Here is a 72089-nt window from a genome sequence, read left to right on the forward strand (position 1 = left end):
TGACCTAAAGTCTTAATGAACGTCAGATTGTGATAAGTTTTGAAGTGCAATACCAATTTCACCATTGATTCTTCCTATAATTTGGTGGTGATTACCTAGTATACTGGTAAGTATATGTGAGTAGATAATGAATCCGAAAATAAGCATTATTTTTAATTTTCATATTAGGCAATTAAGGGCGATTAAATGGCGCGTTTCGTGGGCGATTTAAGGGCGGGTTGGGCGGCAAAAAAATGACGGCGGCAAATCGCCCAAATGTTGCATTTGAAATAGCCCCCTAATTGCCAGCAATTTGCTGGCAAATTGAAGGGCAATTAGCGCATCCGAGTTGGCAAATAGCCCCCCGTTAGCCAGCAACTTGCCCTTTTTGACTGGGATTGTTTTGACGTACACGGTAAAAAAAACTTTACTCATTTTATGTATTTAAATTTCCCATTTTCGGAAGTTATTCAAGCTGTCAAAAAATGGGTATTTTTTTGTTTCTAACAATGAGTACTTTTTATCCATTTCACAACTACTCGATGAGGTAATGTCAATGGGTATATAAACTTCTTAAGAATTATTTCAAGCAAGTTTACCTGCTAACTAAGTAGCGGAACCTGCAAATTATCGGCCTGCATCGGAGTCGAGGTGGAAACGGAACATTTCGGCAACGCTCCGAAAACAACGGCTGTTTAGACTACTGAGGATGTGGCAAATGTGCACTAGTTCGGCATTTTTAGAACAGCCAAAAGATCCAGCCATCAAAAATATATCCAGGCGGTTTTATTTTGTTAAGGAGTTTTGGAATAGGATCTCTATCTAGATTCCTATACTTTTTTAAGGAGACAATAATGTGAAATGAGTGTTATTTTATGTTTTTTTTTTAAATTCATAAACAATTTTATTGACAGTATTTTTAATTTTGGCGTGATTTTCATAAATGGGTATTTTTACGCATTTTGTTGTAACAATTCTGCGAAAAATAATGGGTAAACTATACCCAGGTTGACGTACAACGCCCTTACTCATTTATGGGTATAAACTCTTTACCCATTTAATGGGTTATTCCACTTTTATTGAAAATGCGTAGTTTTCTACGCATTAATGGGTACTTTATTTTATCATCTATAGATGAACCCAAAAACAGTGTTGCAGAATATACCGATTTATCGATATCTAAACCGATTTTTAATTTACAATAAAGTTACTAAAATCCGATTTCTTTTTTCTTACCAAAAAATAACGATTTTCATATAATAAGATCAATTAATATTACTTTAGACCTCTTTAGAAAATGTCTTCACCACATCAAATCATCCGGAAATTGATTCAGCAATCTGCCAGGTTACTATCAAAATTTCAAAAAAAAACTCAACAACCGATTCTGAAATCGATTGAGCTCGGTAGGTTTGATTACATAACATTAGAATGATCTATAATTTAAAACCAATAATTTGCAGGTAACTTTTGGTTAGCATACATCTTCACACCGATAAATACCTAATTTTTATTTAGAACTATACCGATATTAGATTTGTTTCACTACCAGTAGAAAGTTGAAGTACTCCGGAGCAAACAGAGAGAAAATCGTTCCTATGTTCTCTTTTTTCTTTTTCCGTTAGCAAACTGGAGTAAAAAGCAAGTATTTTTTGCTTCTGTTTGCTCCGGAGCAACTTCTGTGTACTAGAACAAACCTATTATACAAAACCATCTGACAACGCTGCTCTAAAGTGAAAAGTGCTCTTCAACCCAGTTAAGCTCAGCCGGAAATGAACCGGGATTCTGGCTGGTTCCAGTTCGTATTCCGGCTCCAGTGACACAACCGATTCTAGTTAGAATCGGTTGTGTCACTGGAGGCCGTGTGCGAACTGGAACCAGCCAGAATTCCAGTTCAATTCCGGCTGAGCTTTACTGGGAAACATCGATGAGATCTTTTTTGTTTTTTCCTGTTTTCTCTATATAGGTATACCTATCTGATATGTATTTCATCCTGCCAAGGAATCCAAAAACATCAGCTGTCTCCCGTTTTCCGAAAGTTCGCCGACCAGTTTTGCTTCCAAACTGAAGAAAAAACTACAGTTTAACTTCACCAGGCACAATCATCAGAATGAGATGCGGGAAAATATTAACCCAGAATGGTTTCATTTTACCGTCCAGTATGAGAAACATTTTACAAATGATAATCGTGTATGCCCAAAAGGTATTTGTGCGGATCTGCGAATTCTGTTTTTGTGGCATAATTCGACCAAGGGCTATGATGTAGCAGCGGTGGAGAGTAAGTCAAATCATACGGCTTCATCCGACCCCGGCAGCAGATGAGCGCTGGCGAATGTTCTCAGCCACCTGGAGGAGGAGGTTCAAGGCGGTTGTTACCAGACTTCGCCGATCTGATGCCTGGACTTTTTTGATAATCTCAGAGATTGGGTGTGCAGATGGGCGGTTGGAGTTCTGGGAGGGAACGACTTGCAACTTTAAGGTAAATTGTATGGAGTCATTTGTTTTTTTTACAACTATTGACGGACGTTTCATTGCAGGGTATATATGAAGACAAAAACACCCACAACAATGGGGTAACTAACATAAAGCTCGCCGGTGACAAAGTGATAGTCGCACGGTTGAGTGGACGAATCGATTCTCTGAGACTGGAAACGTAGACGCAAGGTTGTCAGATCGATTGGGGATTTACGTCTGCATATGGGCGAAGTAAGTTCTATGTTTCAAGCAATTTTTTAAGCTCATCTAGGGCGCAGAACAGACAGATTTTACTTGTTATTTTAAAATACTGTATATTCTAAGTCATTTAATGTTCAATCTGCGATAAGTATGTCATCAAGTGCCTTAATTCTTATTCTTTTTTATCTCACGTACGCACCGGTTCGGCAGGAAGCATTAGTTTATTTCAGCAATCCGTCCACAACGTTGCCAGCTCAACATAACGCATCCGAGGAGGAGCTTTTATGTATCCTGGAGATTCACCAGCAGCGTCACCGGTGACATGTTTGGAAGTGGCGGGCGGTACAGTCATGACTGGCAGCCAGGGCCACACTGTTAAAGTGTTCCGACTCGATAGCCACCTATTGCAGTTCACCCTAAATGGCCATTGCGGTTCTATCACATGTATTTTCATAGACCAGTGGCAGGCCGAGATGGGCGCATCTGGTCGCCAGGATGGTGTGCTATGTGTGTGGGACTTGAACTAGAACAGCTCCTACAAGACAATGGTTACGAGAGTGTTCAGCAGGCCGTTGGTAAGGGAGTGGATAATTTTTATAGTGTCGATTGTTGATAACAGGGTCATTTATTGGCGGCGCAATTAAATATAGAAAATTACTAAATACATTTTGATAATAAACAAGACTTCTATTTACATTGCCTTCAATCAGATAATTTATGTTAGAACTTGCTTTTCCTCTTCTATTTTCCCATTACCGCCTCCAGCGAACGCGTGGATGCTTTCGGTCGCGGTAGAATCCTTAATTTTTCCTTTTCGCATGCTACCATTCCTTGACCTGTCGTGCAGCTTCTTGTTTCCCATCAAATGACTACGTTCAACGAATCTTTTTACACACAAATCACAGTCATGGGGTCGTTCGCCAACATACCTGCGATTATGCTGGGTCAAATGTGCTCTTCGAAGAAACTCCTGCTCGCAGAGATCACATTTGTACGGGCGTTCGTTTGTATGGATTTGCATGTGCCGAGTCACGTGAGAATATTTTATAAACCCGCCACCACAGACTTCACATCTGAATTCTCGATCTTTGCTGTGGATAAGTTTGGGCTGCGTACGTTCTTTAGATTTAAGAAACTTTCTACCACAGATGTCGCAACTAAATATCTGATCCGCAAGATTCATATCGATGTGAACACGCTGGTGACGTTTCAAACTGTTTCTTTCTACGTAGCCTTTGCCACAGATATCACACTTATACGGACGCTCGCCAGTATCCATGCGCATGTGGCGAGTGAGTTCAGCACTAGTTATGAATTCTTTGCCACAAATATCGCACTTGTGCGATCTCTCACTCGCATTGATAAGTTTGTGTCGCGTGAGACTACTGTTTTCGGTAAACTTCCTACTGCAGATATCGCAAATGTAAGCCTGATCTTTATGGTTAAGCCGGTGCTGATCCAATTGCTCAGAAGTGAAAAATTCTCTGCCACATATCCGACAACGGTGCCGTGGTTCGCCGGTGTGTATCCGTTTGTGCTGGCTTAGATTTATACCCTTGGTGTATGCTTTACCGCAAATATCACAGGAGTACGATCGCGTGCCGGCATGTACGCGCTTGTAAACTGCCAGCTGTCTCTTCTTGGAGAATGATTGGTCACACATTCCGCATTCATAGGTTTTGTTGGTGGTTGTTTGCAGTACGGTGGCATGTGTGAAATTGTCACCTGGACTTGCTGATTGTGTTGTCTGTCTAGAATGAAAATAGGGAAAAGTGCATTCGATATTAATATTTTTTTTATTAAAAAGTATTCTTATATTTTAAAATCTCAGAAAAACGGGTTATGATCTCAAAAAATTTAACTTATTTTCGAAGCATATGAATTCAATGAAGCGGAATAAGCATATCATAACAACTTACCGTTCACCTATCTCCACCTTACCGTCCTATCACATGTATTTTCATTGACCAGTGGCAGGCCGAGATGGGCGCATCTAGTTGCCAGGATGGTGTGCTATGTGTGTGGGACACATTTAGGTTCACTAGTCGTATGGGACGACAATACTGGAGATCAGAGTGTATGTAAAGAGAGTGAAGACAGCTGTCATGATTATCTGTCAGTAATATTCCAAACGAACAAACAACCTCTGAAAATACATGGATTTGACTCGTTTGGAATGACACTGACAAATAATCATTGTTCCAATTTTGACAGTGTCGTCACTCTCCTTATATGCACTCAGCTGGAGATGTAGCTCGGGAAGTCAGGCTTGACTGTTGACAATTCACAACTAAGTCCGAAGATTATGCTACCTGGTTCGGTAATTTGTAACTACGGAAATCAAATGTGAATCGTTCGTTTCCCACTTGTGGTGGCGGAAAAGTGGTTCGGTCCGGGGAATCGTAATGGGCCAGCTAACGAAAACAAACACCGAAGCACAGTGAGTTGGTGTTAAAGCTCTATCTTTGATCCTAGTGCTGCAGGATTTTGCCAACATTTATACTATTTTTATTCAAAAAAAGTATCACGTGAACATTATGTATATGAACTTCTAAATTTGGTAATTGTTACGAATCACACTCGGCCTGGCCTTGGGTACAAGATAATAACTGCTTGATCTTCCACGAGCATGGTCCTGCCGGAGTGTTTGCCTCGCCCGATACCGGGGCAGCCTGTCCTGGCGAGGCTGCCTCTTGTGAATAGGAACCGCTGAACATTCCGATGAGGGTATGTCTAACGGTATTACCGACGGAGCCGATCGCTACACTACCAGCAGTAGCTGCGATTTGAGCAATTAATCCAAGTGCCTGGTTGGGAGCTACCATTGGTGCAGCGACAGCCGAGTGTGACGCAGGCTGGACCATCGGCTAACTCGATTCCGGCGAGGTGGAGCGGCTGCAATTGGTGCGGACCTATGAAGCGATGTATATAATTTCAAAGACATCTGCAATGCAATTACCAGTGATCATCAAAATATTTCGTGGCTAACGTTGTATTTCAGCAAAAAAGCAAAACAAGTTGAATTGATCGCAACAAATAAAATCGCTTTCTTCAACGAATCGTGGACAAGAAAAATCCAAATGCCAAATTTAACGGAACATTGCCTAATGACGTCAAATAAAAATGAAAGCGTAGCGAGCTTGTTAATACAAGATATTCGCATTTAAAAGTGAACCAAATCAAGTTTCTCATACTATGGTCGAATAATAAAAATTCCAAGTCTATGTAAACAAGCTCTGCGAACTGTCAAAAAAGTGAGGTTAAACATTTTCATCCAATGTTCTACAGCGAGAGGTTCATTTTAATTTGTTTACATTGCTAATGAATTTTGTACTGCGATTCACCACTTCATTTACCGCGTTGCCAAGAACTTAAGTGAAAATATTCAAAGCAGTGCTACCCAAACCATTCTTGCTGAGGTGAAAAAAATATTCAATATTCTTGCATATTTCAAATTTTAAAAAAATCATTAAAAAATCAATCTCATTTTTACGGTAATGTTCTTATAAATGTGTAATCTTTTGATTAAAAATAAGAAAAACAGATGTTAGGTCAGACGAGAAAGGTCTATTGTATCTGGATGGTATGCTGTAGAAAACTGATGATTGAGGTTTAACAATTTATTCATGTGAGAGAATACTTCATTTTTGTACTCTGTTCCCTGATCTATTCTAATTAATTTGGGTGCGCCATATACAAGGATACAATTTTCGATAAGTGCTTTTGCTAGCGTATTTGCTTGTTTAAGCTAAGTATGCACCTCTTGCGAAATGAGGTCGCGAAATATTTTTCCTTCTTCCGTGCGGAATTTTGACATTTGCTCGCGAAAACTAGTCTGTGCGTTTGCCGTTAGAAGTCGCTTTTGACAGCTGAAAATCGTTATCAGCTGTTGTTTGTTTATTTATTTTTCATGTTGATATTTTAAAATTGAAAAACGGTGTACATAAAACAAGCTTGTGAGTTGCTAAACGGTTTCTCCAGGTGTCTTCCTGGCAAACACGCCCGAGTATATCCCGGAGAATGGTTACAGTTATGATGTCTGAGGTTTTGCAGGAAGTTTGATGCACGGTTACATCATATTTCACATTAGTGAGCGCCCACACAAGAGCACAACAATATTGGCTGAGAATCTGTCTTAACCGAATGCATGTGTGTGCTAACGTTTCGCTCTTCATCAGAAGTAGGTTTACACAAGTGAATCCTTGCTTTTCTTTTGAGAAGTTCCTAGCCGAGTGTAGTACGAATTGCCTTTCCGGTATAATATTTGCGGTCATGTATATTTACCATACTGGTGATATTGGAAAACACATTCGTGTGAGAGGTTGTACGAACTTACCGTGTATGGCAAAATTTTTGTGAAGAAGGAACCTAACGATGCATTCATATTAAAATTTTTATTGACGTAGTTCCGGGACAAATGTTCTCAGTAAAATTTAGCTGAAATTTTGGCTAGCTCTAGCTAGTATCCGGCTCCAGTGACAGCCGATTGTAATGAGAATCAGTTGTATAACGGGAGTCGGACGCTAACTAGATTTAGCCAAAATTCCGGTTAATTTTTGGACTGAACTTACTGGGTTGAGCTGACAAACCTCCTCCGCCTCTTGTGTCTTACTCAAAAGGTTTGTTCCAGTACACGGAAGTGTTTCGGAGCAACAAATACTTGCTCTTTTTTATTCCGGTCTGCTACACGAAGAAGAAAAATGAGAAGAGAATACAGGTTCGATTTTTTCCCTGTTTGCTCCGGAGTACTTTCAGTTTCTCCGTGTTCTGGAACAAACGTTTTCTAATATTCGTCTATTATTTTATTGTTCGCTTGTTTGTTTTTATTTTGTTTTCAGCAAGAAAAAGTAAGGAACCGAAAAGTAACTCACATCTGCCCTATACTTAACCTATTGATTCCACGCAGCTGCAAAGATGCGAGCTCTATGGAAATCGATTTCACCATTAAACTCAGCCAAACATGTTCGGATACATCGATTTCAACATCAATACAATTGCGATACCGACATTTCCCCTGAACGGCAGCGGAACCTATGGATGCATCATCATGTACAAACTGGAAAGAAACACAAGTGCAACCCTAACCGAACACATGAACATACGAGAGAGCGGCTGTATAAGAAAATGGAACAAAAATAGTTACGAAGCCGAACACATGCACTGCCATGCGACAAATAGTCTGGTTGCTAGAATGGGACTAGATATTATAACAGCTAGAGGGCACTTGCCGGTGCTAGCACGATTCTAAACGCGCTAAAGGCAGTTAAATTCGAGGTACCAAAACTAAACATAAACTTGCAAACTTTCTTACATCTAAAAATTTGCTTATACGAGTATTGTCTATCTCGCACTGATGCAAATTAGATGGGCGCGTAATTCAACGTACGGCCTTGTGGCGCATGGCTGAAAAGTCGCAATGTAGATTTAAGAAAAAATTCGCAATATTCAGTTACGATGAAGAGCGAGCCAATATGTATAAGTATGATTTTTTGAATTTGTATATGCATTTTTCTTTACTTCCTTTTTTATTACTGGTACCATTTTGTAAGCATATACGCCAACGCATACCAAGGATATACATGTAAAGGACAGATTCAAGGAAGAATTCGCTACCCTACCTGCGGTATAAACCAGTTCGTGAACTATTGCTTTTCACAATACAATGGAGACAAAATGTTTAAGCTGGTGTTGCATTAGAATTAAAAAATAAAATTTAATTATATTCCAATTAGTTGTAAACAGTTTCAAATGAGAAAATAGGCTCTTTACCCTATTATAATAACCAAATGAATAAAACAAATCAAATTTATAATACCCGCGATATTACATTTTGTAGCAAAATTGGACATTATTGTTCGCAGCTTTGCTTAGCCACATGGCTAGTGCTATGATCCTATTGACATATAAAATTGTTCCTATTAGCGACCCTCCGAAGCATCAGCCCAAGGCAGGAAATGAAAAAAATAAAAATATTACACGAATTCAGTACATTTCATGCTCTGTATGTGCAGCTTTTGGAATATGAAAATTTTTGGTATTTCAAGCTAATGATAAAATAATATTTCATTGGTTTCTCAGAATAATAATTATATCACTATTCAATATTTTACTAACATAAAAACTTTTGTGTTGCGAGTCTACTTTTAAAATGCGTTTTCTGCCGTTACATTCAGAAGCTTTATTTGTCATTTTCAGGCATACTAAACATAATTCTACCGAAAACAGGCCGATCGGAGGTCATACATTGCATAATTCACGTTATGTTTCAGTGTTCACCGAGGGTTACTGTGCCCTTATTCATCTTAGCTCCTATATTCATCCCACCCATTTGAATACAGTTAGAACAGTGTCTGCTCCCTCTATTCAACGCATTAGGTCAAATGATAGGATGAATAAGGGTTCGTTGTACTCGACTTTCGCTCAAACGCGAGTATTTTACATTTTCCAAACCAGATTTTTTATGTCACTGCTTCTTAAGAACGAAGCAAGCATGTTGATACCTATTTAAGCGCAATCCAATCACTGTAAGCCGAGTTACAATCGAAAAAGTGTGACATCCTGACTAATGAGATGAATAACGGCTCCTCTACCTTATAGGCTATCGCAATAGAACAAAAATAAAGGATTTTTCTAAGGAAGAAAATCAGATTTCAATATGATATACATAATTAAACCATCACAGACAAACAGGCATAACACTATTGTCTTCGAGTGTTATGTTTGATAGTCTGTGATTGTCCTAAAGGTTGGGATATGCTAGTAACGTAATGCAAGTATGTTAACGGATATTCGTTTGCTGCTTACACGAATATTATTAATTTATTTGTTGGAACATTGATGTCTGTTCTCTGTGGTGGTAGTAAATCAAGCAATTCTATGTACCATGAGACAGTCCTTAACGTGCTGAAAAACTTTGTCGCAGACATCACTCTTCTAAATTATCATTATCTCGAAAAATGCTCGAAATACAGGTGTTACGGTATGTCCCGCTGACCCCTTCCAACTCCACGGTCGACCACCTGTCGGTGAAGGACAATTTTGATGTAGTGAGGACCATTTGAAATGGAAGGATAGGAAAAGGGAAGAAGGACCGTTTGAAATGGAAGGATAGAAAAAAAGGAAAAAAGGATCGTTTGAAATGGTAGGATAGAAAAAGATAGACGTCATGCACAGATGAGAGGAAGATATAAGAAAAAATATAGATGAAATTTGTTAGTTAGTAGTTGAAAATATAGACCATTGAATTCGTGAACATCACAAGCAAAAATTTAAATCCCGTAAGTAGAACCTACGTCGGAGAGGAATTCTTTTAATCCTTACCCTGAATTATATTCCTTAACAGGTGATAGTAGCACAAGAATACTGTCGGTCAGAACGGACGGTGTCGGATTGTTCAAGTTAAGGTTAGGACAAACGTGGCGTGAATTTGTTCGCCCTGAAAATTAACATTTTGATCCAAATTGTAGCTTTAAACGGAATAGTATTCCACCTGCACAATTGTTGGGAAGAAGAAGGATTACGTATTGAACCGATGTAAGTAGCGTATAAGTTTCCTAGGGCATTTCATTAATAAAGCTCCACAGCTTTTAGCTGATTCATGCTGAAAAGCCGTTTATTCAATCCACCCAACAATCTAAAAGATCGTCCAAGATAACCACGAAGCAATGCCGAATTGTACAGGAAGTGCCCCCACCGTGGAAACACACTGTAACCAGTGTAATGAACCTGACACGGATCGGATGGTAAGCTGTTGTCACTGCGATTCGTGGTGGCATTTTACCTGTGTGGGTGTGAACGACAGCATTGATGCGACAGACCGACCGTTTACATGCCCAAACTGTCAGAGACCGTCGGCACAGATTCCGGTGATTGATGCACCCGGAAGCAAGGCTAACAGCAAAGCAGGAACGAGCACTTCAACCTGTAGTGCTGGAGCAATAAGGGCTCGCCTACAGCTCGAGAGACTTGAGGCCCAGAAGGCTTTGGCGATGAAGCGTATAGAGTTGGAGCGCCGGGAGCACGAGCGGAAGATGGAGCAAGAGAAGCAGAAAAAGGAAGCAGAGTTTGAGCGGAGGCAATTGCAGCTAGAGCAGGCGGTAATGAACGAGTCATTCCGTTTGAGAGAGGTGATTGACCTAGGTGGGGAAGGCGATGAAGACAACCGGAGTGTCGCCTCAGTGCAGAGTTCCTTCAGCAAGGTACAGCAGTGGAAGGCCGCCCATTCGACGTTGGTTGTCCCGACGGAGAAGGCTCCAGCTATTGGTACGAGTAACGCGACGACCGCAACTGGAATACAAGCTAGGCAGGACGGCATGCAGCAACCAACTAGCATTAACGAGGGTATTCTAGAAGCAGCGTTGGCAGGTATTTCGTTAGGGCAGTCAGGGTTTGAGCCAACGTTAGGGGGTATTATCGGTCGAGCCGAAAGCACAACAGCGCCAATAGTTGGTAGAGGTCAGGCTAACATTTTCTCGGTTACCTCCGCGCTCGCCAGGCCTAGCAAAGGCATCGCAAATGTAATCCCCAAGCAGCATGCTTTCCAAAACTATCCCTTTCCTCTCACCCAGCCTCCTCCAGCAGGCAATTCGTTTATCATTCCGCGAGTTGGTAATCCGAATTTTGCAATCGCCGCGCAATCGACCGCAGTGAATAGAGATAGTGCAGGCCCGATTAGAGGTCCAGTGACAGTGGAAGAATTACTGGGAGGAGAGTATTCCCAGTCGTACGCCGGCCAACCGTTACCGTCTGTGATCCCCACTGAGCAAAGGTTTTCGAGAAGGCAGACGGTGCCACCAGGAATCCAATTGGGACCGCAGGAGCAACCACGGTTTGCGGAGTTCCAGGCTGGTGCGCAGCAACCTCCGTTGCATGACGAGCAGGCGTATTGGGGACCGACACCGCGACAATTGGCGGCAAGACACGTGATGAACAAGGAGTTGCCAATCTTTTCTGGTAATCCGGAGGACTGGCCGCTATTCATTAGCTCGTACGTTAACTCTACTCAGACGTGCGGGTTTTCGAACGAGGAAAATTTGGCGAGGTTGCAACGGTGTTTGAAGGGGCACGCACTTGAATCGGTGCGAAGTCGACTGTTGCTACCGGCGAGCGTCCCAAATGTTTTAGCTACGCTGGAGACACTTTATGGTAGACCGGAATTGTTGATCCATGCGTTGTTGCAGAGGATCCGAGGGGTACCTGCGCCAAAACAGGAAAGACTAGATACGCTAATCGGTTTCGGTATGGCGGTGCAGAATTTTTGTGATCATCTGGAAGCCGGGAGGCATGAAGCGCATCTCAACAATCCGATGCTACTGTTCGAGTTGGTAGAGAAGCTTCCAGCACATATGAAACTTGACTGGTCGCTATACAAGCAGCGCTGCGGGGAAGTGAACCTGCGTTCTTTCTCGCAGTATATGCAGACGCTCGTGCGAGCGGCATCCGACGTGACCGTGAACTACGATCCTAGGCCGCAACCTGTACAGCAGCAGCGAATAGTGAAGGAGAAGAACGGAAAGGACAAAAACTTCTGCGGAACTCACTCAATGGAGGATTCTTCTTTGATGGCGACGAACAAAGAAGCATCTGGCGTTACGATGCGCCCATCAAGCCCAGCGTGTTTCATTTGCAAAAACCCGGGGCATCGGGTAAAAGACTGCTCAGAGTTCGACAAGAAAACGGTCGATGAACGCTGGGAGACAATACAGAAACTCGGCTTGTGTCGGCTCTGTCTTGGAGCACACGGAAGGCGCCCCTGCAAGAATCGCAAGCAATGCGATATCGACGGGTGTCAACGGCGTCACCACCCTTTGCTGCACTCCAAACGGGACACAAATGAAGCCCAGCAGGCCAGGGAAAACGGAAAGACGCCAGGAAATGGCTGTAAGAAGTTTGGGAACGACGGAAATTCGGCGAAGAATGGGTCCAGGCAAGAATCGAATGAAGCTAAGCCAAGTAGTTCCAAAGCTGTCACCAACCATCATTCCGCTGGGAAGACTACGCTTTTTCGTATTATTCCAGTGACTTTGTATGGGAACAATCGATCTGTGTCCGTGTATGCTTTCTTGGACGACGGCTCGGAGAGAACGCTGATTGACGAAGAGTTGGTAAAGGACCTTGGGGTTGTAGGAGATCCGCAACCATTGTGCTTGCAGTGGACGGCGAACGTGAAGAGGTCAGAAGCTAATTCTCAACGGGTCGCATTGGAAATAGCAGGACGGTCAGGGGCATCCAAACATTCTTTGTCGGACGTGCGCACCGTAAGCAAGCTGGACTTACCACGACAATCCTTGCGGTATGCGGAACTCGCAGAAACCTTTCCGTACCTAAAGGGCCTACCGATCGATGATTACGATCAAGCGGTACCGCGCATCCTCATCGGAAACGACAACGCTCACGTTACATCGACACTCAAGCTACGAGATGGCCGACCGGGAGAGCCGATAGCAGCAAAATCACGTTTGGGATGGACGGTTTACGGATCCAACCAGGACAAGTCAGGGGATATCGTTCATAGTTTCCACATATGCGAGTGCCAGGAGGCCGAGCAGACCCTACATGAGCTCGTGGAGAAGTTTTTCTCAGTCGAGAGTCTGGGAATAATGGAAGTCGCCCATCCTGAGTCCGCGGAAACTCAACGAGCAAATCGGATCCTGATGGAAACTACTAAGCGGGTCGGACAGCGATTCGAAACTGGGCTTCTCTGGAAGTACGATAGCTTCGAGTTCCCGGACAGCTACCAGATGGCGGTTCGACGACTGCAGTGTTTGGAAAGGCGTATGCAGAGGGATTTACTCATCGGCGAAAGTGTGAGGAGACAGCTTTCTGAGTATCAAGCGAAAGGGTACATACACAAAGCGACCCGGAAGGAGCTCGATGATTCAGATCCACGGCGTACGTGGTACTTACCTTTAGGAGTGGTCATCAATCCCAAGAAGCCGTCCAAGGTTCGTATCTTCTGCGATGCAGCGGCCAAAGTGGATGGAGTCGCACTCAACACGATGCTGTTGAAAGGGCCGGATCTGCTAAATACGTTGCTCAATGTTCTATACGGATTCCGGGAGAAACGGGTCGCTCTGTGCGCAGATCTGAAGGAGATGTTTCACCAGATTCGGATTCGACGAGAAGATCGACATGCGCAACGACTGCTTTGGCGAGATGATCCTACACAAGCCCCCGATGTGTATTTGATGGACGTCGCAACGTTTGGTGCAACGTGTTCACCGTGTTCGGCACAATTCGTGAAGAATTTGAACGCTAAGGAGCATTCAAGACAGTATCCAGTTGCAGCCGACGCAATTATCCGGAAGCACTACGTGGATGACTACTTGGACAGCGCTGACGACGTTGACGAAGCGGTGAAGCTGGCACATGAAGTCAAACTGGTCCACTCTCTCGGCGGATTCCATCTGCGGAACTGGCTTTCAAATTCCACCGAGGTTCTCGCACGGGTCGGGGAGAGAGACCCAGTCACAGAAAAGTGTCTCCAGCTGGACAAGAACAGTTCAACCGAACGCGTGCTCGGGATGTACTGGAAGCCGGTCGACGATGTCTTCACGTTTACAACGACGCTAGCGGTGGGTGCGGAGCATCCAACTAAGCGCCAGGCACTGCGAGTAGTGATGAGCCCATTCGATCCGGCAGGATTGTTGTATTTTTTCCTCATACACGGCAAGGTACTAATCCAGGAGCTGTGGAGGGCGAAGACGACATGGGATCAACTAATTCCGGAGGAGTTACTTGGGAAGTGGATGCGGTGGACGAGTTTGTTCAAACATCTGGACCAGATTAGCATTCCGCGTTGCTACTTTCCGCAACGTTCGGTGAAAGATATCTTGTCGCTGCAACTGCATATCTACGTGGATGCTAGCGAAGAAGCTTATGCGTGTGTCGCTTACTTTCGGGCGGTATTTCCGGATGGGATTTCTGTTGCGTTAGTCGGTGGGAAATCCAAGGTGGCTCCACTGAAGGCACACTCCATCCCACGGTTGGAGTTGATGGCAGCGGTAATCGGAGTTCGCTTGATGAAGACCATCCTCACTGGGCACTCGCTCGTAGTCGAGAAGACAGTGTTATGGTGTGACTCTAAGACGGTGCTGGCTTGGATAAATTCAGATCATCGAAGATATCGCCAGTTCGTAGCTTGCCGAGTAGGTGAGATTTTGTCCAAGTCGGAGGCGAAGCAATGGCGTTGGATATCATCGAGAAAGAACGTCGCCGACGATGCGACAAAGTGGGGAAAAGGGCCGTGTTTGTCCTCAGGCGGCCGTTGGTTCCGTGGTGACAACGATTTATATTTGCCAGAAGATCAATGGACCGTAGATGCAGATTCAGTCGGCGCGACGACCGACGAAGAGCTGAGGTCGTGTTTGGTGCACAAGGAGGTTATCGTACCGCCACAACTTGTGAGGTGGGAGCGATTCTCGAAACTGACGCATTTGTATCGATCGGTAGCACATGTTCATCGCTACGTACAAAATCTACGGCGAACGGTAAAACGAGAGACTCGACTGGACGGACCACTCACTCAAGAGGAATTAGCAACAGCCGAAACCACAATCTTTCGTTGGGTGCAGTGTGAGCAGTATCCGGACGAGGTAGCGACTTTGTCAGTAATGCGGGACAAGCAGCCAGGACAACAGGCGCGGCTAGAGAAAACCAGCAAAATATACAAACTGTCTCCGTACTTGGACGAAGCAGGTGTTATTCGTTCTGATGGAAGGATATCTGCTGCGACCGTCGCCGCGTTTGACACTAAGTTTCCAGTAATATTGCCGAAAGCCCATCCAGTGACTAGACTGCTGGTTGAATGGTACCACCAACGATTTCTTCACGCCAATGGCGAGACTGTCGTAAACGAAGTGAGACAGCGTTTCCACATATCGCAACTGCGCCCGTTCGTGCGTAAGGTGGCTAAAGAGTGCGCCTTGTGTAAAGTCAAGAAGCCAAGTCTGGCGACACCCCGAATGGCTCCACTCCCGGCGGCCAGGTTGCAGGCGTACGTACGTCCATTTTCCTACGTAGGCGTCGACTATTTCGGGCCGATCGGCGTGCGGGTGAACCGAAGTATTGCAAAACGATGGGTAGCTCTGTTCACGTGTATGACCACACGAGCAATCCATCTCGAAGTCGCTCACACACTTTCAACGGAATCTTGCAAGATGGCGATCAGGCGTTTCATCGGACGCAGAGGAGCACCTGTGGAGATCCGCAGCGACAGGGGCACAAATTTCGTGGGATCGAGCAACGAACTTAAGCAGGAGATGGGCAAAATCGAGCGCCAGCTTGCCGAAACGTTCACCAATGCGAACACGAAATGGGTGTTTAACCCACCTGGATCACCTCACATGGGTGGCGCCTGGGAGCGTCTAGTGCGGTCGGTGAAAACCGCTCTTGCTGCAATGGAGTCTTCTCGAACGCCGAACGAAGAAACGCTGGCAACGTTGCTAGTGGAAGCTGAGAGTGTGGTCAATTCGAGACCGCTAACATATATTCCTCTGGAGACGGCGCAACAGGAGGCTCTAACACCGAACCACTTTCTTCTAATGAGCTCGAGCGGCGTAACGCAGACTCCGAAGACGCTTACGGATCCAAGACAAGCCTGCAGGAGCGACTGGAATCTATGCCGTACAATGGTAGATCAGTTTTGGCGCCGGTAGGTGCGGGAATATCTTCCTACCATCGCACGTCGTACCAAGTGGTTTGAGGAGACAAAACCGATCGAGGTAGGAGATTCGGTGATCATCGTGGAGGAGAAGATACGCAACGGATGGATTCGAGGACGTGTAGCCAAGGTCGTGGTGGGCCGAGATGGGCGAGTTCGCGATGCCGTGGTGCAGACTCCCGACGGAATGGTGCATCGACCTGTAGCAAAGCTGGCGCGGATCGACATAGAAAAGGTGGGGCTTCAGCCGGGAACAGCAGAAGGTAAAGCTGAACCGGAGATAGCTAACCAGCCTTACGGGTCGGGGAGTGTTACGGTATGTCCCGCTGACCCCTTCCAACTCCACGGTCGACCACCTGTCGGTGAAGGACAATTTTGATGTAGTGAGGACCATTTGAAATGGAAGGATAGGAAAAGGGAAGAAGGACCGTTTGAAATGGAAGGATAGAAAAAAAGGAAAAAAGGATCGTTTGAAATGGTAGGATAGAAAAAGATAGACGTCATGCACAGATGAGAGGAAGATATAAGAAAAAATATAGATGAAATTTGTTAGTTAGTAGTTGAAAATATAGACCATTGAATTCGTGAACATCACAAGCAAAAATTTAAATCCCGTAAGTAGAACCTACGTCGGAGAGGAATTCTTTTAATCCTTACCCTGAATTATATTCCTTAACAGGTGATAGTAGCACAAGAATACTGTCGGTCAGAACGGACGGTGTCGGATTGTTCAAGTTAAGGTTAGGACAAACGTGGCGTGAATTTGTTCGCCCTGAAAATTAACATTTTGATCCAAATTGTAGCTTTAAACGGAATAGTATTCCACCTGCACAATTGTTGGGAAGAAGAAGGATTACGTATTGAACCGATGTAAGTAGCGTATAAGTTTCCTAGGGCATTTCATTAATAAAGCTCCACAGCTTTTAGCTGATTCATGCTGAAAAGCCGTTTATTCAATCCACCCAACAACAGGACATTAAAGAAATCGTTTGCGCATAGAGCTGTCTGAAAAATTCTAAGGAACTAGATCAATATCCAGTCCTTTGCTAATTGAATGCCGTTATTACATACGAAAAACTTGAGAGCAAAGCAAAGATATTGATGCCAATTTTTAGACATTCCATTGGTTGAAGGCAGAGTGAATAACGAACCAGTGCGGCTCCTTCCTAATAAGACCAACAGAGGCTCATTACCCTACCATTGGCGGAGGGTTTTGAAATTTTTTAAATAAAACACCTTCTTCGATACATATTCATGATCAGTATATGCTGCTATTGAAATACATAAATTTAGGGACCGTTAATAAATTATGTAACACTTTTAGAGGGGATGACAAAATGTAACAATTTGACATGTGGGGGTTTGGGACTATGTTGAAACATGACATGTTTGTACTGAAACTATTGCATTTAATTGTTTGTTTACCGGCGCCTTGTTCCCCACTGTCCTACACTCATGACTGAAAATGATCGCTTGTCCGACGGTAATCACGGTAATGTTCGAAATTGCTTGATATTTCTCGTCCTGGTAGTGGCATATGACGTAGTACTTTTTGGTGTTATCGAGTGATTCTTGCTCCCGCGCCAGCCAAATCACGATGGGATTGGTTACGGCGTACTCAATCACTTCCCGCTCGTATGTGACCGAGAACATCATCTGGCAAGACGACGACAGTTGCTTGTGTATCCGGATGAATCATAACGTGCAAAAATCAGTACAAAAACGGCAATCTTCTTAATGTCGAAAGCCCGGAACTTTATATTGCAGCCCATCAGCTTGCCGGGTGTTCTGATGATCAGCTTCGCACTTTTGACGATCTCTCCACCGCGAACGGCGTAACGAAGTTTGATTTCCGGACAAAACTTTGCCATTTTGGCAGCTACTTCCCCCTTCTGAATTGCCAGTTCATGTGGGGGGGAAAGGCACATCACCTGCGGAGTTTTTTAACGGATCGACTCAACTGAGAACTGCCAGCACGAAAGCATTGGTTTTTTCTGTTACCGACTGACTGGGCGATCATGTTCTGTGGCGGATCGGCCAACAGAGTATGTAGAGCCGTCTCCTGAATCTTGGAAGGGGCGTTGAAACACAGACTCCCTGAAGCAGTTCCGGCTTCAGGCGTAAAGCTTCTAAAGTTTTAACTGAGTATAGCGGCAAAGAAGGATCCTATCGCTGCACCTCCAGATCAAGTTTTGATTCTACCAGAACTTTGCGAATAATTTTCAATTGCAAACTTGCATCCGCCATGCTAAAAGATTAACCATGAATAATTTTACAGATGATACTAAATATTTCGACTTACTTGAATTCCTCTGCATCTTCCGTGGAGGAAGCTGTTTCTCCAATTTCGCATGCAGCTTGTTTTTCTTCAGGAGCCGCTAGTCAGAATTTTTGTAGCTACCGCGAGCTCAAAACTGCAGTGCAGCCGTTTCTACGGGAGTAACCGTCGCTGGTGAATTAAATTTTTTTGAAGCCTGGTAAATAAAAAAATAAAAACTGGACTAGAAGGATTTTCCGTATTTTTTTCTCTTTTCATTTTCTATCCCATTCCCATTAGAAATTTTGATTATTTTTAAAAACAGAAACCAGTTGGCAAAATGCACTTTAAATAACCTCTCAGATCGCTAACCTATTTGTATTGGAAAAAACACTTACGAGTGCAGAAATGCCATCGTTTTGACCGGGTATTAAATTCAATAGCTGCAATGTATGGGAAAACGGCCTAATTCAGCACGGGTACTGTCCCTTCGGTGGTTTATTCCTCGCAATTCGCGGAATTTTTGCCCACAGCGACCTTGCTGAAAAAACGATGCCTTCTTTTGTCTGCTCACCTCGCTGCCATGAAACCGATGATGAGCGCTTTTTCTAAACGAGTCACACGGTTGGCCCGATTGAACATGTCGTGCGTGTAGGCTTCCGTTGTTTGTTCTGAAAATCAACAAGGACATCTAGATATGCAAAGGAATGTTTGGAGGAGGGAAGCTAGTGGTAAAAACTTACCGAGAGAAAGTCCTTTCCAAGCATTTTGCCGTTGTGTTTACTGCTGACCCATTATCACCGCGTTCTTCTGCTGGATGGTTGATGGTGTTCGGTGATGTGTCCACTGGATCTGTAGCCGCTATGGTTGCTGCTCGATCTGAAAAAATCATGATATAAAATATACGTGAATGAGTGAACGCGAACTTTTTAAGAATAAGGTATTTCATTACAATGTACTGAACACTGTACTGATCCTTTCGAAATTAAAAAAGATAGTAAAAATATCTCACCTTGCTGCACCAACTGAATTAAAGGACCTCCTGCACGCGGTACGGTACAGTATCGTATGCTACTGTGTTTGACCGATGCTGTAGCTCTATCGTTTTCTGCGGATGGGTGATCATAGTTCTGATTTGTTTGCTGCTGCAACTGCCAAAGTTGGCCAATGGTCTTCTACATCTGCCCTGATTGGCTTGGATCGTTTGCACTAGTTGCGGATGTAGACTAGGTCATACGTTGTTGTTATTGAGGCAAACTGCTGAGGTAGATCGATGTTTCCTGCTTCTACCACTAACGGAAAAGACTGCTCTAGCGGCTTTGAAAAATAGTAAGTCGGAACGATTTTTATCATTTCTCCAGCTGTACAATCCTCTGCCGTTGCGACTGAATCCGGGTTTGTTTAGGCGCACTGTAAATAATCATTACATACTGAAAGATAATTTGAATTAGAAATTAAAGAATTCCAATCATATTTTATAACTCACCATTCGAATTTCAAATATTGCATAACAAAAGCAAATTCTATATTAAGATATTTTGACAGCTTGCGATGAAAAAATACACAAATCTTGTTTTTTTGTATTTTTTATCGCAGTCTGTCAAAATTTCGCGAGCCTCCGCAGCGGAATAATACCACTGATCATTATTTCGCAAGGAAAAACCTTGCCGTGGTGACAGCGCATAGAAAGCAGCGCTATCTCGCGGAAGTAATACGAAACTTATCGTTTGTCGAACCGTGTCTCGGCTAACTGCAAATTTCGTTATCGTTTTCGCGAGAGCTGCGTAGCGCTTACGAAATGGAAACGAAAATTTTTTTCGCGAGCATTTCGCGACGTTTTTTATGCATAGGTTTTGTATAGGAAATTTCATTTCGCAAGAGGTGCATACTTAGCTTTATCAGGAATCGCTTGGATTATAACATATTTTGACCACTGTTTGATTTTGAAAATGGACCGATTGTGTCTACTGAGATACTATCTAGTGCTTTAGTAGGTGTAGGAGTATGTATGAGGTTTTCTTTAGTTTTGTAAGTATGTTTATTCTGTTTACATTTTAGTCAATTTTTTTACGTGTTCTGTTATGTGTATTTTAATTTTTGGCCAATAGTATTGGGAACGAAGTTTTTTATATAATCGATATGATCCTAGATATGATCCAACATGACCGCCTATCGGTGTGTCATGGTTGGCTTTGATAATTGCTTTTTGTTTTTCTGGATTTTCTATTATTTGCTGGTGAGTATATAGAATTATTGATACATTCTTCAATATTTGTTGGCCTTTATCTTTAAATTCTTGAATATTCATATCCTTAAGAATCTCACTATTTAGCGCTAGAGCTAAAGTGGTAATTTTTTTATTGTTTGCCAGTAATTCCACATTTTGTAAAATGTGACCTAGGTTTTTTGATAGCTTGCTAGGGACTGTTAACGCTGGAGTCAATTCCCTCTTGTAGCTTTTATCCATGATTTGTAAATGGATTTTGTTGTTTTCTTGTGTTAATATTGATTTTGGGAGGTTATATGCCTCTTCATTGTTTAGCGACTCGTAGATTTTGAGTTGATCGGGCTCAGCGTTATTCGATATCGCGTCTATATTTGCATTTGTTTGTTTGCGAGAGTTACCAACATCGTATCGCATCGGCACCGGCGTCCACCAATTAGCAACGTAAGGATCAGTATACCTCAATACCGGATGACAGTCATAAAACGTTCAGATGAGGTGAGATTGCGACCCGACAGGATAAGGTACAATTATCGAGCACGCCCCGACGACGACGGTAACCATTGCACACCACCTTTCCAGCACGATGTTTACATAGGTCCCGAGACGTGATCGGAAATCCCAAGACAGGACATCCCCGCAGCACACACATCAATGACGACGGTACCTGCACCTTATCGGAGCATAGAATGTAAGAAGTGTTAGGTTATAAGTAAAAGTGATAGCTATTAAGGATTCATTCTTTTCCTGTAATTCGTAGAAACCAGAATAAAGATCATTAACTGGCGCCCGAATAGGGACCTGATAGTGCAAGTAGGGAAGTTCGATAGAGATCACTAGATTTGATCACCGCGTTAGAGACAAGTGACATTTTTAGTTTGAAAAGTGAAGGAAAGTGAAACGTTAGAGTATTCGCTAGTGCTTCATCCGAAAAACATCCGAAACCAAACGCAACCGCAGAAAGCAGCCGTGTGAAGGACCCCCAAGTAAGAAACAACCGAGGAGGACTTGTTTCATAAAAGGACATCGTCATCACACTGGGACCGTTTGGAAGACACGTCTGGTTCCACCCCAGCTAATCTCACTGCACCCGGCAGAGCTGGTCACCCGTGGGAAGTTATAGGATTCACGAGCAAGCGTTCCCGATCTTCAACGTCCTTCCGATAGAGGCCAAGGAGTCAGGAGACACCAATCCCGCAGTCGCACGGCGTACCCACGCGATGCTCATTAAACTGTAAGTATTGATTATCTAAATAAGTTAAATCACAAAGTGAAATGAAGAATTAGTGAAAATAAATTGCGAAAATTATTCAACAAAATCTAAGTTTTTTGCGTTTTACTTTACAAAGTGTCATCATTGCCGATTTCAAATTTATAATCAAAAGGTTTGAGCGAGAGATTAAGTTATTTGAGCGTGTAATAGTGTTTTTTTGTGTGTCATAGAGATTTTTTTTTTTGGAAGCAAAATTGAGGAGTTAATCACAGAATTTAAAAACCTATCGATAAATAATATGGAGCAGACAATTAAGGATCTGACCGAGAGACTAGCAGCTCTTGAAGCCGCTCCTGCACCAACGGTAGAAATTGATTACTCCGACCCACCTCTTTATTCTGTAGATAGTAACGGTGCACCGGTTGATCCTAAATCAATCGAAGATATCCCTGATTTAGTGAAGGGCTTGCCACCATTTATGGGTGATCCCACCAACCTACATGCATGGTTGAATGATGCTGGAAGTTTAGTGGAATGGTACACACCTAAAAGAAGTGCCATAATTGTAGATTATAATAAGTTTCATGGGATTTGCAGAACTATTCGTCGCAAAATTCAAGGCGAAGCTAATGATGCCTTGGTCGCGTCAAATGTTAATCTAAACTGGTGTTTGATAAAACGAACGTTAATTACATACTACGGCGAGAAAAGAGATTTGGCCACGCTTGACTACCAATTATCTAGCAGCCACCAACAAGGCAGAGACCTTGAAGATTTTTTTGACGAGATTAATCACATTCAATCTTTGATTTCTAACTGTGTAGCAACAGACCCACAGTTCGCACACCCCGAAGCCGCCAAATCGATTCTAGCGCTTTACAATCGGAAGGCAATTGATTCGTTTGTACGCGGACTAGACGGAGAAGTGGGAAAGTTTTTGAAAAATGCAAATGTCGACTCGTTAGCCACGGCATATTCATATTGCCTCACTTTTAAGAACATGGAGTTGAGAAGAAATTTAATACATCCAACTTCAAAGTATAATGCACCTGCACCACCCAAGCCAGTCAATCCGCGAAACCTTCGTCCTATTCCAGATCGAATAAACCATGTTCAAAGACAGCACCCGCAACAATTTTATCCGAGACAGCCTTATTATCCACCGCAAAATAATTTTCCCCAACAGCAATATCGGTTACCACCACAGCCATCTTATTCTTCACAGCACAGAAATCATCATCCCATCCCGCCACCTTCTCAGAGACATCCCTTTCATCAACCACCACCACCACCACCATCACAAAGAAATCCATTCAAAGATCCAGATTCTTTCGACACAGATGTTTCCATGCGTACAGCAAATGTAAATTATTCAAACAGACCTCAAAATTCAATTCAACAAAAGCAACAATCGAAAAGACTGCGATTATTTCATGCCTACGCGGAAACGTACGAGAAACCTATTGTAGAGGATCCAGAAAGCGAAAGTTCAAATTTCGTCCCTTTCGATGACGAAGAATATTACCCAGAACATACGCAAACTTTTGAACGATATATGAGAGCTGTAGAAGCTCAAGAACATCATAATTATCAGCAAGCTGAAGCAAACGCAGAAGAAGCTGAGCTTAATTTTTTAGGATAGATTCTACATTGCCATATTTTCTCTTTTATGGTAATGCCGAAAAACCTTTAAAAATGTTTATCGATACGGGCTCGAATAAAAATTTTATTCACCCGAAATATGCCAAGATATCACACGACGTGAAAAAACCGTTCTCGATTTCTTCCGTCGGTGGAGATAAGCAAATTCTCAAAGGCTAAACTCTTCAAGCCTTACTCCGATACTGATGTCAAACTGTTCCACATGAGTCAGTTAAAACATTCGACGCTATCATTGGACACGATACATTGAAAGAGTTGAATGCAACAATAGACACTGCTGATGAGAAGTTGATCCTGGATAAAAAACGGTTTTAATCCACCTAACAGTGTGATGAGACATTTCTTATAACTCTTATCACTCTCTTCGGATATTATATCGTTTGAGAACATTTAGAACATGATGCTTCGCGATGTTTTTGATAACACATACTATATGAGATAGTGGCAGGACTCAGAAAATCGCTCAAATCAGCATAGGACAACATCAGTGCTAGAAATCTCAAACCAAATCAATGGGAAAGCGAAAAAATGGCCCATAAAATAGACATACCAACGAATTATTGTTAATGCTCTGATAATAAAATATCTAAATTGTGGTGGGAAAACTGAATTTTCCTAAAGGGGTTATATATTGTACTGAACCAAAAAAATCGATTTTTTTTTTAATCGATTTGAAGTTTATACTTTACTCAAATTTCCAACGCGACTGAGAACTAAGAAAATCCTGATATTTTTTTTAAAGGTGACTTCCCAGTAGTATCCTTGATTTGAATTATTATCGCTAATCCTAATGCCAAAGAACAAATAAAAACCTCTCGAAAACGAACCGTTTGGGAAAATCATCATCATTACTGGAATTTTCATTTTCACGAATCTTTTCGATAACCTTCCGTCACTTGCCTTAATGCACTGGGTGCACAGTGCTCTGAAAATCTATCGAAATCGTCTTAGGGCACCAGCGGGTCTAATTCAGAGCCATCTGCGCGGCGAGTTAAATCGGTAAAGAATTCTAAAAATTAATTTCTATTACATAATTTTCAGTTCAGCAATTCGAGAGATCGTGCTCACCGCAAGCCATGAAAAATAGACTACGTTGTGAAGCGATGGTCACTATTTATTAAAAAATCACGGTTAAATAAAAAATTAAACTATTAAAAAATTTCAAATAGTTTATAATTTTCACAAACTTATTAGGAAAAATTGTTTAATAAGCTTTCGTAATATTGTGTAGGAAAATTTCAGTATTTTCTCTATCTGCAACATATAAACCCTTAAGTATACCAATTAATTGGTATACGAATTGGAATAGGTTCGCCAAATTTTGGAAGAAGTCTATGAAAGCTACCTAAAAATTGTTGTAGTTCGATGCAATAAAAAAATCCCCAAAAATGAAATGTACCTATTAATGTGAAACACAGTGAATAATAATACAATAAAGACCTATATTTATCAATCTCATCATGTATTTTAGGCTGACAAAATGGGGACATTGACTAAATCGGGCAATTTTTTTTCTTTATAATAAACTGAAGCTGTTAAAATATTCTTCCCGTCCCTTGATGTAGTCTGATAACTATTTCTGATTATGATGAACTTTTCATTTTTGCATATTTCCATCTTCATGATAAGGAAAACATGCTCAAGAAAGGATTTACTCGAATTCAGTCTTGTTCGTCTGCTAGAGCCCATCAAACATATGTCATATTTGGCTGATAAAATCGGGGTTTCAATGTATTATAATAGATATTCAGCATTCGAAGAAGTTTCTTGTGAACGAGTGTAGAACGACTTTGTTTCTACTTACTTAAAGTCAGCGGCGTAGCCAGAAAGGTTTGGTGAAAATCGATCATACTGTCCAAACGGCATAATTCCGAAATCGTAATTTTTGAAGTTTTAAAATTATGCAGAATTAATTGTTCAGAAAATAGTAACAGAGTTCGTGTCTTTAGCGAATTTGTTGAGACTTTATTGTAGTCATGAATATTAACCTGAGAAAATTCACCATAAATACTTCTTGGACGATATACCGTAAAAATTATTTTATCAAATGATGCGCTGTTTAACGTTTGTAAAACACATCGAAGATACTAAACCTCCGAAATTGGCGGTTTCAAAATGATGCTATCTTGACCTTAAATTACTGTTTTTAAACATTTGACCTATACATATAATTGGTCATGCAACAAAAATCAAATGCTCATTAAATTCGATCAGAACCTGCTAGAGTCGAATGGAAATCGTCATTTTTCATAAATTTCTCTCTACATTCGGAAAGTGTTATCCTCGTTATTAATCATATTACATTTTCGTCTCAACTCGACGCATTCCCAAAATATAAACCTGTTTTAATCCACCTAGTGGTGCAATTGTGATTTTCTCATTTGTCCAGACTACGATACCATGGCTGGTTATGTTCAATACAATGGTGGAAATGAATATTACATGTTCAGTACGATTTGCACATACATACAATGGATCGACAGCCACGATCTTGAGATACTATGTGATACTGAAACATCGCTTGAAACCAGCTGCGGATCATAGAGAAAGATCCGGGAGGTCCGGGTCCTGCCGAAAATTTTCAACTTGTTAAGAAATTTTAAACTAGTTTTAATTTTAAAGTAGCAACCTCTCACTGCATACTCCATCCGGGCCGGTATGATTGACGATTTTTAGTGTGATTGCATAACCTTTCTATATGAGAAAGGCAAAAATGTACCAAAGTCCAAAAAAGTCAATTTTTGTCAAACATCTCAATGTTTCATGCATTTTAAAGCCATTTGGCATCAAAAATACAAATTTGATTTTGAAAATTTTTCATTTCAGTTTATATGGGAATTTGCTGTGTGATTGCACTCTTCAACTCGTAACTCCGGAACCGGAAGCCCAATCAATTAAAAATTCATCTCTGAGAAACAGAGGTCACATTTTTTTCCACATACACACACATACATACACACACAGACATTTTCCGATTTCGACGAACTCAGTCGATTGGCATCTGACACTCGGCCCTCCGGGTCGGGATTAGATTGACGAAGTTTAGAAAGAATGAGAAAGGCAAAAACATTTTTAGCAAATGTTGAAAGTAATGCATTTTTTGGTGAGCAGTTCTATGTTTCATAGACATTAAATCAATTTTAACTTCGCTTCCTATTAAATAAAGACCCTTATTACAGTACATCTCTACAAAAACGAGCTCAATTTGAAAAGAAATCTGAGGATTATGATTGATTACAGAACTCTGGAGATTTCTATTGGAATGTTTTCAGGCAGGAATTTGATATTGATGCTATTAGACAACTGTGAAATCAAGACCAATAGATCAGCTACATATCAGGACCCCATTCAGACAATTTATCAAAAGTCCTCATGACGTTTACAAAAACAGGTTATCAATCTACGGATCAGATAATTGTTATAGTAATATTGAATTAAATCAGCATCAATAAATTTTCAACTTCAATCCATTTTTTTGTTGGGCGTGGTGGGGGGCGGGGTTGTATGGTGTTAAACCCCAAAACTTTCTCTTGGCTACGCCGTTGCTTGGAGTTATTTATTTCGCTTTTCATTTTCCGATATGTTTCAGATCGATCCGATGGTTATAAGTTAGAAAAATTGCAGTCAGAAGGTTCGAACAAATGAACATTTTTGCACTGATAAGTTATCAAGTTCCTTCCAGACAACTTGGAAGTGTTCGGTGATTATTTCTAGCGGTTTTAGATAGAAAAATGAAATAAAAAATTCGTTTTATCGAAATAATATTTGGCTTATTTCAATGGATTAGTACTATATTGAACAATAAATAGGCGACAAAGAATAATCCACAAACAACAAGCCATAACTTTTTAAATATTCAAAATAGATATTTGAAGTCTTCAGTAAAGTTATTTGCAAAAGTAAGAGCTACAAATTTGCTGAAGGCATCATTTCGATATAATCACTTCCAAGAAAATTTGTGAAAATATCTCACTCATAGGGGGATTAATCAGCAAAAGCACAATAGAAAAAGAAAGAGCATATTGCCGCCATTAAATTCTCCGAAGATACTATTGACCTAAAATAAGCCGTTTTGGCGTTAATAATAGACTACATGTTTTTGGTCATATTTCTGGCAATGGGAAATGATAAAAATCTTTCGTCCGCATTTAATGTTAAATATCTCTTTTGATAATAGTCCTCAACAATCTATAGCTTGTTCGAAAGGTATTCGTTAAAGATGTCTAAAAACATATAAATTGTTAATCTATATTGTCAATTTCGGCAGATAATTCAAAAAAACTGCGACAAGCGCCATTTTTACGCATTAAAACATTCATATCTTGGAAACTAAACATCAGAATCAAAAACAAATTAATAGCGTTCTTATCACATAACAGTTTTTGCAACCGGCCGAGACGGTTGTGCCTCCAGGTGGAAGGTTTTGTTCTCGAGAGAGTGACGGAGTGCGAGACGCTGTATGCGTTTTTGTGGGAGAGAGAGAGAGAGAGAGACCAGTTTGTTAAGTGCGAGTCGACAGTTGATACGTCGGAGGCGTGGTCAACGGCATCCTCGACAAGTGGTGTTTTGACAGCAAACCGCGGGTAGACGAATTTGCCTACCGCGGTGGCAGAAATCGACAGTGATCGTGCCTGTACACACAGAAAAAATATATTGTATTGGTGTCGTCGGGCAATTCTAATCGACGAGAGGGGAAGCGTCACAGGTAGACCCATTTGCTCTATTTGTCTACCGCAGAAGTGGTACGACGAATAAGGAAAACAAGTGGCACCGAAAAGTGCCGCATCGACAGTGGGATTTTCGCAGCAAGCTACAGGTAGCCACATTTGTCTACCGCGGCGGTGGAAACGGAGAGAGCGCGCTTGTGGTGGTGATACCGACGAGCAGCTTAACCGGAGAAAGTTTTAAAGTGTTGCAGGTAGGCCTACTTCGCTACTGAAGAAGCAACGCGACGAAAAAGGACAGCAAGTGTCACATTGTCAAACAACGGGCACCGAGTTTACAACGTAACACATGAGGTGTACTCTACAGGTATAACAGGTATATTTTTCATTCCTTTTTGTGATAGTTTTTCTTGCTAGGTAAAATGGATGAAGAGATGGGAGAACGAATAACAGACCCTCCCCCTAAGCCTTCTGCTGAAAATGTAAACCCGATTAGAATTAAAATTTACCCAGAGTCGTCAACGGGACCATGGATTGTATTTATTAGGCGTAAAGTAAAGGCGCTAACTATTATTCAAATTTCGAAAGATTTGACTTCGCGATTCTCGGATGTAAAAGAGATCGTCAAAGTCAATAAAGATAAAATACGCATTGTCGTTGGTAGTCTCAAACAAGCCAATGCAATTGCTTCTTGCGAGCTTTTTACGCGTGAGTATAGAGCGTATATTCCTTCAAAGGAAATTGAAATTGATGGGGTCATCACAGAATCGAGTTTGACTGTTGATGACATAATTAAGCATAGGGTTGGTCGTTTCAAAGACACCATACTTAAAGACGTAAAGATACTTGAATGCAAACAATTGCATTCAGTATCACACGAAGGAGATAAAAAAGTTTATCGACTGTCTGACTCGTTTCGAGTGACTTTCGCTGGGTCTGCGCTGCCCAACTATGTCATTATCGATAAGATTCGTCTCCCTGTTCGCCTTTTTATCCCTCGTGTAATGAATTGCCTTAATTGTAAACAGCTTGGCCACACAGCCACTTACTGTTCCAATAAGGCACGGTGTGGCAAATGTGGGGGTTCTCATCAAGAGGATACATGCAATGAAAATTCAGAAAAATGTTTAATGTGCAGAGAAAACTCGCATGAGCTCCCTGCATGCCCCATTTATAAATTGCGCGAGGATAAAATTAAACGATCCTTGAAGGAGAGGTCTAGAACACTTACACATCCCTATTTTCGGAATAGTCTGACTCCGACGGAGCGTGCGAAGGTACATCATTTGTTTTACCCGGAAATTCCAGAAAAAGAAAGCAGTCTTCTTTTCCCAAGCTGCCAAGAAAGGGCCTTAAAATTTCTCCACCAATAGATAAACTGCGCCCAAAACCGAAAAATTCCGATTCAAAACCGAAATCAATTCCGCCCGGTTTCGGGAACGTACAATCCAAACAGAACACCATTACTGGAAATAATAAAATTTCGCCTTCCTCTGAGCCTCAGCCGGGGGTAGGATTATTGAAATTTTCTGAAATTATTGATTGGGTTTTTAAAGCATTCAATATTTCTGAACCACTAAAGAGTATACTTTCAGCTTTCCTCCCAACAATTAGAACATTTTTAAAGCAGCTGATTGCTCAATGGCCCATCCTTGCAGCAATTATATCCTTCAATGGTTAATTCAACTCCTAAGGTGAAAGACTCCATCACTGTTTTACAGCAGAACAAGCCCAAACGAAATGCAATCCTGGAATGACAATAAATAGACGACCCCCTAATCCTTGGTGGGACAAAGAGTGCGCTGATGCATATGAAGCTAAACAAGTTGCCTACAAAGAAATTATGAAACAGAAAGGGGGTATACGTGAGAACTTTGAAAATTATTTCATTTTGCAAAACAAATTTGACAGTATACGTCGTGCCAAAAAGTCTAGTTATTGGAGACGCTTCGTTGATGGCTTGTCAAGAGAAACATCAATGAGTACTCTTTGGAACACAGCCAGAAGAATGAGGAATCGAAACGTGACTAATGAAAGCGAAGATTTTTCGAATCGTTGCATATTTAATTTTGCCAAGAAAATTTGTCCAGATTCTGCTCCTCCGCAGAAAATCACTCGCGATGCTCCCACAAGTAACGATTTCATAGATTCGCCATTGACAATGATGGAATTCTCAATTGCACTCCTCTCATGCAACAATAATGCTCCGGGACTAGACAGAATTAAATTCAACTTGGTGAAGAATCTGCCTGACCTAGCAAAAAGACGCTTGTTGAATTTATTCAATAAGCTTCTTGAGCAGAACATTGTGCCGCACGACTGGAGACAAGTGAGAGTTATCGCTATTCCAAAACCGGGAAAGCCAGCCTCCGATCATAACTCGTATCGACCGATTGCAATGCTATCCTGTATTAGGAAATTGTTGGAAAAAATTATCCTACGACGTCTCGACAATTGGGTTGAGGCGAACGGCTTGCTCTCAGATACCCAGTTTGGTTTTCGGAGGGGAAAGGGAACGAATGATTGTCTGGCGCTACTTTCGTCAGAAATCCAACTCACTTACGCAAAAAAAGAACAAATGGCGTCTGTGTTCTTAGACATAAAAGGAGCATTCGACTCAGTCTCCATTGATGTTCTCTCGGAGAAGCTACATCAATGTGGTCTTTCACCGATATTAAATAATTATTTATACAATTTATTGTCAGAAAAGCACATGCATTTTTCATATGGCGATTTGGCGACACTCAGAATAAGTTACATGGGCCTCCCACAAGGCTCTTGTCTAAGCCCCCTTCTCTATAATTTTTACGTGAATGACATTGATAATTGTATTGTCAGCCCATGCACTTTAAGACAACTTGCAGATGATGGGGTGGTTTCTGCCACAGGACCAAAAGCTATAAATTTACAACAACCATTGCAGGATAGCTTGGATAATTTATCAATTTGGGCTTTAAAGCTGGGCATCGATTTCTCTACGGAGAAAAGAGTTGGTCGTTTTCTCAAGGAAGCGTGATCCAGCTCAGCTTCAGCTTCAGTTGGTTGGTAGAACGATAGCCCAAGTCCTGACTTTTAAATACCTTGGAATTTGGTTCGATTCTAAAGGCACATGGGGAGGCCACATTAGGTATCTAATAACGAAATGCCAACAAAGGATAAATTTTCTGGGAACAATAACTGGATCATGGTGGGGTTCTCATCCAAGTGACATGATAAGATTGTATCAAACAACAATACTTTCAGTAATGGAATATGGGTGCATCTGTTTCCGTTCAGCTGCGAACACTCACATTATTAAACTGGAACGGATACAGTATCGTTGTTTACGAATTGCCTTAGGTTGCATGCAGTCGACCCATACAATGAGTCTTGAAGTACTAGCGGGAGTTCTTCCTTTAAAAGACCGATTCTGGGATCTCTCTTCTCGTTTACTTATTCGATGTGAGGTTATGAACCCACTGGTAATTGAAAATTTTGAAAGACTTGTCGAGCTTCAACCCCAAACCAGATTCATGACAGTGTATTTCAATCACATGTCACAAGAAATAACGCCTGCTAGGTATGTTCACACATACGTCAATATACTAGATATTCCTGAATCCACTTTATTCTTCGACACGTCCATGCAAGCAGAGATTCGTGGAATTCCGGATCATCTACGCTCGCGGGAGATCCCTAAAATATTCACAAGTAAATATCAACACATAGACTGCCGTAAAATGTTTTACACTGATGGGTCACGAATCAGTGAGGCCACTGGTTTCGGTATTTTCAACAATAATTTTTCAATTTCTCTCAAACTTGCAGAACCCGCCTCTGTTTATATAGCGGAACTAGCAGCAGTTCACTATAGTTTTCAAATAATTAATACTTTACCCCCGAACCATTACTTTATCCTCACTGATAGTCTCAGCACAATTGCAGCTCTACGCTCAAAGAGGATTGATAATCACGATCCATTCTTTTTGGGGAAGATACGAGAATCTCTGAGTAACCTAACAAGAAAATGTTATAAATTTACCCTAGTGTGGCTCCCCGCCCATTGCTCTATTGCGGGCAATGAGAAAGCTGATAATTTAGCCAAGATTGGTGCACTAGATGGTGAAATATATGAAAGACCCATCGCTTACAATGAATTTTATAGCGCTTCTCGACAGAGGACACTTGCTAGTTGGCAAACATCTTGGGACAATGGAGATATGGGACGATGGCTACACTCAATTATCCCTAAAGTATCAACGAAGGCATGGTTCAAAGGATTGGATGTAAGTCGGGACTTCATCCGTGTGATGTCTAGGCTCATGTCCAATCATTATACTTTAGATGCGCATCTCCGTCGTATTGGGCTCGCTGAGGGTAATCATTGTGCTTGTGGAGAAGGTTACCACGACATTGAGCATGTTGTTTGGTCCTGCACTGAATATCGTGAAGCCAGATCACAATTAGTAGATTCTTTACAAGTCCGAGGAAGACCAATCCATGTTCCTGTTAGAGACATCCTGGCGTATCGCGATCCTCTATACATGGAACTTATCTATCATTTTCTAAAAACAGCGTCTGTCAAAATTTAATTAAATTCATCTCCTCATACTCTCATCCAAGGTTAATCATTCACCAATTAAAGTGTCCTAGAATATTTAGTTTTTAAATTTAGACAATAACAGAAAAAAAAGTAAATAAATACACCCGAAAATACTAGATCATTATGAAATACAACAATGTAAGGAAAAAAGCAAACAATAAAGTGATTTCAGTGTTAGTTTTAGACAAAGTACTAGTATAGTTAAAATTAGTCTTAAGGATTTTTGTAACGTGCTATGTAAAAAAAAGAAACTGGCGTAAAAAGCTTTTGCAAATGCCGTGTCAAATAAACGTATGGAAAAAAAAGTTGCCTACAAAGAAATTATGAAACAGAAAGGGGGTATACGTGAGAACTTTGAAAATTATTTCATTTTGCAAAACAAATTTGTCAGTATACGTCGTGCCAAAAAGTCTAGTTATTGGAGACGCTTCGTTGATGGCTTGTCAAGAGAAACATCAATGAGTACTCTTTGGAACACAGCCAGAAGAATGAGGAATCGAAACGTGACTAATGAAAGCGAAGATTTTTCGAATCGTTGGATATTTAATTTTGCCAAGAAAATTTGTCCAGATTCCTGCGCAGAAAATCATTCGCGATGCTCCCATAAGTAACGATTTCATAGATTCGCCATTGACAATGATGGAATTTTTAATTGCACTCCTCTCATGCAACAATAATGCTCCGGGACTAGACAGAATTAAATTCAACTTGGTGAAGAATCTGCCTGATCTAGCAAAAAGACGCTTGCTGAATTTATTCAACAAGTTTCTTGAGCAGAATATTGTCCCGCGTGACTGGAGACAGGTGAGAGTTATCGCCATTCCAAAACCGGGAAAACCAGCCTCCGATCATAACTCGTATCGACCGATTGCAATGCTATCCTGCATCAGGAAATTGTTGGAAAAAATTATCCTACGACGTCTCGACAATTGGGTTGAGACGAACGGTTTGCTCTCAGATACCCAGTTTGGTTTTCGGAGAGGAAAGGGAACGAATGATTGCCTGGCGCTACTTTCGTCAGAAATCCAACTCGCTTACGCAAAAAAGAACAAATGGCGTCTGTGTTCTTAGACATAAAAGGAGCATTCGACTCAGTCTCCATTGATGTTCTCTCGGAGAAGCTACATCAATGTGGTCTTTCACCGATATTAAATAATTATTTATACAATTTATTGTCAGAAAAGCACATGCATTTTTCATATGGCGATTTGGCTACACTCAGAATAAGTTACATGGGCCTCCCACAAGGGTCTTGTCTAAGCCCCCTTCTCTATAATTTTTACGTGAATGACATTGATAATTGTATTGTCAGCCCATGCTCTCTAAGACAACTTGCAGATGATGGGGTGGTTTCTGCCACAGGACCAAAAGCTATAAATTTACAACAACCATTGCAGGATAGCTTGGATAATTTATCAATTTGGGCTTTAAAACTGGGCATCGATTTCTCTACGGAGAAAACAGAGTTGGTCGTTTTCTCAAGGAAGCGTGATCCGGCTCAGCTTCAGCTTCAGTTGGTTGGTAGAACGATAGCCCAAGTCCTGACTTTTAAATACCTTGGAATTTGGTTCGATTCTAAAGGCACATGGGGAGGCCACATTAGGTATCTAATAACGAAATGCCAACAAAGGATAAATTTTCTGCGAACAATAACTGGATCATGGTGGGGTTCTCATCCAAGTGACATGATAAGATTGTATCAAACAACAATACTTTCAGTAATGGAATATGGGTGCATCTGTTTCCGTTCAGCTGCGAACACTCACATTATTAAACTGGAACGGATACAGTATCGCTGTTTACGAATTGCCTTAGGTTGCATGCAGTCGACCCATACAATGAGTCTTGAAGTACTAGCGGGAGTTCTTCCTTTAAAAGACCGATTCTGGGATCTCTCCTCTCGTTTACTTATTCGATGTGAGGTTATGAATCCACTGGTAATTGAAAATTTTGAAAGACTTGTTGAGCTTCAACCCCAAACCAGATTCATGACAGTGTATTTCAATCACATGTCACAAGAAATAACGCCTGCTAGGTCTGTTCCCACATACGTCAATATACTAGATACTCCTGAATCCACTTTATTCTTCGACACGTCCATGCAAGCAGAGATTCGTGGAATTCCGAATCATCTACGCGCGCGAGAGATCCCTAAAATATTCATAAGTAAATATCAACACATAGACTGCCTTAAAATGTTTTACACTGATGGGTCCCGAATCAGTGAGGCCACTGGTTTCGGTATTTTCAACAATAATTTTTCAATTTCTCTCAAACTTGCAGAACCCGCCTCTGTTTATATAGCGGAACTAGCAGCAGTTCACTATAGTTTGCAAATAATTAATACTTTACCCTCGAACCATTACTTTATCCTCACTGATAGTCTCAGCACAATTGCAGCTCTACGCTCAAAGAGGATTGATAATCAAGATCCATTCTTTTTGGGGAAGATACGAGAATCTCTGAGTAACCTAACAAGAAAATGTTATAAATTTACCCTAGTGTGGCTCCCCGCATATTGCTCTATTGCGGGAAATGAGAAAGCTGATAATTTAGCCAAGATTGGTGAAATATATGAAAGACCCATCGCTTACAATGAATTTTATAGCGCTTCTCGACAGAGGACACTTGCTAGTTGGCAAACATCTTGGGACAATGGAGATATGGGACGATGGCTACACTCAATTATCCCTAAAGTATCAACGAAGGCATGGTTCAAAGGATTGGATGTAAGTCGAGACTTCATCCGTGTGATGTCTAGGCTCATGTCCAATCATTATACTTTAGATGCGCATCTCCGTCGTATTGGGCTCGCTGAGGGTAATCATTGTGCTTGTGGAGAGGGTTACCATGACATTGAACATGTTGTTTGGTCCTGCACTAAATATCGTGAAGCCAGATCACAATTAGTAGATTCTTTACAAGTCCGAGGAAGACCAATCCATGTTCCTGTTAGAGACATCCTGGCGTATCGCGATCCTCTATACATGGAACTTATCTATCATTTTCTAAAAACAGCGTCTGTCAAGTTTAATTAAATTCATCCTCTCATACTCTCATCCAAGGCTAATCATTCACTAATTAAAGTGTCCTAGAATATTCAGTTTTTAAATTTAGACAATAACAGAAAAAAAAGTAAATAAATACTCCCGAAAATACTAGATCATTATGAAATATAACAATGTAAGGAAAAAAGCAAACAATAAAGTGATTTCAGTGTTAGTTTTAGACAAAGTACTAGTATAGTTAAAATTAGTCTTAAGGATTTTTGTAACGTGCTATGTAAAAAAAGAAACTGGCGTAAAAAGCTTTTGCAAATGCCGTGTCAAATAAACGTATGAAAAAAATAGCGTTCTTACTGTTTCATTTAAAATTGGTTTGGATAAGATCGGTTCAGCCATTGCTGAGAAACACGAATGAGAATTTGTCCGTTACATACACACACACACAGACACACACACAGACATTGTCCCAAATCGTCGAGCTGAGTCGATTGGTATATAAGACTCGGCCCTCCGGGCCTTGGAAAAAATCTTGAAAGTTTGAGCGAATTCTATACATTTCTTTTATAAGAAATGTAAAACATGTGATACCCTTACGTCAATATAAGCTACAGCAGGTTAACCACATCCAGGTAAGAGATAATCATTTGAATCCCAAAGAAAAGCAATTACTTAAAAGCACGTTAAGCAAATTTCAAGATCTTTTCCAGCCAGCAGACGAAAAGCTTCCATTTACAACAAAAATAAAGGCCGAAATTAGGACAACGGATAACAACCCGGTATATTCAAAAACATATCCTTATCCGCAAGCGTTCAAGGAGGAAGTTGAAAAGCAGATCAACAAGCTGCTCAACGATGGAATCATCAGGCCATCTAAGTCACCGTACAATTCTCCAGTTTGGGTTGTGCAGAAAAAAATGGATGCTTCAAATGAGAAGAAGTATCGTATGGTAATCGACTACCGCAAAATCAACAGCAAAACCATTAGCGATACGTATCCAATCCCGGATACCTCAACTGTGCTTGGAAATCTTGGTAAAAGTAAATACTTTTCTACTCTGGACCTTGCATCAGGTTTTCATCAAGTCCCTATGTCTGAACGAGACATTGAGAAAACCGCTTTTTCCGTATACAATGGTAAATACGAATTTGTCCGTTTGCCATTCGGTCTGAAAAATGCTCCAGGAATTTTTCAACGCGTAATGGATGATGTTCTCCGCGAACATATTGGAAAAATTTGTTATGTCTACATAGACGATATTATTATCTTTGGCGCAACACTTGAAGAACACCTTGAAAATCTTACAACGGTTCTTAATACTTTGAAAAACGCCAATTTCAGAATTCAACCGGATAAATCCGAATTTTTGAAAACTGAAGTAGAATTTTTAGGCTTCATTGTAAGCAATAATGGTGTTAAACCAAACCCTAAAAAAATCGAGGCAATACAAAAATACCCACAACCTTCTAATTTGAAAGAACTTCGAATGTTCTTAGGCCTCTCTGGTTACTATAGACGATTTATTAAGGATTATGTAAAACTTGCATAACCTTTAACGAATCTGCTAAGAGGAGAGGACGGCCATCGTCAAATTTCAAAATTTCAATCGAAAAGCTTCAAAATCAATCTTGATGAAGATGGTGTACTAGCTTTCAAGACCCTCAAAAATATTCTTTCTTCAAATGATGTATTAATTTTCCCAGATTTTGCTAAACCTTTTGTCCTTACAACCGATGCTTCAGATAAGGCTCTCGGGGCAGTTCTCAAGTGACTGAGCAAGGAGAGAGACCCATTTCTTTTATTTCCAAATCACTATCGAAAACTGAAGAAAATTATGCTGCTAATGAGAAGGAACTTTTAGCCATTGTTTGGGCTCTAAATTCATTCAGGAATTTCATTTATGGTGCTAAGATCAGTATTTATACTGATCACATGCCTTTAACATTCGCTATATCGTTGAAGAATTCTAACGCAAAACTAAAAAGATGGAAAGCCTATATTGAGGAGCACGATTATGAGATGTTATAAGTCCGCAAGGCATAAGCAAGGAAAGGCAAACGTCGTTGCGGACGCGTTATCAAGAATTCAATTAAATTCACTCACACCAACAGTTCATTCGGCCGATAAAGATGACAGTTCCTATATCCCTTCTACAGAATCCCCAGTTAACGTTTTTAAAAACCAGCTGATTTTCAGAATAGAACCTCGTTCTAGTTACAAACTATCTATCCACTTTAGAAAATACAAACGGCACATAGGGTGATGAGCCCATTTGCGCCATGTTTCTATTATCACCCTACCCATTTGAAGCCGTTGGTTAGAGAAGTGTCTGCCATCTTTGTTCAACGCATTGAGTCAAATGGTAGCGCAACAATAGGGGCACTCGATTCGAGTTTTCGTTGCGCTCAAACACGAGAATTTCACTGTTTTCAGTGCATTTGTGTTATTATATTGGTTCTTAACAACGAAGCAAAGCTGTTGATGTCAATTTTTACGTATTCCATTGATTGTAGGGCGAGACATTAACGAATTAGTGAGGCACCTTGCTTAGTATGGCGAAAATAGGCACTTCACCCTATTTACAGAACCAAAATTTACAAAAAAATTTCTAACAGAAAAACTCAAAGAATTTTTCCAACCAAATATTCTTAATGGCATAATGACTAGTGAGCCCATAATGGGATTAATCCAGGAAATTTACAAGGAAAACTTTAACCCCCGCATGGTCAAAGCAAGATTTTCTCAAAAAATGGTTTAGGATATATATGACGAAAATGACCAAATAAAAAAAAATTAATGAAATTCATAATTATGCTCATAGAAATGCGCAAGAGAATGTCGCGCAATTAATCAAAACTTATTACTTTCCAAGTATGAATAGACAAGTCAAAGATTTCGTGAAAACTTGTGAAACTTGTAAAACTGAAAAATATGAACGACATCCTCAGAAATCTCTTCCAGCAAAAACACCTATACCTACCTACCCTAGCGAAATAGTCCATATTGATATATTTGTGTTCAACCAATCAACTAATTTCGTATCCTCAATAGATAAATTGTCAAAATTTGTTAAAATTAAACCTATTAAATCTAGATCTATCGCTCACACACAAGGACCCCTTTTAGAACTTCTTTACGATTGGGATATTCCCTCTAGTATAACAATAGATAACGAACGAAGTTTTTGTTCCGAAGTTATAGAACAGCAAATAAGAAAGCTAGGAGTTAACATTTTCAAAACCCCCGTCCATCATTCTGAAACGAACGGACAAATAGAAAGAGTTCATTCCACAATTAGAGAAATCATTAGATGCAGCAGAAATACTAGCCCGAATTTAAGTATAAACGACATAGTCCAAATAGCTGTCCACAAGTATAACAATACTGTTCATTCTTTTGTAAAAGACACACCAAAAAATTTATACACCGGTGTGAATATTGATAGCCTTTCACAGCCAGATTTCGCAAAACAAAAAAAAGATAATCTCGAAAGAGTAATTCAAATTTTTAAAAATAAGAACGACAATGTAAAGGATCCTATATATTCAAATTATAAACCAAATACGTATGCATTCGAAAAAGTCAATAGTATCTCTAAAAGGGACCCCAAATTCAAGAAAATCAAAATCAAAGAAAATCATACTACTTACGTTATCGATAGTAAAGACAGGAAAATTCATAAGTCGAATTTGAGGAAGTTTTCCAAACGATGATGTTCAAAGTTCTATTACTTTTTCTCTTCTCTTTTCTCTAATTACAGACTAGGTTTAATTGTTTGTGTCAGTGCGACACTTCATATTCATAATAAAAATGAAAACCTCGGTAGCCATAATACCTCTCGGAAAGGCTCAAATAAAAAAGGGGTATGTTAGAATCATACACCCGATTGATTTACAGGAAGTCGAAAATACAATAAATAACATAACCGACATTTATATAAAGCAGGAAGTTTTTGGTCCACGACGACCTTATTCAAGCAAGGAAGCAAAGACTTTCCGACTCTTTTCTAAAATTAAAATCAATAAAATTAAGCCGCTCCAAGCGATGGGATGCGATTGGAACCGCCTGGAAGTGGATTGGAGGAAACCCGGATGCAGACGATCTACGAATGATCGAGAAGGCATTAAACTCGTTAAACACGGAGAACGATAAGCAAATACGTATCAATAATGCCATTGAGATTCGCCTAAATACCATTACCGGCATCATAAATACCATCCTGCGAAACGAACGAGAGCGCGACCAACAGCACGCTGTTTTCATCAACCTTTTGATCATGGTATTCAACATCGAAGCTTTGCAAGAGCAGCTGGACATCATCGAAGATGCTATTACCATCGCCAAACATGGAATCCCAAATAGAAAACTATTCACCACCAAAGACCTGATTTCCGTTGTAGACTATTTGGATTCACAAGACATCAGCATATCATCATTCGAAGAACTAATGTCTTTGTCATCCGCCCAAGTGATGACGAATAATACTCATGTTGCATACATGTTAAAGGTATCGCAAATTACTAGACAGCAATACGAGTACAGCTATTTTGAGCCTCTAATCAAATTCGGCAAGAGAGTTTCTACTATGTACAACTTCCTTCTACACAACGAAACCCAATTTTTCTCATCAGATCGACCATGCAAACCAAACAATAATCTTTTTGTATGTGAAGCCACACAGGTAAGCCAAGCTACCGAATGTATCCACCGACTTGCAAATGGAAAAACTTCGAATTGCACATTTGAAAGAGTTGGCCCGACTCAAGGATCGATCAAAAGGATCAATGAGGGAACAATACTCATAAATAACGCGGTAGCCGAACTTCTGTCCAATTGCAGCGACCATGTCCAGAATATAAATGGATCACATTTGATCAATTTCGAGCGATGCACATTACAGATTAACGGAGAAGTTTATACAAACGGAGAGGCTACTATGAAGAGAAGCCGTTATCTTCCAACAACGGGTATCCGAGTGAACGAGATGAATCTAATAAATGCATTGCCGAGAGAGTATCTTCAAAATATCACGCTGGAACAACGCGAGCAGCTGGAGATGGTAAACCTGACTTCGAGAAGCTGGATGCATGGAACAATTGGATCTATCGGAGTTTCTACGGTAATTCTGTTAACCATTGCCGGAAAATACTTTCTCTATTTTCTCAGAAAACGAAAAGCCAGAGTCAACATCAACATCTCGCATGGAAAACCACTCGCGAGCATACAGCCAAATCCCTAGTTCCAATAACTGCTTTGAGGACAAAGCAATTTAAGAGGGGAGGAGTTACCAACATCGTATCGCATCGGCACCGGCGTCCACCAATTAGCAACGTAAGGATCAGCATACCTCAACGCCGGATGACAGTCATAAAACGTTCAAACGAGGTGAGATTGCGACCCGACAGGATGAGGTACAATTATCGAGCACACCGCCCCGACGACGACGGTCACCATTGCACACCACCTTTCCAGCACGATGTTTACATAGGTCCCGAGACGTGATCGGAAATCCCGAGACAGGACATCCCCGCAGCACACACATCAATGACGACGGTACCTGCACCTTATCGGAGCATAGAATGTAAGAAGTGTTAGGTTATAAGTAAAAGCTCTTAAGGATTCATTCTTTTCCTGTAATTCGTAGAAACCAGAATAAAGATCATTAACTCGAGTATTTACTCTAGTTTGCACCACGTATAAATTTAATTGTTTTAATTTTTTAGAGTCGATATTTATTCTAGAAAGAGCATCAGCACCTACATTCATTTTACCTTGTACATATTGTACGGTAAAATTGAATTCCTCTAGGTCTAGTCTCATTCTAGTTAGTTTAGATGATGGTTCTTTCATTGAAAAAAGATAGACCAACGGTCGATGATCAGTTTTAACAGTGAATTTTCGTCCGTATAAATATGGTCGGAAATAGTTATTAGCCCTCTTGTTCTACAGTAGATTTATTTGTTTTGCCTCTCGTGAAGGTTCTGCTGGCAAATGCTACTGGTACAGTGTGTCTTCATATCTCGCCCTGAGCAGAAGCAAAAAATCGTCCCGCGCAAGTGAAACAGTCAATTCTACCTAAAAATCAATCGGTGCCTATCACACAAGCAGTCCATATAACAATAGCCTATACCTACGGTGCGATTTAGTGATGAGTGACGGTGCCCAGCAAAAAGCAACACAGATGCGGCCGAACTGTGTTGCTGTTGATTTTTCAAAATGCCCCGTAAGACCAGCCATTCGGGAAGTGGAACAGTTATTAAAAGTGCAGATGGAACTCAATCTGGCTGAAGTGAAAACCCTACAAATGCATCATATCAAACATTGCGTGCTGATTTCGTTCAACAACATTAAACAAGCTGAGTCATTCGCCTCGCGAAACGACATGCAGCACACCGCCGAATGCGGCAATGTTAAATATAGCATTCCCGTATACATCGAGAACGGCGCTGTAGAAGTTCGAGTCCATGATTTGGCTACGCGTACCCCTGACGGCGCGATTAAAAAATGCTTGCAAAAATACGGAGAAGTAGACTCCGTAACACATGATACATGGAGGATTTTTTTCGCGGGCATCCCTAACGGTGTTCGTGTGGTGAGAATGCGTGTGACCAAGCCAATTCCCTCTTACTTAAGCTTCACAGTGTTAGGAAGGGACGATTCTCTCATTCAACAGACATCACTAGTCACGTACCCAGGGCAAATTCCTACGTGCCAGTTCTGCACGAAGAAGCTGCACCTCGGAAAACCTTGCGTAGAAACTGTTAAGGAAAACTCAAATCCAACTGAAATCAGCACACAACCATCTTACGCTAAACCACTAACAGCTGCAAAACCAGCTTCTCCGGATCAAGAAGCAACAAACATGAATTCTACAACGATCGCGTTTAATGTCTCTAAGCCAACAACCAACAACAACAACAATGAAGCGAAATCAGAAGAGAACGGACACACAATAGCGACCCATACGATTAAAGCACAAACCAGAACAACCGATCGTGAACAGCATGCGAATAGCACAGATGATGATATGGACGAGTACGACAACGAGAAAGAAGGCAGACCAAATGACCCTCAAGATTCGGCGAACAACTTTTCACCGCCAAGGAAACGAATCTCAACACGCAGCAGCAAGCTGCGTCAACAAGATAGCACGAGTAAAAAATAAATAATGTTTAAATCTTTATTTTTACATATTGTAAAATATTAAAAGATGTCCGGCTCAGTTATGCTAACGCGTTGAGCCGTGTCAAATAAACAGAAAAAAAATGCTACTGGTAATTCAATATTGTCATATGTTTGTGCTAGGATAGCCCCACATGCAATGTTGGAAGCATATGTTATTAGAACAAATTCTTTGTTAAAATCAGGAAATTGTAAAATTTTTGGGGAAATTAGTTGTTTTTTAAGCATATCAAATGCATTTTGGCATTCAATATTCCAAACGAAGGTAGTGTTTTTCCTTAATAATTTGTTCAAAGGGTTTGCTATCTGAGCAAAAAAATTATAAAACGCCTGTAATAGTAATGTAATAGAACGCGACGAATCGTCGTACGTCATCTGCATTTTTAGGTATAGGGTAGTTGCAGATCGTATCAAATTTGGATTTATCTGGCTGAATTCCTTTCTCAGAAATGTGGTGACCTAAATAAGTTACGTCGGCTCGAAAAAATTTACATTTGGATGGATTTAATTTTAAATTGTGATTTCTTAATTTCTGAAAAACTTTTTCCAAGTTTGCAAGATGATGGTTGATTGAACAACCGATGACTATGATATCGTCAATATAGAGAAATGCGCACTCGGGACCTAGTCCGCTAAGTGCGATTGACATCATGCGTTGAAAGCTATTCGGGCTAATATTGAGTCCGAATGGCAATCGTTTAAATTGAAAATGTCCGCGTTCCTGTAAGGAGAATGCGGTGAATTCTCTAGATTTTTTCTCGATTTCTATTTGGTGGAAACCGGACTGTAGATGTAGAGTAGAGAAATACTTTGCTCTGCCAAGTTGGTCAAGAATGTCGTCAATTCTTGGTAGAGGAAATTTGTCGGCTAGTATTTTTTATTTAGTTGTCGAAAATCTACAACTAGTCTCCATTTCTTTTCTGTGCTAGTTGTTTTCTTTGGAACAAGCATAATGGGTGAATTATAATTAGAAACAGATGGTTCTATAACACCATTTTTGATTAAATCGTCCACTTGACGGAAAATTTCTTCACGCTGGCTATGCGCGTTTCTCTAATTTTTTATATATACTGGTGATTTGTCACTCAGGTGTATTTTTTGTTTATAGAAATTGTTTGCAGATAGTGTGTCGTCCTTTAGGTGGAAGATATCGTTATACTTATTGCATAATTTAATAAGGCTATCTTTTGCAGATGCCGGAAATTTTTTTAAATTGAGCTCCTCTTGGAGATCATCATTTCGTTTAATATTCCGAGAATCAGTTTCGCTGATCATCGCTAATTGAAAATTGGTTAAATGTTCATATTGTGGTAACAAATGTTTGATTTAAACGGGTTCGTTATTGGTATTTACAATCTTTATATAAGAAGATTCTTTATTTACAATAGACCTTTCTCGTCCGACCTAACACCTGTTTTTCTTATTTTAATGTAGAATACATTTAAGCTTTCAATATAGGGGTCCCGTTTCAAAATATCGGCTGCGGCGCCGCGTCAGATTTTGAACGTTAATAACTTTTATCATACTTAACAGAATGATTTGATTTTTAGGCCAATTTGTTGAAAATATGTTCCTCTATGCTGTATTAAAATTTGAAGTATGTATAACATGCACTAATAACAAAAAATTGTGTTTTTGAAAAATCTTTCGAAAACGACTCGGAAAAGTGAAAATTTTCAGCCCATCCCGCACAGAGCCGTCAAAATGGTGGACCAACCGAACAATAAAATAATGAAAAGTTTATATATAGGTCCACTACATGTTTGTTTTATGATTATTCGCATTGGGTTGCTTGACGAGAGCAGTTGGTGGGGGAAAGACGGCATATTCCTTTGGTTAGGCCATTAGAAGCCAGACGGAAAGGAAAGGCTCATGCACGGCACGAGAACGAGCGAGAAAGCGATAGTAGTGCATATTAGCGCGATTATATAAATATCTGTCGGTCAGTTTTTCTCATCATTCGTATTCGTTCAAGCACTAGCAAAGCAGCCAGTCCACCGAAGGAAAGCAGTTGGCGATGACGACGGCGGAAAAAGTGCCCCAGCTACTGGTGACTCATCGCAACCCGATCAGGAACTGTCGCCCTGCAAGAATTTCGCCCCAACTAAAGGGCAACAGAGTAGGCTATCGTTCCAGCGTCTGGGTCGTGAGATTGTGCAGGACTGCAAAATCGAGCCACGCTTACAAAGCTCAGTCGTAATGATGCCCCGAGAAGCCAACGATGCCTACTTGGTCGGTTTGTTCGAGGATGCAAAATAGTGCTTTGTGGCTCACCGTGTCCGCGGGGAGTGCGTCTGAATTATGCTCCCGCAATAAAACAATAAACGGTTCTTTACAGGACCAATTAATTGTGTTGTAATAAGAGTTAAACTGAAATTTACATTTTATGGTGTATAGCAAATAATTTTCAGAAAGCTATATAAAAAATACGATGTGTGGAAAGAGAATTTAAATTATCCTCTCTTGCTCGTTTTCGTGCACTGCTTTTCCTTTCCTTTCTGCTGCTACTACCATCATAACTAAAACGAATGTGCGTGTTCCCCCACCATCTCTTGGCCAGTGTTGCCACAATTGCATGTCGCTATTACAATTTGAATTATTTTATTGATCCTCTCTAGTATTGATAAAATATAGAACGTGCAAAGTACACTAGTCGCATGCTTTTATTCGAACTTTTTGGCAGCCTCCGTTGATTAACTGCATAAATCGATTTGTTTGTGCAGCTCCTTGCTAGTAGCAAACTAAATAGCCTTTATCAGCGCTAACAAATCACACGAAAGGATTTAAATTTGTGAAAATCTTTTCCTTCTTTTCAAATCTGCAGCATTCTTTGAAAATATTGTTTGAATGTTATTGAAAAACTGAACATGCAAGTTTGCTAACACTGGCCACTAGATTGAAGGCGATGGAAAGACAGAATATTCGTTTTGGTTATGCTAGTATTGGTAGCCGAACGGAAAGGAAAGGCACAGGAATGGCACGAAAACGAGCGAGAGAGCGATAGTAGCGCTTTCTCGTGTGTTCATATATGAATATTGGTCGGTCGGTTTTTCTCATCATTCGTATTCGTTCAAGCACTAGCAAGCAGCCAGTCCACCGAAGGAAAGAAGTTGGCGATGACGACGGTCGGAAAAAGTGCCCCAGCTACTGGTGACTCATCGCAACCCGATCAGGAACTGTCGCCCTGCAAGAATTTCGCCCCAACTAAAGGGCAACAGAGAAACTAATCTGTGTTTTAATAAGAGTTAAACGGGCTCACCGTGTCCGCGGGGAGTGCGTCTGAATTATGCTCCCGCAATAAAACAATAAACGGTTCTTTACAGGACCAATTAATTGTGTTCCAATAAGAGTTAAACTGAAATTTACATTTTATGGTGTATAACAAATAATTTTCAGAAAGCTATATAAGAAATACGATGTGTGGAAAGAAAGAAAGAGAATTTAAATTATCCTCTCTCGCTCGTTTTCGTGCACTGCTTTTCCATTCCTTTCTGCTGCTACTACCATCATAACTAAAACGAATGTGCGTGTTCTCCCACCATCTCATGGCCAGTGTTGCCACAATTGCATGTCGCTATAACAATTTGTATTTTATTGATCCTCTCTAGTATTGATAAAATATAGAATATGCAAAGTACACTAGTCGCATGCTTTTATTCGAACTTTTTGGCAGCCTCCGTTGATTAACTGCATAAATCGATTTGTTTGTGCAGCTCCTTGCTAGTAGCAAACTAAATAGCCTTTATCAGCGCTAACAAATAAGACAAAAGAATTTAAATTTGTGAAAATCTTCTCCTTCCTTCTTTTCAAATCTGCAACATTCTTTGAAAATATTGAAAATGTTGTTATTGAAAAACTGAACATGCAAGTTTGCTAGCACTGGCCACTAGATTGAAGGCGATGGAAAGACAGAATATTCGTTTTGGTTATGCTAGTATTGGTAGCCGAACGGAAAGGAAAGGCACAGGAATGGCACGAAAACGAGCGGGAGAGCGATAGTAGTGCTTTCTCGTGTTTTCATATATGAATATTGGTCGGTCGGTTTTTCTCATCATTCGTATTCGTTCAAGCACTAGCAAGCAGCCAGTCCACCGGAGGAAAGCAGTTGGCGATGATGACGGTCCGCAAAAGTGCCCCAGCTACTGGTGGCCCATCGCAACCAACTACCGATCAGGAACTGTCGCCGTGCTAGTATTTCGCCCCAACTAAAGGGCAACGGAGCAACTAATCCGCTGGCTAACATTCCAGCGTCTGGTTCGTAAGGTTGTGTATTACTTCAAAGTCGAGCCACTCTTACAAAACTCAGCCGTAATGAAGCCAGTGATGCCTACTTGGTCGGTTTGTGGGAGTGGGCGTAAATTACAATAAAAGCAACGGTTCTTTTCAGGACCAATCAATTGTGTTCTAGTGAGAGTTAAACTGAAACTTTCATTTTAAGGTGTGTAGCAAATTTTCAACAAGCAACATAATACGTTGTGTGGAAAGAAGTAGCTTGCACACGGAACAAAAATTTAAATTATCCTCTCGCTCGTTTCGTGCACTGCTTTTCCATTCCTTTCTACTATTATTATCAGTATTACCAAAACGAATGTGTTGTTGCATGTGTTTAAGAGAAACGTTGAAGTCGCATGCTTCTATTCAAGCTTTTTGGCAGCCCCCGTGAACTAACTGCATTAAATGGTTTTTTTGTGCAGCTCCGTGCTAGTAGCAAACAAAATGGCCCTACTAGTGTCTGATTCGTGAGATTGTGCAGGATTTCAAAGTCGAGCTAAGCTTATAAAGTTCAGCCGTAATGGTACCCGAAGAATCCAGTCTTGTCGTTTTGTTCGAGGCTACAAAACAGTTCGCCAGGCACGTAACTATCATGCCAAAAATATCCAACGATCCAGCGCATCACCATCAACACCAACGCCGATACCAAAGGTTCTTTTCAGAACCACCATTATTACCATAGAGAATTATTTGAAAATTTCCCATTCAAACGTGATTCTGTTGAATATTATTAGATTTAAATTAACGTCTCGAATTGAAATCACGACGCTCCGGTTATGTGACAGACATTACCCACCCATCTTTTTTTATTGTGACCACGACTAACGGTTTAATATAGACACCCCATTTCAATATTTCTGAAGGAACAGAAGGTCGAGTTTGGAAAGTTTGTAACTTTCATTGTACTTAACCAAATTACACAATGTTCGCACTAATGATTCAGAAATATGATCAGGAATCTTCTATTAGATTTGTAAGTATGTATATTTTACATGAATAAAGAAAAATTGACTTTCAGGATCTGTTCTTCCATTGGCCAGTACTACGCGACTTCCTCATGCTAACAATTCATTTCATCGTTAGCCATCTCCCTCACCAAGGCCAACAACGCCAACAAAACCGGTCCTTTTCAGGACCACCATCATTTTTGTAAAGAGTAATTTGAAATATTCCTCGCCCAAATCACCTTTTGTCCGAAAATTCCAATGAGTATCAACATATTTGAAGAACGTGTTCCTTATGTATTCTACATCTCTCCGGTTATGTCGCAGACATTACCCACCCATCTTTTTTAATCGAAAGATTACACATTGATAAGAACATTTCCGTAAAAATGAGATTTTTAGGAGCTATCATGATTTTTTAAGGATTTTTTAAAATTTGAAATATGCAAGAATGTTGAATATTTTTTTCACCTCAGCAAGAATGGTGGGACTTAAAATGTGCGTTTGGGCAGCACTGCTTTGAATATTTTCACTTATGTTCTTGGCAACGCGGTAAATGAAGTGGTGAATCGCAGTACAAAATTCATTAGCAATGTAAACAAACTAAAATGAACCTCTCGCTGTAGAACATTGGATGAAAATGTTTAACCTCATTTTTTTGACATTTCGCAGAGCTTGTTTACATAGACTTGGATTTTTTTTATTCGACCACAGTATGAGAAACTTGATTTGGTTTACTTTTAAATGCGAATATCTTGTATTAACAAGCTCGCTAGGCTTTCATTTTTATTTGACGTCATTGGGCAATGTTCCGTTAAATTTGGCATTTGTTTTTTTCTTGTCCACGTTTCGTTGAAGAAAGCGATTTTATTTGTTGCGATCAATTCAACTTGTTTTGATTTTTTTGCTGAATTACAACGTTAGCCACAAAACATTTTGATGATCTCTGGTAATTGGTAATCTCTGGTAATCCTTGAAATTATATACATCGCAACATAGGTCCGCACCAGTTGCAGCTGCTCCACCTCGCCGGAATCGAGTTAGCCGATGGTACAGCCTGCGTCACACTCGGCTGTCGCTGCACCAATGGTAGCTCCCAACCAGGCCTTTGGATTAATTACTCAAATCGCAGCTACTGCTGGTAGTGTAGCGATCGGCTCCGTCGGTAACACCGTTGGACATGCCCTCATCGGAATGTTTAGCGGTTCCCATTCACAAGAGGCAGCCTCGCTAGGACAGGCTGCCCCGGTATCGGGCGAGGCAAACACTCCGGCAGGACCATGCTCGTGGGAGATCAAGCAAATATCTTGTACCCAAGGCCAGGTCGAGTGTGATTCGGAACAATTACCAAATCTAGAAGTCCATATATATAGCGTTCACGTGATACATTTTCCTTGAAGTTGATTGAATAAAAACAGTATAAATGTTGACCAAATCCTGCAGCACTAGGATCAAAGATAGAGCATTAACACCAACTCACTGTGCTTCGGTGTTTTTTTGCAAACGTATCTTTAAAATCGATCACTTGAAAGTAGTATCAATGATTATAAATACGACAACAATACACTCATAACCTTTTTAATGGTTATTTAGCCATAGGTAACGAGGAAATCGGCATGTTTTATTCATGTACAACAAAAAATACTCAGCAATAATGTAACTTATTATTAATTGTTGCGTAGTATAAATGATTATAAAATGCGACAACATAAGCTCATAACCTTTCTAATGGTTATTTAGCCATACTGCCGTGATACGCATAACTGTCCCATCTGCATAGGAAACCCAAATGGGACTGCTATGCGGATCACGGCAGCATAGGTAACGAGCAACAATTTAATTTATTATTAATTGTTACGCGTGATTGGCCAAAATTGGTCGCTTTTAGAATCTGGTGCTCTAAGCATAATTGTCCCATGTTAATAACACATGGGACAGTATAGCGACCATACAGCTGCAACAGCGAATATAGCATTGACATCAATATAACCAGGTTGGTTGCAAGCAGAAAGAACAATACTAGCTGGGCTGCTAGCTGTTTGTGCTACTAATAACACTTGCAGCCTGTCAAATTAACATGATTCTATGATCTAGCTTCAATGATGATGGAATATAACCGAATCCAAAGCCTTACCCATCAGCGCATTTGATCATGTAATGGATATGATAAACTCTGAAAGAAATACATTTTATTGTTGTGTTTTTGAGGTTAGAACTTTTATACTATTGTAAGAATGGTCCTCAGCAACTATCCTTCCAAATCAAAAACTCGTGCTAGCAATGGCTTCGTTCAGAAGCTGCTGTACATTTGTTTTTGTTAGCTGGTCGATTACGATTCCCCCGACCGAACCACTTTTCCGACGCAACAAGAGGGAAACGAACGATTCTCATTTGATTTCCGTAGTCACAGAACCGTATTCATTCGTTCAGTCCGAGCGATATTGCGTAACTCGGGGAACAGGCAAGTGCGACGATTGAGTCGTCATGGGCTTCAATTTTGTACATACAGGCACCTATAAATAACCAATCAATTTAATTATGTAGATTTAGGCCATACCGTAAATTTGGCTGACATACCCCGTATCAAGTCCCTCACATATAGCACACCATCCTGGCAACCAGATGCGCCCATCTCAGCCTGCCACTGGTCTATGAAAATACATGTAATAGGACCGCAATGGCCGTTTAGGGTGAACTGCAATAGGTGGCTATCGAGCCGGAACACGTTAACAGTGTGGCCCTGGCTGCCAGTCATGACTGTACCGCCCGCCACTTCCAAACATGTCACCGGTAACCCTGCTGGTGAAACTCTAGGATACATCGAAGCTCCTCCTCGGATGCGTGATGTTGAGCTGAGAAAGCTGTGGACGGATTTGATCCGGCGGATTGCTGAAATGCTTCCTGCCGAACCGCTGCGTACGTGAGCTAAAAAGAATAAGAATTAAGGCACTTGATGACATACTCATTACAGACTGAAAATTAAATGACTTAGAATATACAGTATTTTAAAAGAACAAGTAAAATCTGTCTGCGCCCTAGGTGAGCTTAAAAAATTGCTTGAAACATAGAACTTACTTCGCCCATATACAGACGTAAATCCCCAATAGATCTGACAACCATACGTGTACGTTTCCAGTCTCAGAAAACCGATTCGTTCACTCAACTCCGTCACCGGCGAGGTTTATGTTAGTTACCCCATTGTTGTGGGTGTTTTCGGCTTCATATATATCCTGCAATGAAACGTCCGTCAATAGTTGTAATAAAAAACAAATGACTCCAAACAATTTACCTTAAAGTTACAAATCTTTCCCTCCCAGAACTTTAACCGCCCATCTGCACACACAATCTCTATGAGATCATCAAAAAAGTCCAGATACCAGATCGGTGAAGTCTGGTAACATTTCTTCCGCGCTGAACTTCCTCCTCCAGGTGGCTGAAAACATTCCCCAGCGCTCATCTGCTTTCGGGGTGGGATGAAGCCGTATGATTGGACCTACTCTGACCGCTGCTACATCATAGCCCTTGGTCGAATTATTCCACAAAAACCGAATTCGCAGATCTGCACAAAACCTTTTCGACATACACGATTATCATTTGTGAAATGAATCTCCAACTGGACGGTAAAATGAAACCATTCTGGGTTAATATTTTCCTGCATCTCATTCTGATGATTGTGCCTGGTGAAGTTAAACTGTAGTTTTCTCTTCAGTTTGAAAGCAAAACTGGTCGGCGAACTCTCTGGAAACGGGAGACAGCTGATGTTTTTGGATTCCTTGACAGGATGAAACACATCAGATAGGTAGAGAAAACAGAACAAACAAAAAAGATGTCATCGATGTTTTAAGAGCACTTTTCAGTTTAGAGCAGCGTTGTCAGATGGTTTGTATAATAGGTTTGCTCTAGTACACAGAAGTTGCTCCGGAGCAAACAGAAGCAAAAAATACTTCCTTTTTACTCCGGTTTGCTAACGGAAGCAGAAAAAAGAGAAGAGAACATAGGAACGATTTTCTCTCTGTTTGCTCCGGAGTACTTCCACTTTCTACTGGTACTGGAACAAATCTAATATCGGTATAGTTCTAAATAAAAAATAGGTATTTATCGGTGTGAAGATGTATGCTAACCAAAAGTTACCTGCAATTTTTTTGGTTTAGATTATAGATCATTCTAATGTTATGTAATCAAACCTACCGAGCTCAATCAATTTCAGAATCGGTTGTTGAGCTTCATTTGAAATTTTGATAGTAACCTGGCAGATTTCTGAATCAATTTCCGGATGATTTGATGTGGAAAGGTGAAGACATTTTCTAAAAAGGCCCATACGTAATATTAGTTGATCTTATAATATGAAAATCGTGATTTTTTGGTAAGAAAAAAGAAGTCGGTATTTTTAGTAACTTTATTGGAATTGAAATTAAAAATCGGTTTAAATATCGATAAATCGGTATATTCTGCAACACTGTTTTGGGGTTCATCTACGTCAAAACAATGTTTTTGACAAATTGGAATGAACTCTTGGAGTTCATACCCAGTAAACGAAACGGCGAATAGCCAGATTAAAACAGCTGCCGGCTAGCGGCAGGCTACTGGAACTATGTTATAGGCTACCCGCCGTAACTTTATTTCATATTCCCCACTCGAAATTCATCCAAATGGTGGAAAAGTATGGAGAATCGAGGTAAAATAGGACAGGGGAATACAGAGTAAAATGGGCAGCTCGAAGAATTTTTGATTTTTTCAATAGTTAGAGACACCAAATTAACGTGACAGTATTCAGAATTGATCCAGCGATGAAAACGGAAGCTGTTCTGCATATAAAAATTTTTGACGAGAAAGGTCTATTGCGTTGCTGCTAAATACTCCAGGAGCGATCTCTGAGGCAATTAACACAACGTCTCCTTCTGGGTTAAAATTATTAATTATTCTATATGTTTCTGCTCTAGCTGGTATCCAGGTTGAGCCACCTAGATTATTGTGTATAGGTATATCTATATTTATGTTATGTACATTCATTGACAGCAACCATGCATCATAATTTATCGAACATCGGTATATTGCCAAAAAATCTCTTCCAATAATACCATCGGTTGGTATAGGAAAATCATCGTTAATTATATGCAGAGTACCCTCAATAGGTGTGTCTTGCATGTAAAAAATGCATTTGGTAATTCCATGACTCTGCAGTTCACCAGGAATAATCCCTTTTAGTTTGTATTTGCGAGTTGTATCTATGCTTGTACCTGGCAAGATACATTCGCTTTTAATGAGTGATATGTCAGTGATATATATATATATATATATATATATATATATATATCGTCCCTGACCTTACCTACTGCGGTAATTGTTATGCTGAGGAGTCGAATTATTTCTTCCTCGTCTATTGTTTTGGTAAAATTGCTGCGTGTTCCCGTTTGTGCTAAATCGGTTAGCTTGTGTATTATTGGGGGTATAGTGCTGCATGTTACCATATGTGTTATATCGGTTAGTTTATGCATTGGAACGTCGCCTGTCAAAATCTCTAACACGCGTATTGCCACGGTAATTTCGTGCGTTGTCAACACGATCGTAGTGTTGACGGTGCCGGAAATGCATGATTTGTGCATTTGGTACGCTGTGGCTTTCGTGCTCCGAGTTCTCCAACACTTTTTGTGTGGCTATTTTTATTGAGGAAAAAATTCCTGCTTTAAGTATAGTACGTGTTTCATGGTTTTTTAAACCGTGAATTAGAGCATTAACTCCTGCTTTTGTAGCCATTGAAGCTGCTACATCACCTGGAATTTGCCTTTCTATATAAGTGTTGTGCAGTTGAAGCGTTAATTCTTCTACTTCATCACAAAATTTGTTGAGAGATCCTCACTGTTGTGAAATTTTCAATTTAGCGAGAACTTCATCTGGGGTTTTGATTGATGCACAGCGGGCTTTTACATCCGCTATAAGTGCATCAATTGATACTAAGTTAATGGGTAGGCCAAGTCTTGCCTTACCCGTTAATCTAGTTCTAAGAAATTTTATTGCCATCGGCATATGTTCTGCCGACGTCATTTCTTTTAGTAACTGAGCCGAGTCGATAAATGCCTCCAACCCGTCAGCAGTTCCATAGTACTTTTGCACGATGGCTGTCGCAGTTTTAATATCAAAGTCAGGCATTTTTGGTTTACCTGCCGATAGCCGTCTGCAAAATATGGCTGTTTTAGCTAGAGTTTTTAAAGTAGTTTTCTTTAATATTTGTGTTGTATCCAAGATCTCTAATGATGCTTGGTACCTTGTTTTTAAATTTAGAAACTTATCGCATTCGATGTTCCACTCATCGTGCGATATCCGATGTTTTAATTTATTTAATTTGCTTTTGTATTCATTATAGAGATCGGAAATTTCTTCCTTTTTCTCTAGAATATCTTGTAGGGTTCTAGCCCTGCCCTTGCTCTTATTTAAATTTAGCTGTATCCTGCAAAGGTGCGAGTCTATTTCTCGTTACCTTTGCATGAACACGCAAAAAAAATGTGTTTAGAAAAATTTGAAACGTATGTTAACTTGTCTATAATTTTTGTTACCCTAACATTTGACTATCATAAAATTATTTTCGTTTGTACGCTCACCTCGTCGATGAACGGCCTTGCCATTACTGCTGATGTTCTTGATGGTGTCGAGCATTCACTGGTGGTGTCGAATTTCAGTTGTTCCGCTCCTCTTCGTCGTCCAAGTGGTCTTCTAGGTACCCGCCTGTCGGCATAAGACAGTGGACTCGCCTACAGTTGATTGTATAGCTATTGTTTGTTTTTTTTCACTTATTGCACTTTTGTTCATATCGGTTTGTTGGCCGTAATTGAATTAAGCGATAAAGCTCGCTGCATTTCGCGCTCGGCGCGCAATCGTTCGTATTTTTTTGTTAGTTTATAGATTTGATGCACCACTACAGCTACACCGGCTATAACGCATCCGTATGCCAGGATGTTCAGTGCCGAAGCCGTTTCCTTCGCTGCCATGTTTGTATTTGCTGTTGCCGCGGTTATCACATTTAGCACGTGCTCGTGCGTCACTACTGTGGGTTTTGTCTGATCGTTACCCATTTCATTTTCACTTGAATGTTTTATTATTTTTCAATATAAATTTGTACTAGTGTCCTGTCACGGTCGCCATTTGGTAGCTTTATGCTACCTTTTCTTTGCACTGCACCGAGTGCTTGCGTTGGGATTTTCCGGGCCTTACCGTTGGACGGGGGACACCGGAAAATCACTGGATTTTCGAAGTAATGTAAATTACTGTCTCAGTACAATATAAGACTGCTCTTTATTTATTCTCAAGGCTTATTTTATATGCGCTGACATGTTGCGCGACATTTTTGTATTTTGGTTATTTTGGGCAAAGCCAATTGGAGAGAGACAGAAAGGCTACCTAGAATTGGTCGCTACTCGGGCAGAGGGTGTGTGCCCATAGATAGCACTGGACGGAGGAAAAAACGCTTGTAAAGCGAAAGGTTCTATCAATAAACAATTGAATATATTTTGCTTTTGCTGGGTGCTTCTCGGCGTTCGCGACACATGCGAACCATATGGACGGTTTCGCTAAGGCGTGTACCGAGCCGAGGTAGTTAATTTGAATGAGTTAGAGATGGATGATTAGATGTATTACAACGTAGCACACAGTCCAACTGCAACTGATTATTCGCCGAGCGACATAACCTCAATTGGGAAAAAAATTCCACGCACTATGGCACTAGCTTTTTCTGTTCCCTCACACGGCCTGTGCCCATGACCTGTGGGATGAACCGGCGGACACCCAACAGGTAGCGAAGTGGACAGGCCAACATCGATCGTAGACGGAATCAACTCGGGGAACTCACGGTATCTGTGAAAGAAGATACAACTCGTACCGACGTACCGACAAACGTGTTTTATTATTCGGACTGTTTTACACGGAATGGATTTTGCTTTGTTTTGTTTGCACTCACTGCTGAACTGGTTGCAGCGTAGTGGCGCCGGGTAAATATATTGCCCCCACTTGTACACTGTCAACATTAACTAGCCTTTCTACTTGCCCGTTACTAGGGGGGTTATTTGGTGGGCTTTTCATAACTTTAATTCCTTGTTTTTCTAGGAAATCAACAAAACTGTACGAATTAAAAGGAGGACCGCCGTCCGATACCAGCACATCTGGTAACCCAAAACGAGCAAAAAATGCTACTAATTTTTTTAGTACTTTAGCACAATCTGTGCCTCTCTTCATCCACTCTACTTCTACCCACTTAGAGAAACTATCCACTATTAATAAGAATGTGTGTGACGAAAAATGGAAAAAGTATATGTATTCTGCTGAAAGGCTTTGTAGTTGGTGTCCATTTAGACTCAATTTTCTGTTTATATACTATGGCCATACTGTTGCAAATATCACAAGCCGACACATACTTTTCTATGTCGGAATTTATTCCAAACCAGTACACTAATTTTCTGGCAAGTTGTTTAATTTTTACCATGCCTGCATGGTTAGCATGCAAGAGTTTTAATGTACAGCCTTGTAACTGCTGCGGTATCACTACTCTGTCTTGGTACAACAGGCACCCGTCAACGATTTCTAAGTCATGCTGATTAGAAAAAACGTTGATAAGGCGGTTGTCTAGTATATTTGGCCAACCATTTCGCATGTAATTTATTATTTTCTGGAGGAATTCGTCAGTCTTAGTCATGTTAGCAATCGCTGTCGTATCTATGGGGATAGCCTTTCCAAAATTTATACTCCTTATCATTTCTTCATCTAACTCTTTAAGGATATTTTCATTCAACGGAAATCGGGAACAAAAGTCCGCATTCCCCATTTTGGAAGAAGGTCTGTAGTGAATCTCAAAGTCATAAACGGATAATTCCAGAATAAATCTTTGTAGCCTTGTCACATATATCGAGTTTTTACCCGCTTTTCCGAAAATTCCAACTAATGGTTTATGGTCTGTATAAACTAATTTTTTTTCCATAGAGAGACTTATGAAATTTCTTTATTGTGCACACTAAAGCAAGGACTTCTAAATGATTAATGGGATAGTTTTTTTGTGCTGGAATTAAAGAAAACGAAGTAAAGCATATAAGTTTTCTATACCATCGATGTCGTGTGCTATTACTCCCCCAAGCCCATAGCCTGAGGCATCTGTTACTACGACAATGGGCTTTAATGGGTCAAAAAATTCTAAAATGTTTGCAATTAGCAGCAAATGTTTGCTTTCGTGAAATGCTTTATCACAGTTTTCATCCCAAACAAACTTCACGTTGTTTTTTAATAAATTGTATAAATGATATAACTTTAAGATAGTCTAGGCAGAAACTTATTATAATAGTTAATTAAACCCAAAAACGATTTGAGCTCCGTCACATTTTGTGGTACATTTGCTTTCTGTATAGTTAGTATTTTATCAGGGCATGGTAATAACCCTTTATCGCTAATGATGTGTCCTAAATATGGTAATTTAGGCACAACAAATTTATATTTGTCCCAGTTAACTTTTATATTTACAGCGGATAACTTCTCCAATACTAAATCAAGTTTATGTCTACAATCATCAAGGTTTTTACCCGCTATTAAAACATCATCTAAATAAACGCAAACATTTTCAATTCCATTTAGAACTTGATCCATCACTTGTTGAAATATTGAAGCGCTAGACGAGGCTCCCTGTGGTATTCTATTATAAGTGTATAATCCCTTTAATGTATTAATAACCATAATTTTTTTTGATATGTTTGATAATGACAATTGAGTGTATGCACCTTGTAAATCTAAAGAGCAAAATACTTTACACCCCGCCAAACCGGCAAACAAATCCTGAGCGGTCGCAAAGGATATGTATTTGGAATTAATAATTTATTTATAGATACTTTGCAATCGATTACTAATCGTATTTCATTGTTTACTATAACCACCGAAGAAGCCCATTTGCTTGTTTTCACTGGTGTTACAACTTTTTCTTGTTCTAACTTGTCTAAATATTCAGATACTTTATCCCTAAGTCTGTAGGGTACGTCATAGGCTTTTTTGAAAATAGGGCTCCCATCTTTCAGTACTAGTTCAGCTTCAAACCCCTTGATTGGTTCCGAAAAATTTTGTATTAATACATTACTATACTTTTCTTTGAATATTGTAGCGATTTCATCACTGTTAGTATCAATCAAATTATTAATTATTTCATTGCTCAGAAAATATTGTCTCCATTCCAAGAAAAAAAAATCCATCCAAGTTCTCCCAAACAATAGAATGAATTCATTATCGCAATGAAAAACCAACAGTTTAAGTCATTCGTAACCCAACTTTGTACCGGGAAACAAGTGCTTTTTGTTCTCTCCGGTGTGGTTTAGTTTTTTCGGTAGTACGAAGGTGCTTGCTGTGGCAGAGGCTGCAGTAAAGCATTAGTAATAAACAGTCCCGCGAGTGATTATTATTACCTGCGATATCGGTGCAGTGAAGTTACTAAACCGTTTTCTTGCCTGAAAGACGGCTTTGTTTAGACGAGCTATATCAGCTCTATTGTGTGAAGGTCACGCGGGTGACGGATAAAACAAACGAAGGATCAATTCACCTACCAGCTCGTCAGGAACCAACTGGTGAAGTGTTTTGTTTTTTACTTTTCTTATCGATTTTTTTTTTCTTTTTATTGCTTTTGATTTTTTATTTTGATTTAAGTTAAACAGTGCGGTCGAGCGTGTTGCTCCCGCAACAAAATGGAACAAACAGAAGGATCGCCCTCCGAAGACGAATATTATGGGGAAGAAGAACATATATCTGATACTGAGACAGATAATGTTATGGTCGATCCACTTCCCCCCAATGTCTCACAGCCCCCCCCCCCCCCGAGTCAAGGTTTACCAGGATGGATCCGCTGGTCCTTGGGTGGTATACTTTCGGCCCAAAAATAAACCGTTAAACAGCATAACTGTTGCACGGGAGCTGACAAAACGTTACTCGGCCGTAACCGAGATTAAAAAGGTTCAGTCAGATAAACTGCGCGTAGTCGTTACTGACTTGAAACAGGCCAATGATATCGTTAGCAATAGCCTCTTTACGCTGGAGTATCGCGTCTACATCCCTTCTCGTGATGTGGAGATCGACGGTGTGGTAAGTGATGCGGGTCTAACTGTCGATGATCTGATGAATGATGGGGCTGGCCGCTTTAAGGACCCTAACCTTCAATCAGTTAAGATTTTGGAGTGCAAGCAATTGCACTCAAAGTCCATAGAAGATGGTAATTACTATCCATCAGACTCGTTTCGCGTAACCTTCGCCCGATCTGCACTTCCGAGCTACGTTGAAGTGGGAGGAGCTCGTCTACCTGTACGCCTGTTTGTACCGCGGGTCATGAATTGTTCCAATTGCAAGCAGCTAGGTCACACGGCCACCTACTGTAGCAACAAGCAACGGTGCGGTAAATGTGGGGAACGCCATGCGGATGATACTTGCAGTAGGCCCGCTGAGAAGTGTGTTTACTGTGGGGAGAATCCGCATGCACTTTTGACATGCCCAACGTACAAACTTCGCGCGGATAAACTGAAGCGATCCGCCAAAGATCGCTCCAGACGCTCTTACGCAGAAATGCTTAAAAGAGCTGTTCCACTTATCTCCGAAAACCCATTCGCTCTCTTGCCAACTGACGATAACGCCTCTAACGACCCTTGCGAGGGGCATTCTTTGGCTCCGCTTGGAAACTCTAGGAAAAGACCTAATCAAAACTCACCTGAACTTCCTCGTAAGGGTCCTAGGTTGTCCCAAACAAGGGTACAAAATAAAAATAATTCATCAACTGGAAGTGCTGGTACAAATCCGAAGATAATACCTCCTGGTTTTGGGAAATTGAGATACAACCAGGAGTTCCCAGCACTCCCCGGGGCACCAAAAATCCCAAGTGCTCCAATTTTACAGTCAGAAACTCACCCTAAAACGGGATTCCTTAAATTTTCTGACATTGTGGACTGGATATTCACAGCTTTCAACATTACCGATCCTATGAAAAGCTTGCTGGTTGCTATTCTACCAACAGTAAGAACATTTTTAAACAGTTGACTGAACAGCGATCGTATCCTTCGATGGCTAACTTATTAGACGGAATCAGGGATCTGATCACTGTTTTACAGTGGAACTGCAGAAGTATTATCCCCAAAATCGATTCATTAAAACACTTGCTAAATTACAATCATTGCGTTGCATTTTCCCTATGTGAAACATGGCTAACTTCTAATATAAACCTCAACTTCCACGATTTTACTTTATCCGCTTGGATCGAGAAGACTCATATGAGGGGGTACTTTTAGGGATCAAAAAGTGCTACTCCTTCAATCGAATCAACCTCCCTTCGACGCCAGGCATTGAAGTTGTCGCTTGTCAAACAACAATCAAAGGCAAAGATCTTTGCATTGCTTCTATTTACATTCCTCCTAGGGCCATGATGGGATATCGAAGATTCTCCAACGTGATTGAACACCTTCCCTCGCCCCTCCTGCTTCTTGGAGACTTTTACTCTCACGGTACGGGGTGGGGCTGTCTATACGACGATAATCGATCTTCGACAATTCAAGACCTTTGTGACAACTTCAATATGACAATTCTGAACACAGGGGAAATGACACGGATCCCTAGACCACCTGCGCAAGCAAGTGCACTGGACATATCTTTATGCTCGACATCACTACGGTTAGATTGCAAGTGGAAGGTAATATCTGATCCCCACGGTAGTGACCACTTACCAATTGTAATTGCAATCACCACTGGTTCAAGACCATCGGCACCAATCAATGTTCCCTATGACCTCACACGAAACATTGATTGGAAGAGCTACGCTGCTGCGATATCCAAAACTATCGATTCAACACAGGTACTTCCCCCGGAGGAAGAATATAAGTTTTTGTCCAACTCGATTCTCGATAGCGCGATTCAAACTCAGACGAAACGAGTACCCGACGCGAACACCCAAAAACGTTCTCCCAACCCGTGGTGGGACAAAGAGTGCTCAAACGTGTACGCGGAGAAAGCTGCCGCGTATAAAACCTTCCGGAACGACGGGTTAGTTGCTAGTTATCGAGTGTACGCGATATTAGAAAAGCGAATGAAAAATTTAATGAAAGCTAAGAAACGCAGTTACTGGCGCCGGTTTGTCGACGGGTTAACAAGAGAAACATCGATGAGCACTCTTTGGGGCACGGCCCGACGTATGCGAAACCGAAACAGTACTAACGAGAGCGTGGAATATTCAAACCGTTGGATATTCGATTTCGCCAAGAAAGTTTGTCCGGATTCCGCCCCGGCACAGAAAATCTACCGCGCCGCGTCGCCTTACAATACCGCGAACGAAACACCGTTTACGATGGTGGAGTTCTCACTTGCTCTCTTATCATGTAACAATAAAGCCCCGGGGCCAGATAGAATCAAATTCAACTTGTTGAAGAATCTGCCAGACTCTGCCAAAAGACGCTTGTTGAATTTATTTAATAGGTTTCTTGAGGGTAACATTGTCCCACATGACTGGAGACAGGTGAGGGTCATCGCCATCCAAAAACCAGGAAAACCAGCCTCCGACCACAATTCGTATCGTCCGATTGCAATGCTGTCCTGTATCCGGAAGTTATTCGAAAAAATGATCTTGCTTCGCCTCGATAATTGGGTCGAAACAAATGGCTTACTGTCAGATACACAATTTGGCTTCCGCAAAGGCAAAGGGACGAACGATTGCCTTGCGTTGCTCTCAACAGAAATTCAAATGGCATATGCTAACAAAGAGCAGATGGCATCAGTATTCTTGGATATTAAGGGGGTTTTCGATTCAGTTTCGATCAACATTCTTTATGAGAAGTTGCACCAGCATGGTCTTTCGCCAATTTTAAATAACTTTTTGCTAAACCTGTTGTCTGAAAAACAAATGCATTTCTCGCATGGCGATTTATCGACATCACGATTTAGCTACATGGGCCTTCCCCAGGGCTCCCTCTCCTCTACAATTTTTACGTGAATGACATTGACGAATGTCTTGTCAATTCCTGCACGCTAAGGCAGCTTGCAGATGACGGTGTGGTCTCTATTACAGGTCCTAAAGCCGTCGACTTGCAAGGGCCACTGCAAGATACCTTGGACAATTTGTCTGCTTGGGCTCTCCAGCTGGGTATCGAGTTCTCCACGGAGAAAACTGAGCTATTCGTATTTTCTAGAAAGCGTGAACCAGCGCAACTACAGCTTCAATTAATGGATCAAACTATTGCTCAGGCTTCAACATTCAAATATCTCGGGGTATGGTTCGACTCTAAAGGTACCTGGGAATGTCACATTAGGTATCTGAAACAGAAGTGCCAACAAAGGATCAACTTTTTCCGTACAATAACTGGAACATGGTGGAGACCTAATCAGGCTGTACCAAACAACGATATTATCAGTGTTGGAGTACGGATGTTTCTGCTTTCGCTCCGCTGCGAACATACATTTCATCAAACTGGAGCGAATCCAGTATCGTTGCTTGCGTATTGCCTTGGGTTGCATGCACTCGACCCATGCGATGAGTCTCGAAGTGCTGGCGGGCGTTCTTCCTCTGAAAAATCGATTTTGGGACCTCTCATATCGATTACTCATTCGATGCGATATTCTGAACCCATTGGTGATTGCAAATTGCGAAAGGCTTGTCGAGCTTAATTCTCAGACCCGATTCATGTCCTTGTACTTCGATTACATGGCACAGAACATCAATTCCTCTACGTATAACGTCAACCGTGCTCATCTCTTAGATACTTCTGATCACACTGTATTTTTCGATACATCCATGAAGGAAGAGATTTGTGGAATTCCGGATCATATTCGCCCACAAGTGGTCCCAAATATTTTCTATAACAAATACCATCAAGTCGACTGCGCCAAAATGTTCTACACTGACGGATCAATTCTCAACGGGTCCACAGGCTTCGGTATCTTCAACGAAAATCTTGCTGCCTCATTCAAACTCAATGATCCTGCTTCAATTTACGTCGCAGAATTAGCTGCCATTCAGTATACTCTCGGGATCATTGACACCCTGCCCTCAGACCATTACTTCATCGTTTCGGATAGTCTCAGCTCCATTGAGGCCATCCGTGCGGCGAAGCCTGGAAAGCACTCACCGTATTTCCTGGGGAAAATACGGGAATATCTGAGTGCTTTATCTGAAAAATCTTACCAGATTACCTTGGTTTGGGTCCCGTCACATTGTTCTATTGCGGGCAATGAGAAGGCGGACTCTTTAGCCAAGGTGGGCGCATTAGAGGGCGACACTTACGAAAGACCAATTTGCTTCAACGAATTTTTCAGTATCTCTCGTCAGAGGACGCTCGATAGTTGGCAAACCTCATTTAGCAATGGGCATCTGGGACGGTGGCTACATTCCATTATCCCGAAGGTATCATCGAATGCTTGGTTTAAGGGGTTGGATGTGAACCGGGACTTTATTCGTACGATGTCAAGGATCATGTCCAACCATTACTCGTTTGACGCGCATCTTCGTCGTATAGGGCTTGCTGAAAGTAATCATTGTGTTTGTGAGAACGGCTACCACGACATCGAGCATGTTGTTTGGCTGTGCGCAGAGTACTGTGTTGCCAGGTCCCAACTAATAGATTCCCTTCGGGCCCGAGGTAGATCACCCTATGTGCCAGTCCGGGACGTCCTGGCAAGCCGTGACCACCCCCATATTTTTCTTATCTATATCTTTTTGAAAACCATTGATGTCCAAGTTTAATACATTTTCCCCTCTCTCATTCACAGTAAAATCTCACCAACCTATCCCTGCATCTACAATATGGCATTGCATTGCAGTGCATACCCTTCTTGATAACCGTCTACCCAGAACATCATGACATACCTCACATGCAGATGATATAGAGAACATCATGACAGCATCAGAGTGCCAATAATTATCCGAAATATCGACCCTCCCCTCGCCCCTGCGATTACAGGCTGGAAACTACAACACTACAACAAAGTGTGCATATCCGCCACAATGATCAATCAGCAAACGACGATGTCAATTACACAATATGTATCTGACTTCCTACCTTTTTCCTTTACTTACATAAGAGGGGAGCAAGCCGCCCCTAAATACGGCTTTCCTTTCCCCCACTAACATGTGACATGTAATTAAAAAAAATGAATTATCGGCCTCGTTAAGCTAAAGCATTTGGGCCTAAATAAACGTATTTAAGATAAAAAAAACAGTTTAAGTTGGGCTTGTTTACCTCTGAATTCTACCAAAACATTTGCTTCTCCCTCTATTTTCAATTTATTCCCTTTAACGACAACCAATTTCTTGAAACTTTTCAAAAGCGGCGTATTAAAGCTTGAATAGTATTGATGTTTACTCATTACCGAAACAGACGAACCACAATCTATTTCCATTTGTATCATTTTTTGTTCAATTTTGACGTTTACTATGCAAGGGTTATTTATGTTATTTATATAAGAAAGTTGCATGCATTATGTATGTCACCTGTATCTCTATCTTCCTCGTCACTCGCCGACTCATTCGCTCGCATCCTGCCGAAAACCTTACTTAAACCTCCTTGACTAGATCCTGATTGTTCAAAATCATCAACGAATTTCACCCCGCCGCGCTGCGTATTCTTTAGCTTGAAACACTTTCTTTTTATGTGCCCTTTGACACCACAGTAATCGCAAATCATCTGTGAATAATCAGACCGCCTCCTGTCCTCGTTTTCATACCATCCTGCTGGCTTGAAATGACTATCCTTATTACAAGGGAATTTATTTTTATATATAACCTAGTCGATAGTCTTAAGAACCTTTGTAACATGTTATGTAAAAAAAACCCCGGCGTAAAAAAGCTTTTGCAAATGCCGTGTCAAATAAACGTTTTATGAAAAAAAATAACCTAGTCGACTTCTCACATTACTTCTCTGAACTTCATTTCGTTGCACGTTGGAATAATTATTATGCCTTCTTGCCGAATTGTATACGTTTTTTAATTTGTTTAAATGAGAGCTGTATTTATTCACATCACTATGAGAAGCGATTCTGTCTTGTTCAACCGGAACGTTTGCTGCGAAACTTTTGGCGTTCGTATCCGCCATCTCCCACGTCGTCAAAAAACGTTCGGTCGCTTCAAGGGATACCATGTTTTCATTAATTAATTTTTTTCGCAACCCATTGGTACACCCGAAATAATTCTGTCAATAATGGCAGCTTCTTTAAAATTTCCGAAAGAGCAAAATTCGGCTTGGAGCTTTAAGGCTAAAACGAAATCCTCCAAGGATTCATTCGGCTGCTATGCTCTGTTGTTAAATTTCAGACGTTGTATTAAGTCTGACTTTGTTTTATCAAACCGTGCTCTTAATTTTGTAACAATATCACTAAAAGATGCTGCATTCAAAGTGCTATTGGGATAAATTAATTTTAATTCTGTATAAACAGCTGGTCCAGACAAGGCAATAAAATGAGCCTTTTTGTCATCCTCCGGTACCTTGTTATCAATAAAAAAATAATCTAATCGCTCCGCCCATTCCGTAAAGGAACATCCTTTGCGGAAAGGTTCGCTTGAGATGCTCATTTGAGCCTTTTAAAATCAATAAAATTTAAATATATATGAAACGAATAAAAAATCGACAATATTCCCAAGCATCAAATTTAGAATCGCGATAAATATTTAAAATTGTATTGAAAAAAATTGTGGCTCACCTTGGTTATGCTCTTTTGTTTTAGGGTCACCTAATTAACTGCAGCTTCCCTTTTTATTTTTTTTAATGTAGAATACATTTAAGCTTTCAATATAGGGGTCCCGTTTCAAAATATCGGCTACGGCGCCGCGTCAGATTTTGAACGTTAATAACTTTTATCATACTTAACAGAATGATTTGATTTTTAGGCCAATTTGTTGAAAATATGTTCCTCTATGCTGTATTAAAATTTGAAGTATGTATAACATGCACTAATAACAAAACATAGTGTTTTGAAAAATCTTTCGAAAACGACTCGGAAAAGTGAAAAAATTTTCAACCCATCCCGCACAGAGCCGTCAATATGGTGGACCAACCGAACAATAAAATAATGAAAAGTTTATATATAGGTCCACTACATGTTTGTTCCTATGATTATTCGCATTGGGTTGCTTGACGAGAGCAGTTGGTGGGGGAAAGACGGCATGTTCCTTTGGTTAGGCCATTAGAAGCCGGACGGAAAGGAAAGGCTCATGCACGGCACGAGAACGAGCGAGAAAGCGATAGTAGTGCATATTAGCGCGATTATATAAATATCTGTCGGTCGGTTTTTTTCATCATTCGTATTCGTTCAAGCACTAGCAAGCAGCCAGTCCACCGAAGCAAAGCAGTTGGCGATGACGACGGTCGAAAAAAGTGCCTCATCGCAACCCGATCAGGATCTGTCGCCCTGCAAGAATTTCGCCCCAACTAAAGGGCAACAGAGCAACTAATATGTAGGCTATCGTTCCAGCGTGAGATTGTGCAGGACTGCAAAGTCGAGCTACGCTTACAAAGCTCAGTCGTAATGATGCCCCGAGAAGCCAACGATGCCTACTTGGTAGGTTTGTTCGAGGATGCAAAATAGTGCGCCTTCAGGCCAAATACATTAAACTGGCTCACCGTGTTCGCGGGGAGTGCGTCTGAATTATGCTCCCGCAATAAAACAATAAACGGTTCTTTACAGGACCAATTAATTGTGTTCTAATAAGAGTTAAACTGAAATTTACATTTTATGGTGCATAACAAATAATTTTCAGAAAGCTATATAAGAAATACGATGTGTGGAAAGAAAGAAAGAGAATTTAAATTATCCTCTCTCGCTCGTTTTCGTGCACTGCTTTCCCATTCCTTTCTGCTGCTAATACCATCATAACCAAAACGAATGTGCGTATTCTCCCACCATCCCATGGCCAGTGTTGCCACAATTGCATGTCGCTATTACAATTTGAATTATTTTATTGATCCTCTCTAGTATTGATAAAATATAGAACGTGCAAAGTACACTAGTCGCATGCTTTTATTCGAACTATTTGGCAGCCTCCGTTGATTAACTGCATAAATCTATTTGTTTGTGCAGCTCCTTGCTAGTAGCCAACTAAATAGCCTTTATCAGCGCTAACAAATAACACAAAAGAATTTAAATTTGTGAAAATCTTTTCCTTCCTTCTTTTCAAATCTGCAACATTCTTTGAAAATATTGTTGGAATGTTGTTATTGAAAAACTGAACATGCAAGTTTGCTAGCACTGGCCACTAGATTGAAGGCGATGGAAAGACAGAATATTCGTTTTGGTTATGCTAGTATTGGTAGCCGAACGGAAAGGAAAGGCACAGGAATGGCACGAAAACGAGCGATAGTAGTGCTTTCTCGTGTGTTCATATATGAATATTGGTCGGTCGGTTTTTCTCATCATTCGTATTCGTTCAAGCACTAGCAAGCTGCCACTCCACCGGAGAAAAGCAGTTGGCAATGATGACGGTCCAAAAAAGTGCCCCATCTACTGGTGGCCCATCGCAACCAACTACCGATCAGGAACTGTCGTAATGCCAGTATTTCGCCCCCAACTAAAGGGCAACGGAGCAACTAATCCGCTGGCTAACATTCCAGCGTCTGGTTCGTAAGGTTGTGTATTACTTAAAAGTCGAGCTACGCTTACAAAACTCAGCCGTAATGAAGCCAGTGTTGCCTACTTGGTCGGTTTGTTTGAGGATACAAAATAGTGCGCCAAGTACGTAACTTTCTCGCAAAGGAAATCAAACTGGCTCACAGTGTCCGCGGGGAGTGGGCGTAAATTACAATAAATGCAACGGTTCTTTTCAGGACCAATCAATTGTGTTCTAGTGAGAGTTAAACTGAAACTTTCATTTTAAGATGTGTAACAAATTTTCAACAAGCAACATAATACGTTGTGTGGAAAGAAGTAGCTTGCACACGGAACAAAAATTTAAATTATCCTCTCGCTCGTTTCGTGCACTGCTTTTCCATTCCTTTCTGCTGCTATTATCAGTATAACAAAAACGAATGTGCGTGTACGCTCACCATCCCTCTAGTGATCAGTGTTGCTTCAATTGCATGTGTTTAAGAGAAACGTTGAAGTCGCATGCTTCTATTCGAGCTTTTTGGCAGTCTCCGTGAACTAACTGCATTAAATGATTTTTTTGTGCAGCTCCGTGCTAGTAGCAAACAAAATGGCCCTACCAGCGTCTGATTCGTAAGATTGTGCAGGATTTCAAAGTCGAGCTAAGCTTATAAAGTTCAGCCGTAATTAAACGTCTCGAATTTAAGTCACGACGCTCCAGTTATGTCACAGACAATACCCACCCACCTTTTTTATTGTGACCACGAATAATTTACATGAATAAAGAAAAAATGATTTTCAGGAATCAATTATTATCTGTTCTGCCATTGGTCAGTACTATGCGACTTCCTCATGCTAACAATTCATTTCATCGTTAGCCATCTCCCTCACCAAGGCCAACAACGCCAACAAAAACGGTCATTTTCAGGACCACCATCGTTTTTGTATAGAATAATTTGAAATATTCCTCGCCCAAATCACCTTTTGTCCGAAAATTCCAATGAGTATCAACATATTTGAAGAACGTGTTCCTTATGTATTCTACATCTCTCCAGTTATGTCGCAGACATTACCCACCCATCTTTTTTTGTAACACTTGTTGAGTCCTGCTTTTAAATGCTTTCACCCTTTGGCGGCTTCCGTACTTCGTATGTGTCAGTTGAATCCAAAGCAATCCTTTGTTTTGTCTTAAAAGAGAAAGACGTGAATATAAAAGGTACTCTTAGTACCTTTTATATCCACGTTTTTTTCTTTGTTAATAAAAAACAATACGTCTATTAAAACAAAAGAGTTTAAAACGTAGCCTTCAAAGAAAATGGCGTTTTAATTTTATATACATATTTTTTTTTTTGTTTCATTTTATTATTTTTAAAATCACTATTTTGGAACCACCCTACTAACGATGTGCACTATGAAAGCCCAAAATGTGATGCCACTGGCGCGATTATCTAAAATCACACTACTTTATAAAAAGAACAAAAGAATATCCCGCGTGGACAATTTTTATTTTTAAATGCGTTTTTTCCGTATCTTGGCAATTAAGGCCAATATCAAAACTGACACTGTAAGTTTGCCGATCCCTAGACTCTGGAAGACTCCAGGGGTGGCATTGCGCATCTCGAAACGAAAGGTTTATTGTATGCAAGCTTGTATGAAAAAGACGATTCGAAATGGTTCCATAATGTCGCCCCAGCTTACCTCAACAACTTATCCGGAGCTTCCTCGGTTGAAGATGGCTGAACCAATCCAGGCTGACAAAGGCGGATCGCAGGAGAAAACCAGGATTTCGGCTATCGCACTAATTAAAAAAACAAACTGCTTCGCTTCACGTCTCGACCAAGAATACTCAGCTTCTCGCTGATGTTTATTTAATTTACCTTCTGATTGCGTTACTCATCGTTACGCTTTCAAGAAACTAGTTTTAACCTGATACAAATGTTATTTTTCGAAACTGTTATACATAACAGGTGGAAGCAGATATTATCGTTACAGTTGAAAACTGGAAAATCGAACCAGCGAAAATTATTTTTTCACGTGTTTAGTGCTAATCCATCACGTCGGAAGTAGTGCGCATTAAAGCGCATCATTGTACGAAACATGCGCACGGCTTCCGACGTGATTACAGTGTTTAGAACAAGAGAAAATACGCTAACTGGATTTTCCAGTTTTCAACAACCAGACCAGCAAAGTTTAGCTGGAAATGCGCCGGAATTCTGATTCTAGTTAATATTCCGGCTCCAGTGACACAACCGATTCAAACTTTATTGGAGAATATTGTAATGTTTACCTAGATGCCATATATCTACATTCTTATTAAGTCTTACTATATAGAAATTGTGGAAAAGGACGCGGGCTAGTAAAAGCTACTGTCACCATGATCAGTTCAAACATTAATTACCAAATAGTATAGATACTGCCGCGAATGCTGTTGGCAAGGTAAAAATTATAAAATGCTTCTAACAGTTTGGTGTTTTATTATTTTTCAGACTCCCGGCTCTGTGCAGTTTTGATTCTTCTTAATAGACCTTTCTCGTCCGACCTAACCACCAATTTTCTTATTTTTAATCAAAAGAGTTTACATTTTTAAGAACAAATTCGTGGAAAACCGATTCCTGATCTCGAAATATTTTTTAAAAATTTCAAATTGCAAGAATGTTGAATATTATTTTCACCAAATCAAGAATGGTGGGACACGAAATATTCACTTCGGCAGCACTGTTTTAAATATTTCAGATTAAATTATCGGCAACACTGCAATCAATGTGGTGAATCATAATATACAACATTCACTAGTGAATCTAAACAATTGAGTGAATAAATTTACTGTCAAATCTTGTTTAATTTTTTTTTCTGATTTTCTATATAAGCTTGGAACTTAACCAGGAATTGACTACCAACAAATCATTCCCTTGCCATCCAGTAATATAGGATTGCCAGAAGATAAGGTACTACACGATTAGACTGCTTGTCAGGTCATATGTGAATCAGACACTTGCCATGGTTGACCAAGAGCAATTGAACCCCCGTGCAGGTTGAACCCGTTTATTATGTATATCAAGCCACTCAAAGCGTCACAGAGCATTTACACCTATCCGATCCATTTCAGTTCCGTGCACGGACACCAAGCTTCATTCATACAAATGAAATGCTAGCATTCACACTTGTCCGGCACAGCACTGTTCCGCATTGCAGATGTCTTTGAAATTATATACATCGCTTCATAGGTCCGCACCAATTGCAGCCGCTCCACTTCGCCGGAATCGAGTTAGCCGATGGTCCAGCCTGCGTCACACTCGGCTGTCGCTGCACCAATGGTAGCTCCCAACCAGGCACTTGGATTAATTGTTCAAATCGCAGCTACTGCTGGTAGTGTAGCGATCGGCTCCGTCGGTAATACCGTTAGACATACCCTCATCGGAATGTTCAGCGGTTCCTATTCACAAGAGGCAGCCTCGCCAGGACAGGCTGCCCCGGTATCGGGCGAGGCAAACACTCCGGCAGGACCATGCTCGTGGAAGATCAAGCAGTTATTATCTTGTACCCAAGGCCAGGCCGAGTGTGATTCGTAACAATTACCAAATTTAGAAGTTCATATACATAATGTTCACGTGATACTTTTTTTGAATAAAAATAGTATAAATGTTGGCAAAATCCTGCAGCACTAGGATCAAAGATAGAGCTTTAACACCAACTCGCTGTGCTTCGATGTTTGTTTTCGTTAGCTGGCCCATTACGATTCCCCGGACCGAACCACTTTTCCGCCACCACAAGTGGGAAACGAACGATTCACATTTGATTTCCGTAGTTTCAAATTACCGAACCAGGTGGCATAATCTTCGGACTTAGTTGTGAATTGGAACAGTCAAGCCTGACTTCCCGAGCTACATCTCCAGCTGAGTGCATATAAGGAGAGTGACGACACTGTCAAAATTGGAACAATGATTATTTGTCAGTGTCATTCCAAACGAGTCAAATCCATGTATTTTGAGAGGTTGTTTGTTCGTTTGGAATATTACTGACAGATAATCATGACAGTTGTCTTCACTCTCTTTACATACACTCTGATCTCCAGTATTGTCGTCCCATACGACTAGTGAACCTAAATGTGTCCCACACACATAGCACACCATCCTGGCAACTAGATGCGCCCGACTCGGCCTGCCACTGGTCTATGAAAATACATGTTAACAACCCATAATCGCAAAACAGTCCCATATTCTACT

The 72089-nt window shown here is 40.7% G+C and overlaps 4 protein-coding genes and 2 long non-coding RNA genes across 7 annotated transcripts; 3 read left to right on the top strand and 3 right to left on the bottom strand.

Moving 5' to 3' along the window:
• Positions 1–3370: 3370 nt before the first annotated feature.
• Positions 3371–5519, bottom strand: LOC131695021 (zinc finger protein 492-like). Its single transcript, XM_058983555.1, has 2 exons — positions 5227–5519; positions 3371–4406 (listed from the first exon to the last, which is right to left on the bottom strand). The coding sequence occupies exons 1-2, from the start codon at positions 5517–5519 to the stop codon at positions 3371–3373; spliced, it is 1329 nt and encodes a 442-aa protein (XP_058839538.1).
• A 3962-nt stretch (positions 5520–9481) lies between these two features.
• LOC131695022 (uncharacterized) lies at positions 9482–17295 on the top strand. The gene is made up of 4 exons (XM_058983556.1): positions 9482–10058; positions 10122–10188; positions 10239–16929; positions 16995–17295. The coding sequence occupies exon 3, from the start codon at positions 10320–10322 to the stop codon at positions 16308–16310; it is 5991 nt and encodes a 1996-aa protein (XP_058839539.1). The 5' UTR covers positions 9482–10058; positions 10122–10188; positions 10239–10319; the 3' UTR covers positions 16311–16929; positions 16995–17295.
• Positions 17296–17571: 276 nt separating this feature from the next.
• Positions 17572–20197, bottom strand: LOC131695032 (uncharacterized). Of its 2 annotated transcripts, none has more exons than XR_009306585.1 (6): positions 20059–20197; positions 19585–20002; positions 19316–19451; positions 18971–19243; positions 18618–18789; positions 17572–18563 (listed from the first exon to the last, which is right to left on the bottom strand). It is a non-coding gene; the product is annotated as an uncharacterized LOC131695032 (long non-coding RNA). The 2 variants fall into 2 exon arrangements; XR_009306586.1 differs by having other exon boundaries at positions 19585–19982; positions 20059–20191.
• A 29168-nt stretch (positions 20198–49365) lies between these two features.
• LOC131695023 (hemiasterlin resistant protein 1-like) lies at positions 49366–49716 on the top strand. Its single transcript, XM_058983557.1, has one exon. The coding sequence runs from the start codon at positions 49366–49368 to the stop codon at positions 49714–49716; it is 351 nt and encodes a 116-aa protein (XP_058839540.1).
• Positions 49717–51167: 1451 nt separating this feature from the next.
• On the bottom strand, positions 51168–51823 carry LOC131695035 (uncharacterized). Its single transcript, XR_009306588.1, has 3 exons — positions 51608–51823; positions 51394–51548; positions 51168–51243 (listed from the first exon to the last, which is right to left on the bottom strand). It is a non-coding gene; the product is annotated as an uncharacterized LOC131695035 (long non-coding RNA).
• Positions 51824–71138: 19315 nt separating this feature from the next.
• LOC131695025 (coiled-coil-helix-coiled-coil-helix domain-containing protein 2-like) lies at positions 71139–71435 on the top strand. Its single transcript, XM_058983558.1, has one exon. The coding sequence runs from the start codon at positions 71139–71141 to the stop codon at positions 71433–71435; it is 297 nt and encodes a 98-aa protein (XP_058839541.1).
• Positions 71436–72089: the final 654 nt, after the last annotated feature.

The sequence above is a fragment of the Topomyia yanbarensis genome, unplaced genomic scaffold (genome assembly GCF_030247195.1).
Source record: "Topomyia yanbarensis strain Yona2022 unplaced genomic scaffold, ASM3024719v1 HiC_scaffold_24, whole genome shotgun sequence".
Taxonomy (NCBI): Eukaryota; Metazoa; Arthropoda; class Insecta; order Diptera; family Culicidae; genus Topomyia; species Topomyia yanbarensis.

Bases quoted from the DNA above. Each gene is read 5' to 3' on its own strand.
- LOC131695021 (XM_058983555.1), bottom strand. From the start codon at position 5,519: ATGGTCCAGCCTGCGTCACACTCGGCTGTCGCTGCACCAATGGTAGCT. The intron at 4,407-5,226 runs GTAACAATTACC...TTTTCATTCTAG, and splicing joins GGCCAGGCCGAGTGTGATTC to ACAGACAACACAATCAGCAA.
- LOC131695022 (XM_058983556.1), top strand. From the start codon at position 10,320: ATGCCGAATTGTACAGGAAGTGCCCCCACCGTGGAAACACACTGTAAC.
- LOC131695023 (XM_058983557.1), top strand. From the start codon at position 49,366: ATGGTACAGCCTGCGTCACACTCGGCTGTCGCTGCACCAATGGTAGCT.
- LOC131695025 (XM_058983558.1), top strand. From the start codon at position 71,139: ATGGTCCAGCCTGCGTCACACTCGGCTGTCGCTGCACCAATGGTAGCT.